Below are 60,948 nucleotides of genomic sequence, written 5' to 3' on the forward strand. Positions count from 1 at the left end.
TGCCACAAATGTTTATACTGCAAATAACTGCTGAAAAGATATTAACTATTTTAAAAATAAAATGTAGAATAGTCCAGGTATGAACTCAGTACACAGCATTAGTTGATGTGACCGGTGAGTTTTGCCTCTGAGTGCTAACTTAGTTACTAACTTTGTACAATGAAAATATATCGTGTGCAAAGACACAAAATTCCTCTCATGGTGGGGAATCCTCGTTTAAATTCATTTAGCGACAAAAACATTAATCAATATAGCAGATCTATGGAGTGAAAAAAAACAACGAGCCAATTCCATTTTGATTTCGTTTCATTATAGTTTATGATTTTGTGTGTGCTTTATCTCTGATCGCTTTAAGTATGTGACTTCATTAAATATATTATTGTGTAATTCAAATGCAATGTAAAGTCAATCTATCTGATGAGGTAAAAAAGCATAAAAAATCTTAAAACCTTATGAAGTTCTTTATAAATGTAAAGATTCTGTTCCTTTGCTGCATTACAAGCAGACATTTTGACATTGTTCATTATCTTAAAATCACAGAATTCCATTATAGGTCTGTATAATCAGATAATCTTGTGCGAGTTTGTGATATTAAGACATTGACCCCTTAACAATTTCAAAGCAGATATAACTTTCTTTCCAACTATATTATGTTTTTTTTTTTATTGTACTTTTAAGCAATAAGTACATGAGGGCCTTATAATTTTATAATCTTGATTAGTTGTTTGTTTGCTTGCTATTTGTTTGAAAGATTTGTTCTAAATCTATGCTGTGATTGCAGCCTGAAGACAGAGTGATCATAACTGTTACATGGACACCAGTAGAAGAAGGAGGTGTGAGAGAGCTCCTCAGCTTTATTGCAAATGGCATTGTCAAGCATCAAGCAATTTTGCATGGAAAAGCAGAGGGTGCAAAAACCAAAAAGGTAAATCTTTTTCCATTGGGGATTATAGTATGCCTTTTTTCCTGGACAGTTTGAAAAGAGCCATAATGCTGCACAGTTCAGTTAGGAGTACACTGCTATGAGTTATCACTCAATTAATTTTTCATTACCATCAAATGAGCCAATCATCATGTGACTCAAGAATGATTGGCAGTTGTGCAGGTGTTTTTACCTCTTCGATAGTAACAGACACGCTGTAGGCCCTGCCCTCTTTCCCCGTCTCACATTAGTAATCGCTCATCTCATCTCTCAACTTTCCAGGAGTGTGCTCTCTTTCAGTCATGGTAAATGGAGAACGTTTAGCTTTCACTAATGTGAAATAAAATCTATCAGTGTATGTTTACCTTAGCTAACGTTAGACTACATTTATTAAGGATGCCTCCAGAAAAGTTTGATGGAAACTTGTCAAAAAGACACTCCCCCCCCCAGCTGAAATAGGAAAAAAAAAAAATAACGAAAGATTATATCAAAGTATAAAATCTTATAAAGAAAGCTTTGCCAAAATAAATACCCTACCATAGTGTTCAACTAAATTGAGATGCTGTGCTACAACCTGCATAATTACTAACTTTCTCTTATTTTTATTTTTATTTTTTAAATAGAAAAGTCTATGGGATACCATCAAATCAAAGGGAGTCCCTTCCCTAGGTGGAAAAGTGGGCTCAGTACCGATCAAGGCAGCCAACAAGACATTTCGTGTGTCTCGACAGCCACAGTATAAAAGGAATGGCGCCTCAAACCCACTAACATCATTAAACCAGGAAAGGACTTCCCAAAGGCGCATTAGCAGTAAGGAGAAAAACTCCCAGTCTGTGTATCCTGTGATCCCCCAAGCTCTACCTAAGGCTATCTATGATGACTTAGAAAGCACGTCTTCTCAAAACAAGTCTCCAGTTGTTCTGTTAGTGCCAGCTGACAGATTTCTTGATGCTATGGATAAGGAAAATATCTCTTCTGTACCACTGAAGAAAGTTGATTACAAAGAAAGCAGAGTGTTGAATAAGACACTGTCACCTATTGGTACCCCAGAGAGGTTTTCCAACCCCTTAATGCCCCGCTTTCAAAGTCCTCTTCCGGTCATTTCTAAACCGATTAAGGATGGAAATTCCGAGTCAAAGACACAAATTTTGTCTGTTAAGGATGCATTGGCTGTCATTAATTCTGATCTGTCTTGTCCAGTGAGCCCCCCAAATGCCTGCTCTAGCTTGAATTTAGCTGATTCTCTGGAGTCCGATGACTTAAGCGTGGATGGTAAACTTGAAACAGCCATAAATGTTGTGGGAGACATCTCCCCTCAGACTGACATTACTCAACCGAGGCTAACTTTCTTTGTCAAAGCCAACACAGTACTAGGTGACGAGCCAGGGTCTGAAGACCTCGTGCACAGCCCTGCTGCTTGCTCTGCCTCGGACAACAAATTTTACAATGGGGTAGGTGATGATGAATTGAAACAGGAAAGTCTTAAACCCAAGAAGATACTTTTTAACTCTGCTACAGTTATCAAAAGCAAAGCTGGGGCTTCTCCTGAGCACAGTCCAAACATGCACAAAACAAGAACCTTCAGACGTAGACTTCTGCAGAAAGCACCTTTGGTTTCTCCCGGTCCAGAGTCAAACACAGACTTACTGGAGGGGGTGTCCCTTTTGCCTGTCATAAACTCCGATGCATGCGTTAACTTGAAATGCAGCGTAACACCACCCCAGGAATCAGAACAAAAGCTAATGGCTCAACGACTAGCTTTTCCAGATCAGCCTCCAAGCACCACTTGCGCTGCTGTGCAGCCAATCCTAACCCTTAATGATGAAAATCGGATCTTGCCATTCCGTGTCTCCGAGGACATGTTTCCTGTGCATAGTCGTACAACAAATCAGAACAGAAAGAGAAAAAGTGACGAATATTTAAGGGACAACGTGGAGTGTTTGGAAGTCAAACAAAGCTCTGATGAGACACAAGAACACAAAAAATCCTGTTATGAAAAACAATTCAGTTCAAAGAGTAAACAAACACAAAGAAAAATAACTGGTGAGTAAAATAAAATCTAGTAGTTTACACTTGTTCTTCAGTAAATAGTTTAAAAACATCAGGCTTGTGGAATGAGTCTGTACTTAAGATGTAAATGTTGAAGAAAATAAATTCACTTTCATGGAGTTCCAGTGTGCAGGCTTTTATCTGATACTTTACAGTAATCTCAAGGAAAGAAATAATATTGTTTATGGTATGGATCAGTGTTTCATTTTGGTATGAATGTTTTTAAACAAATTTAACAAATTATGTTGTAGTAGCATCCAGCTCAAGGAAGTCCACCAAAGTGCCAACGCAAAAGCCCAATCCAAAATCAACACAAAAGGGTAAATAAAGACTCTATTCATATTGTTGTGGTCTTTACTTATGTAAAGCTCATTGTAGTGATTAAATGTTTTATGAAATTGTTGTACATAAAAATAAATATTAATTGTACAGGAGGGCAGTCTTTGAAGTCATTCAGCTCCTCGAAGGTGAAAACAGCGAGGGTTATGGCCGTGGCACAAACTCGGCTGAACTTCATAAAGCCAACGCAGACAGGTAATTTTATTTTTTTTGTCATTTTGTCTATCATTGTTGAGGTTGATACGAGAATGGTTAGAGAGGGTTTTTTTTTTTTTTTTTTTTTTTTTTTTTTTTTTTTTTTTTTAAACGGCAAGCTTGTTCTTCACTACATGCTTATAGAAATATTAGTGTCACCATCTGGCACAGAATAACGTAAAAATCGAACTAAACCTTGTTTGAGTTAATCTATTTAATTTAATTTTAATTAATGAATTTATTTATTTTTTTGTCATGTTGACAGATATACCCAGGCATCCACTGCCATTTGCTGCAAAGAACATGTTTTACGATGAGCGGTGGATTGAGAAGCAGGAACGAGGATTCACATGGTGGATGAATTATGTGCTCACTCCTGATGACTTCAAAGTGGCCACTGAAGTCACCAAAGGTAGGATCTCTGTTCGGACGTGTTTCCAGTGCGCTTTATTTTACATTTTGGCTGACCCAGAATACTTTTTCAAGAACAGCTTCTGCAGAAACATCGCAAATCCAATCTTTTATGAAACATTTGATTGCCCCAAAACAAGTCCATGTAATAGCCATGCTTCTTTTTGCACAATACCAGCCACAAACGTATACCAGCTAGGGGTAATACTGGTATTGGGTATCTGTTTGAAACTGGGCTCCGATACCCACATCAGATATCACATGGTACTCTGTGATGTAATCCTAGTGTACACTGCTGTGCTAATGAACAGATGGCACAAAATGACAGCGATCTTTTTCACGATTAATGATGTCAAAGCAAAGTGAAAATATCAAGAGAAGGAGCTACAGCATTTCCTTATAATACAAGTAACCTGATAAAACATCTTACGGCATTAAAACAATATCTTTAACAATGAAGGTGCACAGAGCAGTATCAGTGAGTGAAGTGAGCGTGCAGAGATACTTTTGTGTGTGAGAGAGAACACTTCATCTCTGCGAGCGCTAAGACAAAGGGTTTACTCATTGCTCATGACGCAAATTGCAATTCATGGCACACTGCACTCATTTTAATCACCATGAACATAAAACTCGGCAAGAACGGCTAGCAGCTCATGATAATAACCAGCATAACCAGAGCTAAATAAAATGGTCCGTCACGCCCCTGATTGCTTATTCAGTAGGTTACTCATTTCGGTATCTGTATTGATAAGTCCCAAAAAACATGTACTCGTACTCTATCTGGAAAAAAGTTATTGATGGATCCCTAGTACCAACCGAGGACCTGCGTGTTTAAAGTTAACAAGTATTTGCCAGTCTGTTCAAGCTTCGATTTTAATTTCAAGAACTTCTGCTTATATTTAGTTTGATAAGAATGTTTTTAGGTTAAGAATTGATTTAACAGATTTGAGACAGAACAGAAATAATAAGATTGAATGTTACATTCATACATTCATACAAACATACATATATACATAAAATATATGGAAGATTTTCAATGTATTTAATTTTCTTTGTAGTGAATGCCTTATCACTAACTATGGGAAGTGAGAAGATCAACATACCCAAAGCTCCAACCAAAGAGGAGATGTCATTCAGAACCTATACAGCCCGGCGGCACTTGAACCGTGTCCGACGTGCAGCGTGCCAGCTGTTCACGTCTGACAAAATGGTGAAAGCTATAAAGCGCCTGGAGGTGGAGGTGGAGGCAAAGAGGCTACTTATTCGTAAGGACAGACACCTCTGGAAAGATATAGGTGTGTAAATTGGAAGATCAACCTTTGCCGTTTCATCTGGAAACAAATTTTATTACTATTATTATTTTATATTAAGATATTGGTCAGAATGTGTAGACAGCAGAACAACTTTTTGAATCTCCTTACAGGTTGATCATGTAGTTTTTGGTTGCTTAATAAAGGCGGCCCTGTTTGCTAGCACAGTTGCTGGTAATAGCAGCTTACTTTGCAGTGACTCAGTCATTCCAAATGCAGTAAGCTTTAAAAATATTTAATTTACTAATAAAAATGTATTTTCTTTTTTCTGTTAGGTGAAAGACAGAAAGTTCTAAACTGGCTCCTGTCTTACAATCCGCTCTGGCTACGAATAGGCCTGGAGGTATTTCATTTCAGAGATACTGATGCTTTGGAAATGATTCTCCAAGAGACTGTTTGTGTACTCACATCATTCAATACACACTCTTATTCCAGACAATCTTTGGAGAACTGATTTCCTTGGAGAGCAACAGCGACATCATGGGCCTGGCCATGTTCATACTCGGGCGGCTGCTCTGGAATCCAGACATTGCGGCAGAGTTCAGACACTCCAAAGTTCCCCACCTGTACAGAGATGGTAACACTCAGTACAACACTGCTTTTAATATTTCTGTCAACTGCATTTAATAATGTCTCATACATTTGTTTTTGTTCTTATTTAACAGGGCATGAGGAGACGCTGTCCCGCTTTACTTTGAAGAAACTGCTCTTACTCGTCTGCTTTCTGGACAAGGCCAAAGAATCTAGGCTAATTGAGCACGACCCCTGTTTGTTTTGCATGGATGCTGAATTTAAGGTTCTTTCATTTTTAATTCTTTCAGTTTTTAGTTTTAATGACATAGCAGTGTATATGTGCTATGTATATAGTAAAGCCAAGATTTAACATTCTTTGCACCAACTGACTAGATATAACTAATTCATTATATAAATTGCTGATTAGATTACTAATTGGTGTATAGCAATGGAACAAAAAAATGCAAAGGTAAATTTGTCAACAGCAAAAAAAATATATATATATATATATATAATCTGCACAAAGGTATCCTGATGGCCCAACAAAACAGTAAAAAGGTGTATGTGGTATTCTATTACTGAACATCAAATGGTTTTTCTGTAGCACTGCAACTGTTTTATTGCCACCTGTTAACTGTGGTGATAAGTACAGGAACCCTGAATCGCAAGGTGTGAAATTTCTTTTCAACTGCTATCAGTTGAAATCATTATTTTGACTTAATCATTATTTTGACTTAATTTCAATATTTCATATTATTGACATCATTTTGACTTACTAAATTGGTATTTCGACTTACTAAGTTGATGTGAAAATTGATTTTCAGTTGCTATGTCATTATTTTGACTTAGTAAGTCATGATTTCTGTTTGCTAAGTTATTTTGACATAGTATACCACGTCATCATAACGACTTAGTAGGTCAAAAGAGCGACTTACTAAGTCAAAATAACGAGATCCCAAGTCAAAATAACAACTTGATAGGTGAGTCATTATTTGGAATTACTATTAAATTGTTAAAGTATATACAGTATAGTATTATAATGTAGTATTTTTCTTAGGATATCATTATAAGATCACGACTTAAGTCAAGATAATGACATTGCAGTTGAAACATTTCCATACCTTTCTGTTCAGGCTTCTGTTGATGAGCGCACTACCTCGAGTCCAGTTGATTGTAAAAGCAGTTTGTCTAGGGCTTTATGTTAAATCTAAAAATATTTCTGTGATAGAAATGATATATTATGGAGCAATGTGCGTTTAAAACATTTCTAAACAGCTCGTGTTCACTTTATCTACAAACGTTGGACTAAAAATGATTTACTTTTGTGTTTTGCTTCTAGACAAGTAAAGATCTACTGCTAGCATTTTCACGAGACTTCCTCAGCGGGGAGGGAATCCTCCCACGCCACCTTGGCCTTTTAGGTCTTGCTGTGTCCCACGTCCAAACCCCCCTGGATGAGTTCAACTTTGCTGTGCAGAATCTTGCCACTGATCTAAGATGTGGCATTCGCCTGGTGTACGTTTAGGCAGAGCTGCTTTTCCTTTATTTTTTCCTTTTGTTTTTATTTAGACATGTTTCCATAGCATTTGCAGTTTGCAGTAGGATGTACTATGAACTCTGCAGTTGTAAATTCAAAGCTATAATTATTTTCTGAAAAGAAATTCAGTTCCCAATAATGTATTTTAATGTTTATTTTAGTAATTAATCGTGACTTTTGTTTGAATTTGTCTCAGGCGCATCATGGAGGTCTTCACCCAAGACTGGTCCCTGTCGAGGAAGCTGCGGATGCCTGCCATTAGTCGCCTTCAGAAGGTGCACAATGTTGACGTCGCACTGCAGGTGCTCAGAGAGAAAGGGGTTGACTTGAGAGATGACCATGGTACTTTGATTTATTACTTGTGCATTCCCTAAACATGTGAAGGCTGAAATTTGTATCGGTCGTTCTGGCATTAAGAAAATCTTTTCTAGCAATGATTATCACCTCTTAGTTGCGTGTTTTAATCTTTCTAGGAAACGTCATTGACCCCAGAGACATAGTAGATGGGCACAGAGAGAAGACACTTAACCTCCTATGGAGAATAATCTTTTCCTTTCAGGTATTGTTGTTTGTAGTGTACTTCTACATTGTCAGATTGTAAATTCATATAAAATAACCTCAGTAAGATCACCTTTTTTAAAATGATTATATTAACACATCTATATAGAGGTGATTATTTAGAGACTGGATCTATATAGTGAAACAGTCTTTTATGCCACAGTATTAACCTGTTAGTTTTTGCTTGCAGTAAACTCTGAAACCAATGCTGCTACTAATAGTGATTGAACAGCTCTTCTTATTTTTATTTATTTATTTTTCTTTAGGTTGAGATTCTGCTTGATGTGGAGCAACTCAAAGAAGAAATCAGCTTTCTCAAGAGAACCTGGAGAACAAAACAGAAATTGCGTTCTTTAAGGGATGATAAATATGTTTTAAAGAGTGTAAAAGAAAAAACCACACTTGAACAGCCCAGTGAGAAACTGACTTTGTTGTTGGATTGGGTCAATGCTGTTTGCTGCTTCTACAGATTGAAGGTGGGTGGTCGTGCTTTTATATACAAGGATTCGTTTATCGTCAAAATGCCTGATTTTTGTTTTCCTGCTATGTAAGCTGCCAGAAGTGACTAATGAACACTGTGTCTCTTGATATTGTTAATGGAAAATAATCACCTCACATTTCTCTTTCCAGGCTGAAAACTTTACAGTGTCATTCTCTGATGGTAGAATCCTCTGCTATCTTATTCATCACTACCATCCAAGCCACCTGCGAGCTGAGGACGTTCAGCAGGAAACAACACAAACTATCGAGTGTGACCTTCATTCCAAACTGGAACTGAATAACTCCTCAAGTGACTCTGACTATTCCTTTGACTCCTTGGAGCAGAAAGGTATCATTTTTATCAACTATTTGTCACTGGATTTTTACACACACACAAACACACACACACACACACACACACACCTGTTAAAATGGCAGGTTTTTGTGAAGTAAAAGAAGGACACTAAGATAACTCAGATCTTTTCCCACCTTTAATGTGCAATTCAAGAAAGTTTGAAGAAAAGCATATATATATGTGTGTGTGTGTGTGTGTGTGTGTGTGTGTAACTTAATAATAATAACTTGATAACTTGCATCGCTATATATATATATATATATATATATATATATATATATATATATATATATATATATATATATATATATATATATATATATATATATATATATATATATATATATATATGTATGTGTATATATATATATATATTATGTATGTATATATATATATATATATTGCGATGCAAGTTATTTTTATTTCTTGTTTATAAAATTATTGTATAAAAGCAGCGTCGCACTCACAATCATGCTGTTGTACCACTATTGCTTCATTATGCTATGATCAACTCTGATTAACAAATGGAATGTATTTAAGGATTGTTTTTAAGAATTATTTCTCTCTCAGGTTCAGTGTCACCAACAGTGGATTTCAAAATGCTTCTTGAGAATGAGCGAAGAAATTTTCAGCTCGTGAGCTTAGCCGTGTCTTACCTTGGAGGTGTTCCTGCCATGATCACTCCAGAGGACATGTCTAACACAATCCCAAATGAAAAGGTACAATAGAAGTATTACTGTAATACATGAGTGGTAGGGTTGTTATGGTGTGACAGTTCACGGTTAGTCACAGTATATATATTTCTTATATTACTGTCTACCTGTTTCTTACTCTAGTGGTTCTCACCCCTTTTGTATCCAAATTCAAATCCCCCAAGAAAATTGCAACCCCTTCTGTCTGGACTCTCGCTAAATCACACAGTAGCACCTCTGTCTCAGCACAGGGATGTGACTGCACTGAAAATGCTTTGGCTATGTTTCAAACTCTACTGTGTAAACATGTTTCATTGCTACCTCTTAGCGTGCACATATATATATGAAATATATATTAAACAAACACTCTCTCTTTCATACTCTTTGTTTTATGGAAAAGGCATTCTCAAAAATATCATTCTAAGAAAGAAGGACAATTAGATCACTTTTATTTTCTAGATTTTTCTTTTTACCATGAAACCATGTACATTTTTAAACTGTAGCAACTTTTACATTATATTTTGTAATACTAGAGCAGAATGGTTTGTGGTTATAGATAATCAACATGGCCTGTACGTGACATGCGGTTTGTTCTTGCTAAGGTGGTTACATGTTACCTGTCCTTCCTCTGCACCCGACTTTTGGATCTCCGGAATGAGACTAGAGCTGCCAGAGTTATCCAGAGTGCATGGAGGAGGTATAAACTGCAGAAAGACATACGGATTAATCGGGTAATGTACATGGCCAAACACCTTTACACTGTACTGTTTGACATCCAAATATTTCTCTAACACATTTTCTATAAACAGCTCAGGAACCAGGCTGCAAAAAAAATCCAGGCCCTCGTGCGTTGCTTCATTCAGAAGAAAAGGCTGAACAGACAGAACATGGCTGCCACCGTCATTCAGGCCATCTGGAGAGGTCACTTGGCCCGAGAAGAGTTAAGAAGAATAAAGGAAGCAAAACGCTTTGCTATGCAAGAAAGAGCTGCAGTCTTAATCCAGGTATGATATTAACTGGGGAAAAAAAAAAAACATGTTGTATAATAAAATGAAATTTATAATCAATTTATATAGTAAACATCTATTAGCATACCAGTTGTTTTCTGACTGAAGCAAATCAAAAGGATTTCAATTCACTGATTATTTTATTTTTTTCTCTCTTGCGACCTTCTGTCCTTACATTTCGAGCTGCTCTCAAACTAAATCAAAATTAACTAAAGATCCAATAACTGTTTAGTTTACATTAATAAAAGTGTAAAATAGCCAGAATTAGTTTTTATGGTGACAAAGCTGATGTGCATGCATACATAGTACTATGAATAGTTTTAGATACTTCTAAAGAAATTCTGTAAAACAAAGAAGCCTTCAAAAAACACACAGTGGCTAGATATGGAAATAATTACTATATTGAGTAGTAAACAGTAAAACAACAATAGGTAAAAAGAAATCAAATCGTAATTCGGCTTTCTGTACCTGCATAAGTTCTCTTGGGTAATTTTTCTAAGGAACTTGTGTGGTAGGTGGTTCTAGTTTTCTAGGATAATTACAGTTCGTCTGTCTCTGCAGGTAAAATCTCAGATAGCATTTACAATTTTATCTTAAATGTGGTCTATTACTTAATATGGTCCATTATAGCATATATCTTATAAATTAAAATATCTTCAGATATTTTTCATCTAATGTAATTTGACTCTGATTTGCCTTGTATAGAAGACGTACAGGGAATGGAGGACACAAATTTTCCTGAAGAAGAATCATGCTGCAGTCGTCATCCAGACAGCTTTCCGAATATGGCACGCAAGAAAAATGACTCTGAGGAATTCTGCTGCTGTTAAGATCCAGGCATGGTACAGAATGCAGCAATGTCGAAAACAATATCTGACTAAGAAATCCAAGGCTGTCTTTATTCAAGCGTGGTTCAGGGGTAACCATCAGAGGCGAAAGTTTCAAACCCTGAAGAAGCACCATCAATCTGCTGTTGTCATCCAGAGCGTTTTCAGGGCCTTCCTTGTCCGAAAACACATAAGTGAGATGAGGCAAGCTGCAATTTTTATCCAGATGTGGTATAAGGCCTGCTTGTTAAGGAAGAGAGAGCAGAAGCATTTTGCAGAGATTAAATCTGCGGCTGTAAGGCTTCAAGCAGCATTCAGAGGATGGAAGGCCAGAAGAGAAATATCAAAGAGACACCAAGCTGCTCTTTTGATCCAAACTGCTTACAGAAGATTTGTGGCTCAAAGGTCTTTCTTGTCTTTGAAAAAATCTGTGGTTATAGTCCAAAGGAAGTACAGGGCGAAAAGAGATGGAGAGCAGTTAAGAAGTAAGTACCTGTCTCTGAAGTGTGCAGCAATAAAAATTCAGGCATCATGGAGAGGCACAGCAGAGAGAAAGAGAATCAACCAGCTCCATCAGTATGCCACAGTGATCCAGTCACATTTTCGTAGACATGTGGTGCAGACAAAGTTTATGGCATTAAAGCAGGCTGCTTTAGTCATTCAAAAACAATACAAGTATTTTAAGATGACGAAGGAAAAGCGATCTGAATTTCTTGCAGTGAAAAAAGCCGTAATAGTTCTTCAGAGTGCATATCGTGGCATGAGAGTAAGGCAAGACATGGCCAAAAAAAGCAAAGCCGCTACTCTAATTCAGTCCGCTGTGAGAGCTTTCATTGGTCGGAAGAACTTTCTTGCTCAAAGAGGTGCTGCCATTGTCCTTCAGCAGCATTACCGTGCATATGTACTTGGACAACTGGAGAGGCAACATTACATTCAACTAAAAAAATCGACTATAACTCTCCAGGCCATATGTCGAGGTTGCAAAGTGAGAAGAGAACTGAAAAAAAGGCATCACGCTGCTACAGTTATCCAAGCTCATTTCAGAATGTATAAGGCACAAGTCTGCTACATTGCTGTCAAATGCGCTGCTACCATCATACAGCAGCGTTACAGAGCGTATGTCTTGGGCAGGAAGACTTGTGCTTCTTATTTGCGAATAAAAACTGCAACTGTGACTATACAGTCAACATTCAGAGGAATGAAAGTTCGCAGAAATCTTAAGAACATGCACCAAGCGGCAACAGTAATTCAGGCATGCGTTCGTGGACACCTGCAGTTGGTGGAGTATAGGAGACAAAAATGGGCAGCATCCATCATCCAGAGGCAGTTTCGTGCCAACAAGCAAAGGGACATTGTTGAAAAGCAGTATATTGCGATGAAAGAAGCAGCGCTGTGTATTCAGTCAGCATATCGTGGCATGAAGTTGAGAAAATGGATCTCAGAGATGCAAGTGGCTGCAAAGGTTATTCAGAGGAAATATAGAACGCACAAGCAACACAAAGAATATCAGGCCCTCAAACAGGCAGCAGTCTTCGTGCAGAGGAGATACCGAGCCAATCTTCTTGCAGACAGGCAGCGTGAGAGGTACCGTGCAATGCAAAAAGCAGCCATCACTTTGCAGGCTGCATACAGAGGAATGAGGGTGAGAAGAGAGATCCAAAAGAGACACAGAGCAGCCACCGTGATACAGGCAAGCTACAAAATGTACAGAGTAAGGATGTCCTTCCAAGCCATGAGAATTGCTGCTATCCTCATCCAGAGACAATACTTGCTTTACAAAGAAAGGAAGCGTTTCTTGTCCATCAGAGCAGCAGTCAAGCTTTGCCAACAAAAATATCGGGCCATTTTGGCTTCAAGACAACAGCGGAAAGCTTACCTCGAGAAGTATAATGCTGTGCTTGCAATTCAGGCAGGTTACAGAGGAATGAAGGTCCGGCAGCAGATGCAAGTAAAACATAAAGCTGCAATAACCATTCAGTCCCATGTCAGGAAGCATATAAACCAAAAGTACTACCAGAGGCTACTCTGGGCATCAAGAATTGTTCAGCGATGCTACCGAGCCAATAAAATGAGAAAACAAGCCATTGAGTCCTTCAAGAAGAAGAGGGCTGCTGTTGTTTTACAGGCAGCATTCCGTGGTATGAAGGCCAGACAAGCTCTGACACAAAAGCACCAGGCTTGTATCGTCATACAGAGTGCTTACAGGGCTCATTGTGCTCGGACACGATATTTGTGTATGAAATATGCTGTCATTGCTATTCAGCAAAGATTCCGATCTGTACTTGCAGCTCGAAGTCAGAGGGAGCAGTTCCTGAGATTGCGTTGTGCTGCAGTTACCATTCAAGCCAACTACAGAGGTCATAGTGTCCGGAAGGAAATGATTCTTCGACATCAAGCATCTACGATTATTCAGGCTGCTTTCAGAAGACATAGGGAGCAAACCAAGTATCAGGCCATGAGGTTGTCTACTATTATCATTCAGAGACATTACAGGTCCTTCGTTGAAACTAAAGCAGTCCGGGAGAAATATTTAGCACTGAAAAAGTGTGCCATACGTCTTCAGGCAGCTTATAGAGGACACACTGTTCGACAGAATATGATAAAAATGCACAACGCTGCCACTGTCATTCAGGCGGCAGTAAAAATGCACAAGCAAAGATTGATGTTCAGAAGGCAGCAGTGGGCCGCAAAAGTTCTGCAGGAGAGATTCAAAGCGTGGAAGCTTGGGTATCAACAAAGGCAGAGATACCAGCATTTAAAGGATGCCACCTTGTGCTTGCAGAAGTCATTTAGAGGCAAACAGGGAAGAGAACTGGTGAAACGGATCAAAGCTGTGAGGACAATCCAGTCCTACGTAAGGATGTCTATCCAAAGGAGACGCTTTATGAAGATAAAAACTGCAGCCGTTACTATTCAGTGTGCTTACAGGGAACATTATCGCAGAGTGCAACAATCCAGGATGCAAAAGGCTGCACTCTTAATACAGCAGTGGTACAGGTCATGTAGACTGGTCCAGGAAGAGCAAAAGAAGTTCAGAAGAATTCAGAAAGCCACACTGACATTGCAGAATGCATTACGTCAAATGCTCACAAGGCGACTTGAAAAAAGCAGACTAGCAGCCATCAAGATTCAGTCTGTACTGCGCATGCATCTACACCGCAGTCGCTATGTGAAGTTGCGCTCATGTGCTGTAAAGCTACAAGCTAATTATAGAATGCGTACAGCCAGGAGAAGTTATCTAAGATATCAGGCTGCTGCTGTTACAATACAGACATACTACAGGGCATACAGAGCGAAACTGGAACAGAGACACCACTATCTTAGGACACTGGACTGTATCAGTGCCCTTCAAGCACGAGTGCGTGGATTTATTGCATACAGAAGATTCCAAAAAATGAGAGCAAGTGCAGTCAAGATTCAGGTTGGCCTTTTCTTCTGCTTTTGCTGCTTTTGCGCTTTTTTTTTTTTTTTTTATTTATTCATTTTGCTTTCTGTAGATGTTAATGTAGTGGTGGTTCACTTTAAATTTGAACACATTAATGAAGATCAGCACATTTGGTTAGTTACCCTTTATTTCCTCTGACAGGCATGTTATCGTGGGTTGGTTGAGAGGCGCAAGTTTCAGCAACGGAAGAAGTCTGCTTGTGTTATTCAGAAGCATTACAGAGCCTATCAACTCTGCCAGAGGGAGCGAGCATGGTTCCTCAAACTTAGGAAGTCTGCACTTCTGATACAAGTAAGACATTTTCAGATATTAACTATAAAAACGAAACAGTTGTGTATTTGTGTGACAAAAATATATGTTTATCACAGACAGCATTCCGTGCCTACCGATCAAGAAAACTTAACATGCAGAGACAAGCTGCACTAAAAATTCAAGCTTGGTTTAGAGGATGCCAGGCTAGACGTGCCTACGTCTCAAAACAAACTGCCGTTGCAACCATCCATAGATGTCTTCAAACAAGGTTTCAGCGGTTAAGGTAATGCAAGGTTTCTGCTTAACAAGACATGTTTTGAGCTGGAATGATCTCTGTGTGCTTTGTGTAACATTCTGGGTTTTTTTTCTGCCTCAGGTTTCAGGCAATCCAGCACAGTGTCCGTGTAATTCAGCAAAGATGGAGGGAAACTCTGATTGCTAGGAAACAGCGAGCTGAATTTCTAAGAATCAGAAAATCGGTTGTTATTGTGCAAGCCCTGTGGAGAGCTGCTAGGGTGAGAAGATCAATTCAAAAGGTAATTGTCTTTCCATTAAATGTTTCTAAATCTTTATTTATTATTATTATTTTTACTAATAGCCTATTAGAAGTCTTTGATACAGGCGAGAAATGATCAGACTAAGTTTATAGAGCAAAATAAATTGTAATGGGGGAGATTCAGTGTCCTACTAAGAGACAAATGATCTTTGCATTGAGTTTGTGTCAGGGATGTGTAAATAATGATAAAACTGCTTAGACAATACATGTACTCATCTGTTTCTTAAATATTGTTGCTTGTTAATGTTTTTGATTAGAAGAGTGCTCGTAATTTGTTTTGGTCAACAAAAGAGAGCTATCACTTCTGTACACTTATTTCAGGATGTACAGCCAAGTAGTTAAACATTTGAGTTGATCAAACAGATCAGTATAAAGTTCATCTGTACACATTCTGCATTCAGGTCAATTCTAGCCTTATCTTTCCCGGCAGGTTATTTTAGGCCAGTACTTTTTCAATGCGATGCAAAGCAAATAAACTATCTGCATGATCCAAAATCTGAAACACAAGTGGGTAATAAAGAAATTAATTTAGTCTTGAGTCTGACAATGACAATTTCAGTCCTAAGTGCATAAGCTATATTACCTTCAGTGAATCAAGAAGAAATAGAAAGGACAATCAGTAAGTTAGCCATTAAGTCGGTAATTAAAGTAAATGGCAGTTACTGCAGTAATGTCCAAAAAGGAAGTTCATTAGACATTTAAAACATTCACCTTCAGTTCTTCAGTCACAGTTACTCAGTGTTTTTCCAGTGGTGGCTCTTCCATAGACGCAGTGATGTAGAGCCCCACCATATATACTGACTCTACACTCACTGTCCAATTTATTAGGAACACCTATACGCCTGCTTATTTATGCAGCGTGAATGTTTTTTCTTTCATTGTAATTACTGTTTCAATTCTTTAGGCAAATGAAGCTGCAAGACGGCATCGTTTTGCTGCTGCTGCTTATCATCATTTATGTGCAGTGAGGATACAGAGGGTGCTGCGAGCTCATTGGGCACTGAAAGCAGCCAAGAGGCAGATCTCTTCAGTCATTTATATCCAGGTATTCAACTTTACTAGTGTAGTTGATCTGATATTGGTTTATCTTTATTTTTGCCTGTAATCATTGTTGCAGTGCAAGTGTAGAATTGTACATCTTGCTTTACAGTTTTAAAAGTTTGTAATGCCTGGCCACGCTGGCTTAGAAGCAGAGAAGAGATGCAGCAATATTTTTTAAATTTTGCTTTAGGGCTAGTCCACACTAACGTGGAATTGTAGAACTTGAAATGTAATGATTTATAATGGCACTATTCTGTGTCACCAAGATAAGGACAGGTTTTCTTTTGAGTATGGTTTCTCTCAAGGTGTCTCTCAAGGTCACACTTTCAATCATGGAAGACTCTTCATTTCGAATCTGCTCTCCAATGGTTTGTTTTGTAGTGTGGACAAATGAAAATATAACTTTTAGAAAATGTTGAAGTATGATTGTAATGGGATTTCCACCATCTTGGAATTAGGAATTATGGACTTTATTGTTGTGCTGTTTTCTGTACTGTGTAATTTTTTTTCATGTTTGACCGCTTTGTACATTATACATACCATGCTGAGATGAGCAAGACACTGTTTTATGTTCATGTTATCCATGAAAATGGCAGAAATGAGGCAAAGGTCTCGCCACATAGTCTCCCAGTATGTCGTTTTGCGTCATTTCGCATTTCGCATTTCACTGTGGGTGGGAGTCCCTTAGGAAACAGACTATGAAGTTAAACACCAGTTGAATAACCTCAGCTGGTGTGGGATTAGCAGTTTTTCTTTCTCACACAGTTTCTTGGTGCATAATCATAAGAAATAAGTATGCTTATCTATATGTCTATATCTCTCTCTCTAAATATATATATGTGTTAGTTAATGACAGACTTAATCTGTTGAGGAGTTTGCAGCGACATATAAGAAGGAGTATATATTTTATTGCTTACTATCAGCAACATTAAAACTAAATTATGTCCACATACTATTTGTTTCAGTGGAGCCCGTGTGTGCATCTACACCAATAGATACTTTAAAATTTGGTTCTGTGTTAAAACAGAGGCTTTTAGAAATTTTCAATGCCTAAAGTCCTATTTAACATAAATTGTTGGTGTCAGTTACTTACTATATAAAATATCAGCTGGCATTCACTTATCTTCTTTTTTTTTTTTTTTTTTTTTCCCCATTTTAGTTATTACTTGCTATAAGTAAAAGATGTTCTTCAACTTATGATGCTGTTTTCAGAATCACATTATCTAATTTTTGAAAATTATTAACCCTACAATACTCTTGACTAGGACTATTGATCAAAAATATCTGACAATATCCCATTTTAAGTAATACTACGAAATTTCAACCAGCAATTTCACTTAAAAATTCCCATGTGTGTGATTCAACTTTTGTACAGATCTTATATATATATATATATATATATATATATATATATATATATATATATATATATATATATATATATATATATATATATATATATATATATATATATTTATAAAGATTTTTTTTTCCATGCTAATTCCTATATTTGTTCTTTTAGCGCTGGTTTTTGGCCAGGCTTCAGAGAAAGCGATATCTTGAGCAAAGACAGAAAATCGTCATGGTCCAGAAAGCAGTGAGGGCTTGGCTTGATCGTCGCAATCAAGCGGCCACTCTCATCCAACATGCTGCCAAAAGATTCCTTCTGAGATGCAGGAAAGAAAGACTGCAACATGGAATCATAAAGTTCCAGGTAAAATTGTCATGTAAACATGCACTCAGCTGCTCAGTTGTTTATTGGATATTTCCTTCAACATTTGGCCAGTTTATCAGGTGACTCAACTGTATTGGTCACTTCGTAGGAGTGTAGGTGACTGTAGTACATCTTGTTCTATGCCCCACTTTGCTTCATCCATCAACAGAACGGGACCTCTTTAGTAGCCTTTAGTCACGGAAATTGGCTTGGTTTGGCAATAGGAGTAGCCTGGAAAAGTGCTAGGATATATACAGTCATGGGAAAAATAAAGTACACCTTCCTTCAATTCTATGTTCTTATTTGTTAGGGCCTAAATAACATTTGGTCCTCATTTACTTCTATAAACAAACAAATAACCTCAGATGACAACAAAAAAGCATGGCAGGTTTCAATATGTAGTCTTCAATATGTAGTTCCATAATCATTAAGAGAGAAATTAGCAGCCAGGTATTACTAATGAGATGCACAAGACTAGTTAAACATCAAGTAGTGTGACCTCTATAAAAACAGAACTTTTGGCAGTTTGGTGTTCTGGAGCACTCAGGTGTGTGTCTACATCATGCCTACATTTCTTACTGCTTGTCCATCTGGGAAGGGTTATAAGGCCATCTCCAAATGATTTGAAATTCACAATTCTACAGTGAGAAGGATTGTTTACAAATGGAAAGCCTTCAAGACAGTTGCCAATCTTCCTAGGAGTGGGTGTCCCAGCAAAGTCAGTCCAAGTTCACACCATTTAATGCTCAGAGATGTAAAGAAAAACCCAAGAGCCACATGATGTGACCTACAGGCCTCTGTAATCACATTAAATGTTAATGACAGCACAATCAGAAAAAGACTGGCTATCCTTGAAGGGTGGCTAGGTAAAAGCTCCTTCTCTCCAAAAGAATATGGCAGCATCTGAACAAACCACAAAAGTTCTGAAACAATATCCTTTGGTCTGAAGAGACTAAGGTGGAGATGTTTGGTCATCATGCACAATGGCACATTTGGCGAAAACAAAACACAGCATATTGCCACAAGCACCTCATACCACTTGTAAAGCATAGGGGTGGAGGGGCTTGTTTTGCACCCACAGGACCTGGGAAACTTGCAGGCTTTGAGACAACGATGAACTCCACATTATACCAGAATATTCTTGAGACAAATGTGAGGCCATCTGTTCAGCAGCTTAAGCTGGGCTAAAACTTCATTTCTCTGGAATTTGTAGCAATTCTACCATTTATGTAGCATTTTTGTTTTGTTTTTTTCCCCCCAAATTGAGTTGTGCAGCACTATCCAGTAGGCATGGAAAAAGAGCTATAATCTCACCCACATGAGGGACCAACATATGTGAGGAAACAGTGTTCAGTGAATAAAGTCTAATATACAGGTTCCTTTATATTGATAGATGAAGTTATCTATGCTGTTGTATAAATCTGTGACCTAATAATATCCTAATGGCATCTCAAGGCACTCTGGAGAGGTCATCGCTCAAGGAAGCTTCATGACACAAGCAAAGTCATTTCCATCAGGCATCGCTTGCAGAAAGTCAACAGAGAGGCCAAGGAAGAAGACAAGCTGTGTCACAAGACTACAACTGCCTTGAATTACCTTCTTGGATATCAAAATTATGCCTATATTCTAACTGCCTTAAAGCATTTGGGTAAGATTGTCACTGTACAAGACATTTTCACATTTGTTCAAAGTAAGGGTCTCAACTAAGATTTTGATTTTATTTGAAGAAACTGCAACCAGACTTTCGCCGGAGAGCTGCGAACATCTTGTGAACAGTGGAGCAACACACACCATCTTCACCTTGATAAGGAGCTGCAACCGGAGCGTGCCTTCAATGGAGATCATCACGTTAGCAATTCAAGTTCTTCTCAATCTATCAAAAGTATGTGATCACATCTCTATGGGAAAAGAAATTATCTGCCTGATTACTTCAGAAAGAACTGTTTGGCATTTTCAATTGTGTGATAGAATTACAATGTACAATTTCCAATGTATAATTGTTATATACATATACGTATAAAGTCACTATACTGCATTCTTGTTTAAATTAAAATGAATTAATGTGCAGGTAAATTGCTAATGGCTGGTTTTTTTTTTTTTTTTTTTTTTTGTGCCATAGATTTTTCTTTCTTTCTTTTCCCCTTCTTTGTGTTCATAATAATACAGTTTTTGCATTGCACTGTAATTGCACTGTAAATGGTCAGCTAAGGTCATTATCATTTTATTAATTATCTGATTCCCTGCTTTTTGCCATAGTACAACAAAACCATAGATGCTGTTTATGATGTGGAGGACTCTGTGGAAACACTCTTGGATCTGCTTCAAATGTACAGAGAGAAAGCTGGGGATAAGGTTGCAGACAAAGGGGGAAGCATCTTCACCAAAGCGTGCTTCCTTTTGGTGATTTTGGTACAGGATGAAGTACGGGCATTGGTAGGTGTTGCCATAACGTCAGTCATATTTTTAATTTAATTTACACCTTTAATGCTGGTATATCAATACATTTGTTTAATTTCATCTAGGGGGTGAAAAAGCTCCCCAAGGCCTCAGACCGCATTTGCAGGATCTATAAGTTAATGCTTCAAAAATGCAAAATGGATGCCCAGAGAACCAAAGTCAAACAAAGGATGAACGTCTCACTGAATGGAAGCTTCCTTCCCCAAGCCACTCCTCAAAAGTCTAAGCCAGTACTGAGGTATGTCATTGTTTAGGCTTGAGTATAGTGTTTTTTTTTTTTTTTTTTTTTTTTTTTTTTTATTTCTTAAAGCTGTTGGATGTGAATCTGCTTTTGGAATTAATCCTTTGGTAGATAAAGGCATGATGTAAGGTTATGTGGAATTGCACAGTTTTTGTAGAACTGCATGGTCTGGAGTGTGGTGTTCTGCTTATACCAAAACAGTTTGCCAGCGATTACAATGTTTACTTTATTAATGAAATACGTTGTGCATTTTAATAGTTTATAGTTAGATTTAATGTTGTGGAATGTCCAAGAGACAAGTTGGTTCCCAATTTCACTTATAACCATGATACAGTTGTTCGCTCACCAGCTCCTTCTTTCACTCACACTCACTCACTCGCACACATACAAAACCGCAGCCTCTCATTTTTCAGAGAAACTGGATAGCATAAACTCTTCTGTCCTGAAGACTTTCCCGTGCTGGGTAAATTTGCAAAGCACGGACACCTGCAACTACTTCCAGAAGTGTAAAATAAACTAAAATGTTTACTTTTGTTAAATAACAAAATTTTAAAACAATTTTTAAAATCCTTTTATTAATCTTAGATTATGTGAAGCATCCACCATACAATCCGTGTGTATGAACTGTTACTATAGCATGTGTGTTACAGCCAGAACTACCCTCCAAGCCGTGCTTTCGCTTTCACATTTCAATTTCTCCTGTTTGTTTGTTTGTTTATGTTGTAGCTAATATGAAGTACTCTTGTACTGTGTCTAACATTGTGTCTAACATTACTCTTGTTCTTCATTTGTCTTATTGTCCTTGTGTTTTTGAACCATTTAATTAAATAGCTGCATTCATTTTTTTAATCTTTACTAGATTTGTACCAGACTGGGTTCTTGAAAGAAAGAAGATGAAGAATATTGTTGATCCTCTTAGTGCCATTCAAGCATTGGTTAAATCTCTTGCCATTGTACCCTGAGAACACAGCAAGATTTATTGTACATAGTGAATATATTTGCTTTTTTTCCCCCCTTCTAAACCTGAACTTGTACATATTACCTAATGTTTTATATTGCTTACCAGCTGTAAACTTTTTATATTCCATATGATTATGCTTTTTTTTTATTATTATTATTATTGTTACTATTTTTTTTTTGTTAAACATTTCGCATGCTGTTCTTTGCAATTTTGTGGTCAAAACAATGCTGGGTCTTTTATATGTAAAAATAGGTTATCGAGTGCTGTTTTCAATTAAAGTGTTTTTGCTCTGCAATTAGTGTAAGTCAAGACAAAACCTAACGACAAAGTAATTCAAGGAATTAAAAATAATTTAGAGAGTCAGAACACTGCATGATTGCCATAAATCATCATTGGGAGCAGGAATAAGACACTATAATTAACTAAATTTTTAACATCCATGAGCTGTCTTAAGGGTTAATTCTTACATATTTAATATTTAACATTCCATGTGCCTTCTCTGTGGTTGTGACAGCACTGCAGCACAGGAGAAGCATCTTAAAATTTCTGAGTTGTGGTAACTGGTCATCAAGGCAGTGGGCTGCATCTATAAATGTGTTTTGTTTTTTGTTTTTGCACACAATGGCATGCGTAAAAAGTAAAGACTAGAATGTGCCTGCAGACATAATTAGGTAAATCATTGACTCCAAAACATTGTTGCTGTTTCATATCTTATTGAGTAAGCCAACATTAAAGTGCAGCTTTAGGTTTCTGAATGAATGAATGAATGAATGATTAACAAATAATTAATTTTCCAATGGCCTCTTTATGGCAATGTAAACAAAAATATTTTCACTTCAACAACATGCTGTTTTGTCTGTGAAATGTGAATGTGCCTAACTGAACTCCTGTCCTGATTTAACTTGATTCATTCATTCAGAAAAATAGAACAAATCACTAGCTGGAGTCGTACACGATGATAAATCGTAAAAGATAAATTATGTTGGCTTTATATACTGCTTGTGAAGAAGTTACAAACATTGTACATAAACATTTCTGATTACTTTAAAACAAACTACAATTCAGTGCTCTTTTTTAAAGCCTACTTCATATATGAAATATGGAGATTATGAATATATATGAAATATATATATTATATTTAGCTGTATTTAATTATATCCAGAATATATCTGGAATACATGTCATTTTGTGACATTATGTATATGTATATGTACATACATACAATGCAGCTAATGTGTTCAAAATCCACTATGATACAGCATTTTAAAAACAAACCCAGTGTTAAAGAGACTTATCAGAAAGTATAGCGATTCAACAGCATAAACAAGACAATAAACAAAAGTTCTTTTCAGAATAAAGACAGAATGGCACAAATTAAATCAGCTGCACACTGAGTTTTGGTGCAGGCTTATGTTTTCAGTCTGCATTCTTGTGATACTAGATATACTACTTGTCAAAAGTTTTTGAACACCTTGTGTTTTGACTTTAGAGTTAGAAAATGCACTAACCAACAGTTATTAGGAACATCTGTACACCTGCTCATTCATGCAATTATCCAGTCAAACTAACAGTTAATGTTCACCTTAAACACTGCAGTGGGGATTGAGTGACTGACTGTGGCATGTCTGTATGTGCCAGAACGGCTGGATTGATTATTTCAGAATTTTCTCACAACAGTGTCTAGAGTTTACACAGTAGTAGTGTACAGTAGTAGTTTTCAGGTCTTTATCCAGCATAGTTAGTAATCATTCATGTGCAGGCTGGAAAAAATAAGTGAACCTCTGTGCTAACATCTCCAAAAACTAGCTGGTGCCAGGTGCTTAAATGAACAAGATGAGGTTGGAAGAGTGGGTTGTACATGCACTTTGCCCTTTAAATAAAGACACAAAGTCTGGTTACTGACAAATCTATTCTTCTAAAGAGCAACTGATTAGTGCCTCTATCCCATCAACTTTCATAGGACCTTAGAAGACATATTATAGAGATGCATAATGCTGTAAAAGGGTACAAAAACATTTTTAAAGACCATGATCAGTCCATAATAAGGCAAACTGTCTACACAATGGAGGATAGATCTTGGTGTGCAAGGATCACAATGGGCAGTATTGAAAGGTGAAAAAGGACCTAAGGGTAACAGCAAAAGACGCAGAAAACTCTACAAACTGAGAAAGTCTTTGTTCATATGTCCACTATCAGAAAAACACTGAACAAGAATTGTGTTAATGGAAGGACGCCATGAAGGAAACCACTGCTGTCCAAAAACAAACAAACAAACAAACAAACAAAATATTGCAGCATGTCTCAAGTTTGCCGAAAAAAAAAAAAAAACACCACCTGGATGTTCCACAGCACCTCTGGGAAAATGTTCTGTGATCAGATGAGACAAAAGTTGAACATGTACAATGCTACTGTGCTACTGTGACACTCCCTCATGTTCAAAGGAGAAATGAGGAAACGGGAGGCAGGTTTGAGACAACTCCAAAGGGCTCTTTGTTTTATTTTTGTCTTCTCCCTTCCAGGGAGTGCTTTTCAGCTCTTTTTGAATATTTTTGACACACCAAAATAAACGCACACCCAGTTCAGTTCAGCTCAGCCCTTGCAGTGTGGCTTTTGACACATTCTCTCACCCCCTTTATATCCTCGCTGCTGCTCACTGAAACATAGAACACTCGTTAATATCGCCGACAGATGCAGGCCCATCCTTACCACCCACAGACATTTTCTTGTAACTTGATTGATTGCCAATTCTACCTGGGCCACATCAGCATTTTTGTGAGACCCTAAAGGACTGTCATCGAATGCTATTAATTTTTTAAAACTTATTTAAAATATTCTATCCCTCAACACCAATAACTGGAATTAAAATAGGATGTTTCTAGAAAAAAGAAGAGCTAACAAACAATTTAAATATATGCACTATTACATGATATTTATTATATTGATAAAAGTTTTTTTTTAATTAATGCATTCCTTTGATTAATCACATTTATTTTCCCATTTCTGTTTGAAATCTACTAGCCAGATAGCTACACTACACGCGTAGAGATGTGTGAAACAATGAAGTATCCTGCTGGAGATTTACTGCAGTAATTTTCAGTGCAACTGTTCTAAAAGTATTTTATAGCAATGTTGTAAATACGGCATGATTGTTTGATGGTAGATTGTGCCTTAAAAATTATCACAGAAACAATCATGGTTTTATTTTTTGTATGTGCTCATCACACAAAAAGTACAGTGCAGCAAAGTTTGTGAACCCTTTACAATTTTCTGTATAAATTTCACCTGAAATGTGATCATCTAAGTCCTAAAACTAAATAAAGAAAACCCAATTAAACAAATGACTCAAAATCATTACAGTTTTTACATTAATTTATTGAGCAAAATTATCCAACATTAAACATCTTTGTTCAGAAAAAATGTGAACCTTTGCTTTCAGTAACTGGTATGACCCCCTTGAGCAACAATAACTTCAACCAAACATTTCCAGTAACAGGTGCTCAATCTTGCACAAAGGGTTGGAGGAATTTTGGCCCATTCTGCCTTACAAAACTACTTCAATTTAGTGACATTGGTGGGCTTTGTTGCATGAACTGCTCATTTTTAGGTCTTTCCACAAGATTTCTTATGAGTTAGGGTCTGGACTTTGACTTGGCCTTTCCAAAATGTTAAATTTCTTCTGCTTTAACATTCCTTAGTAGCCTTACTTGTATGATTAGCGTTGTTGTCTTGCTGGTACAATCCAGAATTCGTAGGTCCATCAATAATGGCAAGCTGGACCCAAAGCAGCAAACAGCCCCAAAAGATACTGCCACCCCCATGCTTCATGACTGGGATGAGGTTCTTATGGAGAAAATTTTGGCCCACTCCTCTTTACTGCATTGTTTCAGTTCATTGATGTTTGAGGGTATTCATTTATACATAGCTCTCTTTAGATCCCACCACAGCATCTCAATGGGGTTGAGGTCTGAACTTTGACTTGGCCATTTCATCACCTTCTTTAGCCATTTGGATGTCGATTTGCTGGTGTGCTTGGGCTCATTGTCCTGTTGCATGACCCAGTTTCGGCCCAGCTTAAGCTACTGGAATTTTCCCAGGTCCTGTGGCTGCAAAACAAGCCCAAGTCATCAACCCTCCTCCACCATGCTTGACAGTTGGTATGAGGTGTTTGTGGCGATATGCTGTGCTTGGTTTTCACCAAACGTGGTGCTGCGTATGATGACCAAACCTCTCCACCTTGGTCTCATCAGTCCAAACAATATTGTTCCAGAACTTTTGTGGTTTGTTCAGATGCAATTTTGCTCATTTTTGCTCAGATGCTTTTTTGCTCAAAAAAGTCATGCTGCCATATTCTTTTTGGAGAGAAAGCCATACTTGTTCAGTCTTTTTCTGGTGAATGTCAAATTGTTTGGACATGGCCTTATAACTCTTCCTTGAATGATGAGAAGCAACAATTGCTTCTCTGAGTTCATGGTTGAGGTCTTGGCAGGATTTAGACACACAGCTGAGTACTCCAGAACACAAAACTGCCAAAAGCTCTGCTTTCACAAAGGTAGTCACATTTCTTGATGATTAACTAATCTTGTGCATGTCATTAGTAACACCTACCTGCTAATTATTCTCTTAATGCTTTTGGAAGTAGGAAGGGAGTACTTATTTTTCCCACCTGATTTCTGAATGTTGGTTTACTTTTTGGGAAAAATGACTACATATTGAAATCTGTTGTTTTTTGTTGTCACCTGAGGTTACTTGTTTATAGAAGTTGATGAGGACCACACAATTGTTATTTAGGCCCTGATCAATAAAAACCTTCACCTTGCAAATGATGATAAAGTAATAAGAAAGGAAAGATGAATGCATATTGGTTGAGCGGAATCTAGTGTTGCTGCATATAGGGCCCAAGTGCACACAAACACTATTGTTTTTTCACCAAGTTGTTTCTGCATAGGGTGTCTTTTTTTGTTCACTAAGGTGCTGGACGTGTGTGTGTGTGTGTGTGTGTGTGTGAGAGAGAGAGAGAGAGAGAGAGAGAGAGCGAGAGAGAGATTGAACACAAACTGTTATTCAACAGTAAAATGTACAAATCTAATCCACTGATTCAAACAAACAAACAACTTCAACACCATAACATATCAAAAATTAATTCTCCCTCAACCACAGTACAAATAATCTTGTTAAAACACCACTGCAATTTAAAAGATTCTATATCCAGCAACAACTCTAGATTTCAAGAAAGCCTTCAAAAGAAATACTACATCCTGACTGGGTCTATTCTCCATTCTATTTCTGCTTGTACTGTAAATTGAAAATTTTGCTTGTCTAACAATAAAATTAATCAATTGCCATTTTTTCTCAGTTTTTGACTGCGTCTTGACCCTAAAATAAAAATATCACGAGTGAATTTTCCCCCAAACTTTAAAAACAAAAATTGTCAAAAGTCAAAAGTTGTTAAAGTCAAAAATTGGTCTGAGTCTAGCACATTATACAAAGCAGTCTCTCTTAATTCACAAAATAAGTGAATTTATGACAGCAACAAAAGCACTGACAGCTATAGCCCCATGTAGTATTCTCCACTGCAAATTGCCAGATTGTTTACTCAAAGGTGGTTTGTATATCACCCTGCAGGCTGGTTTACCTTCTTTTCTCAACCCAAGTTTTTCCCGCCACCCATTTAGAGCTACTTTATTAAATATTTTGATCTGATGCTGTAGATTATCATGAGGTAATAATAGACTTTCTATTTTAAAGCATACCTTATTTAACATTGGTTCAATTGCCAAGGAGTATAACATTCTGGAGAGTGCACATCCTTGTCTAATGCCTCTGCTAACTTTAAAAGGGGCACTAAAACCACCATTGATTTTTGGCATACTTTCAATGTCCTGACATAACACTTTAATCCTTCCAATAAAACCAGAGCCAAAACTGAAAGCATTAAGAGTGTTCCTGAGGTACTGGTGTTCATCTCTATCAAATGCTTTTTCCTGATCAATAGATCTGAGACTCAAATTGATACCCAAAAGCCCAGAGACCTCTAAAACGTCCCGAACAAGGAATACATTATCCAAAATAGACCTACCAGGCACACGGTAAGTCTGGTCAGGACGAATGACCTGGTCCATCACCTCCCTCAGTCTATTGGCCAGAGTTTTGGAAAGGATTTTGAGATCAGAGCACAATAAACTTACGGGTCACCAATTCTTAATTTCTTGTAGATCACACTTTTTGGCAGTAAGGTGATCACAGCTCTCCTGCAGCTCAGTGGTAGTGAACCCTCAACTAGGCTTTCGTTGAAGACATCCAAGAGATCCTTACCCAGTGTCTCCCAAAAAGTTTTATGAAACTCAATTGGGAGCCCACCTCTCCCAGGAGCTTTTCCACTCTCCATGTCTTGCAAAGTGTTATAAAACTCTCCTTCTCACAAAGGCTTCTCCAACTCTGTCACTGACTTCTTTAGGACCCTTGGTAAGCCTCCATAAAAGCTATCTCATCATCCTCCCTATATTCACTTCCATACAGTTTGCTGTAAAACTGTACAGCCCGCTGTCTTATTTCAGACAGCTCTGTCAGCTCTTGTCCATTTTCAGAGTGCAGAGAATGAATATAGTGACTCTGACCATTCTTTCTTTCTAAACCAAAGAAGAACTTAGATGGGGCATCCATTTGCATAAGATTTTGAAAACACGACCTGACCAGAGCTCCCTGTGTCTTCATGCCAAGCAGGTCTGCGAGAAGAGTTTTTTTGGACTTAAGAGCCTCAATACCGCTCTGCTCTCTGGTAACCTCTATTAATGTTTGTAACTCTACAATTTCAGCTTCAAGCTTTTTCATTTTTTTTGAGTGATATTTCTAGCAACATTGAAAGTATACTGCTGGCACAATAATTTAATTTCAACTTTCCCATAGTCCCACCACTGGAGCAAGTTTGCAAATCACTTTTTTCTTAATTTAAATTTCTTAATTTGTTCCAGAAAAACAAAACACATCTTTAAACTTCAAGTCACTTAAAAAAGAGGTATCAAAATGCCAGTAGGCATTCTTAGACCTTATATTTGCTATATAAACATGACAAATAACAAAAGCATGATCAGAAAAACCAGCAGGACTAATTACACACCTTTTCACAATGTTGAAAGAATAAAGTCTATCCAATCTGGCCAAGGAAATAAAATTCTCTCGAGCATGTGCCCATGTGTACTGTCTAACATTCATTCAAATGTCTCCAAGCATTGCACAATTTGTGAGTCTCAATCAACAACATGAAGTTCTGCATGATTTTAGTTCTCTGTACAAATAAAGTCACCTCCTAGAAACAAATACTCATCTGAGTTACAATTCTGTAATGTTCTATTAAGATTATTAAAAAACAAACTCTCTCAGCACCACTAGTAAGGGCATATACATTAATAAAAACAATATTAAACTTTTCAAACTGTGCCCAAATAACTATAAGTCTGCCAGGAATCTCTTGCTTCACCTCAAAAGAGACAGGAATAAAATTCTTAGCAAATGGAAGGGGCATTTTAATTGCTTGATAAATACACGCAGTACCGCACAAAACATCACGCGCTCGTCGTCTTCTAATTAGCAGCTGAAATAGGCAAATGTTAAGTCTGCTTTTTAAAACGAAAAAAAGAAGCAATGGGAAGAGAGCGGCTGCTAGTATCTGCGTGTTGGAACGGCGGGAAATGTGTATTCGTGCACTGTGCGCATGTCAGAAGATCAAATCCGATTCTGTCATGTAAACGCGCATATCAACCTGATTACTTTATTCTGCGTTCTTGTAAACACTGCGATCAGATTAATCAATTCCGATTGAAACAAAAAGTGTCCATGTAAACGTGACTATTGTTTTTTGTTTTTTTTTAAAGATATGGAAAAGTTTTTATTGCAGGTGACTTCATCAAGCTCCAAATCCAACACACATGGTCTGTATTTGTTGACGTGTATCATTTGTTTGAAAATTCATATTGTGTGTATCACAGTGTTCTCTACACAACTTCTCTACAGTTTCTGATCCCCCCAGCCCTGCATCACTAAATTCTCTGCAGTTTCTGATCCCCCCAGCCCTGCATCACTAAATTCTCTGCAGTTTCTGATCCCCCCAGCCCTGCATCACTAACTTGTCTGCAGTTTCTGATCACCCCCGCCCCCCAGCCCTGCATCACTAACTTGTCTGCAGTTTCTGATCACCCCAACCCCCCCCCCCCCCCATCCCCTCCCCCCCCATCCCTGCATCACTAACTTCTCTACTCTCACTTTCCACATCACCTCCAGCCTCAGCCGGAGCTCTCACACTTTCAGCTGGCTTGTACCCGTCTTCTCTGACAACAGTACCATTATTCTTTCCTTCTCCACTGCCTATCAGTATTTTTTCCCCTGTCTGTTCAGGACATGAACTTCTAATGTGCCCTTCTTCTCCACATCTAAAACATTTCACAGTCTCTGAATTTGCAAACGCAACATAATCAAAGCCATCAATTCTAAACTTAAATTTAGAATTTAAGTCTTCCATTTCACTCTTAAGAATCGTGTAGCCTTTTTGAAACAATTTTTCCATGCCTAGACAGTCTTTAATGAACGGAGGTGTTGTGTCATTGATGTGATACATTGTCCTTGATAATGTACATAAATGCAACAAGAGACGAGGTGTCTGAACTCACTTCCACCATTCTTTTTACTGAACAGGGGGCTCTCCCTAAAAACAGACAATCACTGTGCATGCATTAGTCAACAGTCAACATAATAGAACAAAGATTCCTGCTTTGCTGATATACAGCAGGGACATTAGACAGAGTGATTTTATTTTAGCCAGTTGAACTAGCGGCATCACTGGAGTAAAAGTGTCTTGTATTATAACAACTCCACTTTGCACCACACTGTTCACTTTTCAGTGCTGTCTAGAAAGATCACAACAGCACTGTTCATGCGGGATGAGGACGTTATCCGATAGCTTTCCCAACAGTCAAACTGTACTCTTCTGTGGAACAATTCACCACAGGCGTGAATTTTTAATACTGTGCCTGCATGAAAGCCATTCAAAACTCATCTGCGCTGGAGACGCCATATCCGACCAGTAAGCACTGGAGGATGGCGTTCCTCAGTTTAACCCAAAATCTTACCAACCTCAAACTATACTATAAGCCTTGATCTTATAAGGGTCTGAGAGAGAGAGCAGGAGAGATAGAGAAGCCGCCCCTTGGGGGCTTTTATCCCAGGGGTTCTCAGGTGGGGTCATCTTATATCATAGTGCTGCCTACTAGTGGTTAGTGGCAGGTTAGGTACCTACACTGATAAGCCACATGAATTTATTGTCTAGGGAGAAATCAGCCCCAGCCTAGCTTCTGTGTATTTTTCATAGCATCACTGATGGTGCTGTTTTGCATGGTCTTCATAAATTTATTATCAAGGGTACACAATGTGTATTTGATAAGTTATAAAGTTTATTGAATTAGATCATTTGACAGATGACTGAAGATTTGTTAAGTAATTAAATTCGTATTGTCACATAAAGTCACATGATTACATCTGCATATCAATTCCAATTCCCTCTCAACAACCTCAACCATTCCTGTCATTCCATAACAATGTTTTAATACTACATTACTTGATACTTACTTTATACAAGTGACACTGAGATGTTATGGATATTGTCAGTGTGACACCTGAAATTTATCTACTTCAAAAGAAATTAATACAAACTATATTTATTTAAAATTCATCTAAATTGGATTTACAAACATACTCCTTCAGCATTAGTTTAGTAGTAACCTGATCTACTTCAATAGCAAGATGGCAAGTGCATTACTCCATCATTGCACTGCTGACGGAAGGCCAAATTACTGCTTATTGGTCGTCTTCCAGGCTGGCATGCAAAGGTAATGTGATCTCTATGCATTGAGTACATTGTTCTTTTTTGCCCATAATATTGCTTTATCTTGTGGGAATCCATTGCTTCTATGGTCAAAATGCAGGGTTCTGAAATAGAATTCAATATGAAAAAAATCAACAATACATCTGAACTATCATTACAATATGGATATGGTGCCTTGCATAAGTATTCACAGAACTTTTCCTTATTTTGTTACAATCTGGAACTCAATTGGGATTATACACTCACCAGTCACTTTATTAGGAACACAATACTAATATTGGGTAGAAGCCCCTTTTTGCTCTCAGAAGAGCCTCAATTCTTTGTGGCATTAATTGCACAAGATGTTGGAAACATTACTTTGACATTTTGGTCCATGATTGCATCACATAATTGCTGCAGGTTTGTCAGCTGAAAATTTCTCGTTCTACCACAACCCAAAGGTGCTCAGGTGGATTCAGATCTGGTGAGTGGGGAGGTGCACTGGGAAGTACACTGAACTCGTTGTCATTATCATGGAACCAGTTTGAAAGAACTTTTTTTGTGACATGGCACATTATTATGCTGGAAGTAGCCATAATAAGATAATAAGGGGCTCAAGCTGTGCCAAGAAAGCATTCCCCACATCATTACACCACCACCAGCAGCCTGAACTGTTAACAACAGGTAGTTTGGGTCCATGAATTCATGCTGTTGATGCCAAATTCTGACACTACCATCTGCATATCAAAGCAGAAATCATGATTGAGGAGACCCAGTGTGGTCTTCTGCTGTTGTAGCCCATTCACTACAAGGTTTGAAATAATGTTATGTATTCTGGGACACTTTTCTGCTCACCATGGTTCTAAAGAGTGGTTATTTGAGTTACCGTAGCCTCAGTGGTAATTCACCGGTCAAAATTATTTCTTTTTCAACATCAGCTCATTTGCTAGACAAAGTGGAAAAAAAACAAGGACACCTCCATGTCTTTTGCTAGCAATAATCTAGCCAGATCACGGTGATCAATGATGTTTAGTTTGGTCCTCAAACAGTGAACTGCATAGTCAATGTGTTAGATTTAACAAGCGGATATGTCTGTATTTTGACTGATAAAGCAAATGTATATACAGCATAACTCATTTAAAGGTAAGAAGTGCTACTCTTGTTTATTTCTAATACCATGCGATGCCATGTTGATTTCATGTTACGCCATAAACTGAGAAGGAACTTGTAGTTGAGAAAAGGGGGTGTTTTCAATGGCTTTTACATATTGGAGGTTGGGAATTACAAGTTGCAACTGTGTGTCGAAAAAACTGGCTGGTACAATCTACGTGTCATTTGTAATCCAGACGAATATGATGACTTTAAGGTTGAATACTTTTGCAAGGCACGGTATATTCATTTCAAAGTCAAACATAAAGTCTTTTGACTTTGTACTATAAACAAAAAAAAAGAATTGCCTATTCATAAGCATAAATACAGATATGTTTTAAAAAAATTTGATAGGGAAAGATTATTCAGAAACTAAAATAGACAGACATTAAAATAGACAACAGACATTAATGTTAATTCTGTTTTATACAAAACTCTGTGGAACCAGTATGAAATATCCTATATGAATAAAGTTTGTAATTATTCCCTGCCACTCTTGGTTTTACACAATTGTTCAAATACCATATGCAGTGTAGCTGTACTTACTTAAACATCTCATGAATCCATTCCATGTACCTTGTACACAGGTCATGAAGGACTGCCCCTGTAGAGTGTAGTACGGTTGGCACCTGTATTCAACTCTTTCTCCAGAGCTATAGTAGGACTTCTGTAAAGTAGTTACATCTGCAAATTCAATGTGTGGCGGAGGGCCACAACCCTTGATCACTGTTAACACACACACAAATATATATTAAGAACACTACATTTGAAGAATTTTTCATTTTTTTAATTAATGTTTTAGATATTTTGCATTTGATCAAGGGCAAAGTATAGTCGCTTTTCACCTGAACATATAGGGTATGGACTACTCCATGTTCCATCTTCTCTGCATGTAATTGATGGTTGTCCTATCATATTCATATCATAATTGATGCATTGGAAAGTTAAATAATGTTTAGGTTTAAATGGTGGAAGAACTCCTGGAAATCCATAAACAATTTTTACATTATTGAGTTCTTCTTCTTTGCAAGTAACCTCTGTGAAACAAACAAGAGAAACAAGTTAAAAGAAAATATTATCAGAAAATCATAGGGGCATTTAATTAAAAAAGCACTTAATGGACACCATTTTTTGACTTGCAGAAATACTGGATTTCAGCCTCTGTTTGCTAGGCACGCTACCAGATTCTGAAAGTGTGTCCAGCAAACTTTTCTGATATTTCTGAAATGTAACAAACCTGAAAAAAACCAAAACATAAAACAAAACTGAAGTAAATGTGATTTAAAAAAAAATATTAGATGACTATTGTTGTCAACTGTAAATAACTTTATTTATTTTAAATAAATAAATAAAAGATTCTTGATTTGGGGAAAGCTATCACTGGTTTGAATCATAGTGAGCTTGCTTACTCAGTCACATTAAATAGAAGATAGAAATCATGCCAAAGAGTTGTGCATGTGGCAAATGTTAAGGCACCCTTTATTTAAATTATTTACAGATTTTTCAAAACCTGTTATTTGTTTTCTATTTATTGCAGCATGCTGCAGTGGCCAAGTTTGTATGTCAGATTGGAAATGTACATTATCTTAGGTACGTTTTCATGACAAATCCCTGTTTTATAAATTACAAATTCGTGCATAGGAATGTTTTATAAATGAGGCCCCTGTTTCAGGAGTTGAATAAAGTTACAGTATATGGCCAAATGCATACGGACACCTGCCCTGAGTGTACAGATGTAGCGGTTAGCTTTGTTAGCATGCTAATCAAGGAAACAACACACACCGTCACAATAAGGCCATTAGACCATGGGTGGATAATACTATCCGCTCTGCGGTGAATTCGCGCACAGCCGCGTACAATGCAGGGCTTATATCAGGGAATATGAGTGATTACAAAGCAGCATGCTACGCTTTCCGATACACAGTGAGAGCCGCTAAACTCAGGTACAGGGAGTGGGTGGAGTCTACCTGAATACTTTCTATGTGTGCTTAGAGATTTGGAGGGCTCTGAAGAGTGTGAACATCAGGAAAGCAGCTGGCCCTTATGGCATTTCTGGCCGAGTACTGAGACCCTGTGCTGATCAGCTAGCTGGTCTGTTCACTTCCATTTTCAACAAGTCCCTAGCTAAGTGTGTGGTCACCACCTCCTTTAAAAAATCTGTAGTTGTTCCTGTGCCAAAGAACAATAAGCTCTCTTGCCTAAATGACTATTGTCCTGTAGTCTTAACATCGCTTGTCATGAGGTTTTTTGAGATTCTTATCAAAAATTACATCTGCTCCTCCATCCCTGACACCATCGACCCACTCCAGTTTGCCTACTGCCCCAACAGGTCTACTGAGGATGTGATCTCTCACGTCCTACACACCACCCTCACCCACACTGACAGCAACAAAGGGAACTACGTAAGGCTGCTGTTTATAAACTATAGCTCAGCCTTCAATACTATAGTCCCACGCAGGCTGGCCTCCAAGCACAGGGACCTCAGACTTAATGGCCCCCTCTGTGACTGGGTCCTGGACTTCCTCAAAGGTAACCCTAACCCTAACCCTAAACCCTAGGTAGACCCCAGGTAGTGAGAGTGGGCCAGTTTACCTCCAACACCATCACCCTGAGCACCGGAGCCCCTCAAGGCTGTGTCCTGAGCCCCCCTGCTCTACTCTCTCTACACACATGACTGTGTGTCCTCTCACTATCGTCAAGTTTGCTGATGACAACGATGAGGCTGCCTACCTTGATGAGGTGGAGCAATGACCTCGACTCATGACATTCAAGCTCAGGCGAACAAAGCTATACAACGGTTGTACCATCTGAGGGTGCTGAGAAAATTCAGGGTCTCCCCAGCGATCCTGAAAACTTTCTACACTGGGGCCATAGAAAGTTTGCTAACTCGGTGCATCTCAATGTGGTACGGTAACTGCTCAACCCAGGACCGCAAAGCCCTGCAGAGAGTGGTGAGCTTATGCTGTGCGCATCTCCGGGTCTGCTCTCCCCTCTCTGCACGACACCAGACGATGCAGTACAAGAGCTGCTAAAATCATCAAGGACTCCACCGACCCCGGTTTAGCCTGCTGCAATCAGGCAGGCACTTCCGTAGTCTGAAGGCTAAAACTGAGAGGCTCAGGAGGAACTTCTTCCCTCAGGCCATCAGACTCCTCAACACCGACATGTCCACCATACGGATCCCTTAGGACTCCACAAGAACTCTACAGTCGCTTGTACTCCTCTGACACACTGCCCTTTGTATTGTTACTACACGTATCATACTGCATATTTTGTACATCCATTTTTGCATATTCCCTGCGTATTTTGTACATCCTTTTGCACATTCCTGTACATATATTTCATATTTCTTATCTTATTATTTTATTTTCTTATTATTTCTTATTCATTTCTGATTTTTCAATTTTAACTTTAATTTAGTATTTAAAGCACAATCTAAAGAGGAGTAGCCCAGGTTTCCATTTCACTACGAGTAATATATACTGTATATAATTGTGTATGTGACAAATAAAAATCTTGAATTTTGAATCTTGACCATCACAGCCAAATGTGCCTATTCAAAAACCATGGACATTAACACAGTTGCACATTTGGCTTTCCAGTTCATCCCAAAGGTGTTCAGTGGGATTGAGATCAGTGCTCAGGCCACTCGAATTCTTCCGTGTCAGCCTTGACAAATCATGTCTTTATGGACCTCGCTTTGTGCACAGGACCATTGTCATGATGTTATGAAGTTTGGGCCTTTTAGTTCCAGTGAAGGGAAATCTTAATCCCAAAGCATACAAAGATATTCTATACAGTTGTGTTCTTCCAGCTTTGTGGCAACAGTTTGGGGAAGAACCACATATGGGTGTGATGGTCAGGTGTCTACATACTTTTGGACATATAGTGTGTTGTAGTGTGGAGTGCTAAAGAGTGTGTCTATTCTGCAGATTGCTATGTTTGTGAAAGAAAGATGACTTTGTTTTGCAGCAGCCCTATTTTTCAGTGTTTTATAGCTAGAGATTGGGTTAACAAAAAAACACTTTTTTTCACAAAAAATGTCAGTATAGCATGTCTGGCTGGCAGATTTAGACTCACAACAAGCTGCTAGTCACAAATTTCTATGTCCAGTGATTACAAAATGCTGTATAGGTCTTTTTCTATGTGTATGGATGACATGGTGTCAGATGTGGTTCAGCTGAAATTTTTGATTCTTCAACAGACTCCTCCTTATAACCTGACAGCCGGGTTTCTTTACAGCTTCTGTATATGGAAATGAATCTGATATGGAAATGAATCTGGATACCAGCTCAAATGCATCGCTTGCAGGCTCTTAACATACTGTAACACCTTAAACAGCTTCTGATTAAATAATTTTACCTCGCCGTGGAGTATATCATTATAATCAGCACACATTCTCTATTAAAAGAAAAACAATTTGACTAACATTTGGGTGTGATGTCGTAGCACACACCCCACATATCCTGCTTAAACGTCCAGCACCCCCAATATAAAACACCTTCCCGCATCCCCACAAGCAGCCCATAGTTTGGAATACAATCACCAAGGATTTCGCTGTACCACATTATTAGGACTTTACTGAGACTACTAAAGGAGGTATTGAACCATCAATCACAATGCAAAAGATTACATCTTAGCAAGTGAAAATATCTTGAATATAGTAAAATCTGTCTAGTATTTCCTATTATACAATTGCATTAAACCCCTTACAAGATTACAAATTCTTTCTTTTTTTTCTTTTTTAAAAAAAAACTAATTTCAACCTGAAACAGTCTTGTTCTATTGGCAGATAATTTTGCTAATTCTAAGTATTTGTTTCTAGAAAGAAGCAAAATTATCTGCCAGTAGAATAATAAAATGTAAAGCTTGAAATGAGTAAAATGCTTTAGAAATAGGTTTAATAATCTTATATTTGTTTTACTATAATCTTATAATTGGAAATATTAGGTAAATTTTACTATATTCATTGCAGTGCATCTATACCACACCTGGGCTCTTTGGGCTGAGGTAATGACGGGGTACAAGCAGATTTGCCTGAGCCACATACCTACCATTGATATGAATATTGTGTCACTGGTAGTTTCACCAGATGAAGCATTACATACAGAGATACACTGCCCAAACACCTAATGCTGATGTACTGATGACATTCTGATGAGATATTACAACATTACATCACCTATAGTGTGCACAGGAAGTTTGCTAATGATTTTGCTGCTTGCATTTGAATGATCGCTCCAATCTGCAGTTATTAACCAGCTCTGTAGCAGAGCTGAGTGAAACCTTGCTCCTAGAAGTGGGGCACCTATGGGGCAGATCTCTGCCACTCTCTGCCTAAAGAGCCCATGAGAGACATAGCCTGTCAATCCGACATCTTACAGCTAAAAACACTGCTAATTTTGCAGTGACTACATCAGATCAAAGGGTGCAAACTTTAAATGTGGCAATATTTTAAAACATTCTACAACATTCTACTGCGCTGGACTTACAACCAACTGGGTCTACTAGAGAGTTATCTTCTGTTCTCTCCTAGTGAGTTATTTTTCAGGTCTTCACAGTATAGGCTGGAAAAAATAAGTGAACCTCTGTGCTAACACCTTCTCTAAATACTAATTGGAGTCAGGTATTTCAATTAAAGAGATGAGATTGGAGGTGTGGGTTGTACAGGTGCTGTACCCTTTAAATAAAGACACACAAAGTCTGGTTACTGACAAATATCTTCTTCTCAAGTACGTCAAGTGTGAACCATGCCTCAACCCCATTAACTTTCACAGGACCTTAGATGACACATTATAGAGATACACAAAGCTGGAAAAGGCTACAAAAACATTTCTAAAGACCTGGATTTTCAGCAATCTACAATAAGACAAATTGTCCACAAATGGAGGAAGCTCAGGACTGTTGCTACTCTCCTTAGCACTGGGCATCTTGCAAAGATCACAGTGATCCTACCTCTCTGGCGGCCAAAGGTATCAGGTTACTACTTTATTTGGATGACTTGCTTCTATGTACTCTCCAAAAGCAGCAGGCAACCTAGGGCATGTCAACCCTTGTGACACACATTGCAACACTCTGCCGCATGGTGAACTGTGAAAAGATCTCCCTAAAATTGAAACAGGTCATGCAATTCATTGGCACTAGGAATTGGGAATGCTAGCAGGACATATCATCAAGGTGGAACTCTACCTGGCCCTCAAATCCTTTTTACCAGTTCTGAGAGACCACCAAATGCTTGACCGTGAGAATGTTGTGATTGTGAGATACAGTTAATCCCTAGGGTGGCGAGTTCTGATGGTGTTCTCTACCTTTAATGGCAGCTATTAATATACGAAAGTTTTTAGTATATGGTTCACACACTAACGTGGGTGATATGGTGCAGTTTCCTGCTTTAATTTCTGTATGTTGGTTGAGCTTATAATGCTATATAATACTGATCCTATCCTTAATACTAATCCTTAATACTATAATACTATCCTTCCCTAGATTTTAATCTTACAGACATAACAACACTGCCCTATGAAGTCAGCATGACTGTAACTATACAGTCATGCTGACTTCATAGGGCAGTGTTGTTATGTCTGTAAGATTAAAATCTAGGGAAGGATAGTGTACTTTCATTGGACAATGAGAGTACACTTTAAATGAATGGGGAAGTGAATACAGCTTTGAATATGCTTGTACATGGCCTAAGAATAGACTACTCGATACAGCCTGCCAAAACTCAAGGCACCATAATAGGAAAATGAAACAAGCATCAGTAAAAATCTGGAAGTGCTCTATGTTCTCAATACATCCATCAGTGCTTTGGTAACCAGAATAACCTTACCCTTCTGATTTTGTATTCTGTTATCAAAACCTGCACTTGCATCCCAATGTCTGTCAATGTGTGTACCTTCACATATGGGAAATGGGCTGCTCCAATGTCCTTCATTTGAGCAGGTGACCTCCTCGTTTCCTCTTAGAACCATGCCTGGCTGAGAGCAGTAGAACTGTAACTTATGTCCATATTTGATAGGTGCATTTTTTTGTGGAAGCCCAACCACGGAAACTCTGCCATGTATCTCTTTAAGATCACAAATGACTTCTGTCCGGGGTACAAAACAAAGATACTGAGGGAACAAATGGCCAAAACAAATGCAACCAATAATATTGCCACAAAAACAATTAAAAAAACAGATTTTCAAATGTAATGTGAAATTGCTCCAAAATATAATTTATTTCACAAAAAAATCCAAACGAGCAAGAGGGTTCCTACAACTCAAAACATGCTTTACTTGAGCAGCTGTCTAACACACCTGTACTGGAGCAAGTTTTAAAGTAAATACTTACATAGTAGCACATACAGGGTACAATACTTACCGTGACTTGAAATAGTACACAAAATAGTAAATAAATAAAACCATTTTTCATGTCAGACGTCATTAGACATCTCCTTTAGAAACCACTTCTTGACCATTATGATCCCTTTAACTGTTCAATTTCCAACACACATCACATACTAGCATGTTTTTAAGATGCAGGAGGAAACCAGAAAACATGGCGAAAACTAATGTAGACGTGGAGGACATGCACAGAAACTCCACACAGAAAGTAACTGTGTCACTGCTCAGGATCAAACCTGTTGCTCTGATGCAGCAATGCTACATGTGACACTACATGCCACCCATGTATATCTTTCTATTGTCATTATTTTTGAAGACATCTATGCTTTACTGCCCTTCCGTTCCATGTGCTTAAAACATTTGCACAGTACTGTATGTTACCTTCACTATGGAAAAGAACAGTAACCATTACATTTTAATTTATTTTGACATGTTTATTTAAAAAGCAAAGGCTAGTTTTCCATTTTAGTTATGACCATGAAAAGAAAATTTACATAACAATATACTGTACATATCCTGTAAATATTTAATATGCTGTAATTTGTAACCATGACGTATCCTATGTCATTCAAACTAATCAGCTAGTAATAAAAAATGACTAAGCGGTCTGATCAAATTTTGCATCTGTATAAATGCCAGGATTTGTAAGTCCTTCACATTGTGCACACTGTGTAATGACAATAACATCTGTAATACTCAGTGCTATTAAAATCTCATTGTGGTTTAAGCCAATCTTGAAGTAAAATTTGACTAGTTATGTCAACTGGGCCATTTGTCAGAACATATCATTTGGATACTATGTAGGCTATATTGTAAAGATTGTAAGATCAAATATTTTGTTTTTAGAAAATATTTATTTCGTAATAACAAGATGCTTTTCTTGTAATAAGCATTTTTTTGAATAACAAAATGTTTTTTTCTGCAGAAAAAAATGTTTATGTGTCAGTAAAGAAAGTAAGTCTCCCGAAGAACTGTGGCAGATTCTCCAAGATGTGTGTAATGAGTGATTATATGAGTTACTAAATCCTTCCTGGCAGCTCAAACCAATCTGGCTATTTTTCCTCTGATCTCTTTTATCAACAAGGCGTTTCCACCTACGGAACCGTCGCTCACTCAATTTATTTGTTTTTCGCACAATACTGTGAAAACTCTAGGGACTGATGTGTGTGAAAATCCCAGGAGATCAATAGTTTCTGAAATACTCAAACCAGCCCATCTGGCACCGACAACCATGCCATGGTTAAAGTCACAGAGATACACATAACTGGAGCTGTTTACCTGTATCTGCAAGATTTTATGTATTATGCTGAATGGTGTGTGTGTGTGTGTGTATGTATACATACATATACATACACACACACACACACACACACACACACATATATATATATATATATATATATATATATATATATATATATATATATATGTATGTATGTATGCATAATCTTACCTTCGCATCTAGGGAATTGATTACTCCATTCTCCATTTTCACCACATATGACTTCTTTCGGCCCTACTAACATAAGTCCGGTAGAATCACAAGTGAATTTTAACTGATGTCCAGTTCTCAGTTTGCTATCATAATCAGGAAGTCCATCCACAATGATGTTATCCTTCACTACTGGTGGAGAACATGCTATTTCTGAAAAAAAGAAAGAGACCTTTGAATATTTTGGAACTTAATTCTTGGATTTGGTTATATTTTAATTATTTATTTGGATAATCTACATGTATGTAAATATGTGTGTGTGTGTGTGTGTGTTACCTTCACCACATGTTCTGGGCTATAAATAAACTTTTGGCTTTTGCCATTAATCTTTTAATAGTAGTTACCAGAAAATTATTACTCTTGATTACTACTCTACTCCTTATGGTAGGTGGTACATTGGACTTAATGTTTCTTAAATGCAATAAAGTCTTCTAAAATAAGTAGCCTTTTCTTTTAGAAAAATGTTAGGTTATCTTTGGAACTTTTATATGTACTCCATATAACCACCAGTGTTTCAACACTTGGATACCTTCTTAAGTGTATCTGCACTCAGGTTGAGGCCTTTAATACAAAGTCATGTGGTAACCATATGATTATTGTCAGGTCAACTCCATCCTTGAACTCCAACTCTAGGTTAGGTATTTGACTAGCCCAGGTGAGCACTGGGAGGCAGAAGTGTTGAGTAATCTGACTACCTCAGGGAAGAAACTGTTGTGGAGTCTGCCGGTGGTGGCATGGATGCTCCTGTACCTTCTGCCAGATGGCAGGAGGGTAAAGAGTCCATGAGAGGGGTGAGATGGGTCATCTGCAATACTGGTGGCGTTGTTGAATGAGGTGTCCATGGTGGGTAGAGAGACTCCGATGATCTTTTCAGCTGTTCTCACAATCTGCTGTAGGGTCTTGTGGTCCCTAAGGAGGTGAGGATGAGAGGGGACAGTTTGGCTCTCTTCAGCCTCCGCAGGAAGTGGAGGCACTCCTGGGCCTTCTTGGAAAGGCAGGTGGTGTTGAGCATCCAAGAGAGGTCCTCCATTATGTGCACACCAAGAAACTTGGAGCTTTTGACCCTCTCCACAGTTGTTCCGGTGAGTGGTCCACTTGGGTTCTCCTGAAGTCGACAATCATCTCTTCAGTCTTATCAACATTAAGAGATAGATTGCGGTCTCTACACCATTCTGCAAGGTTGTTCACCTCCTCTCTGCACACTGACTCAACATTTTTGCTGATGAGGCCCACGACTGTATTGTCATCAGCAAACTTGATGATTTGATTAAAACTGAACTTTGCAGCACAGTCATTAGTGTCAGTAGTGTGAACAGCAGTGGATGGAGCACACAGCCCTGGAGGGCAACGGTGTTCAGTGTGGTAGTGCTGGAGGTGGAGTTGCCTCTCCTGACAGACTGGGGTCTCCCAGTCAGAAAGTCCAGGATCCAGTTGCACAGGGAGGTGGTCAGACCCAGCAGGCTCAGCTTTGTTATCAGTTGTTGTGGGATGATTGTGTTGAATGCTGAACTGAAGTCTATGAACAGCATCCTTACATAGTTGTCCTTTCTGTCCAAATGGGTCAGAGAAAGGTGGATGGTAGCAGATATGGCATCCTCTGTTGAGTGGTTGGGACGGTAGGTGTACTGAAATGGGTCCAGTGTGGTGGGAAGACTGCTCTTTATGTGTTTCACAACTAGCTGCTTGAAGCACTTCATAGTGATAGGTGTTAGTGCAACTGACTGGTGGTCATTCAGGCAGGACACAGATGAGTTATTCAACACAGGGATGATGATGATGATTGCCTTGAAGCACACAGGGACAACTGCTTGGTTCAGGGAAATGCTGAAGATGTCTGTGAGGACATCTGCAAGCTGATAGGCACATTCCCTGAGGATCCGGGCTGGGTGTGTTGTCAGGACCTGCAGCTTTCCATGGGCTAACTCTGGACAGAGTTTTCCTGACATCTACAGCAGACAGACAAAGTACTTTGTAGGTGGTAGTTGGGGTGGTCTTCCACGCTGTTGTTCTGTGCTTTGAACCGTGCATAGAAATCATTCAGTGCATCTGGGAGCGAGGTGTCACCATCACAGACAAGTGGTGTAGCTTTGTAGCCTGTGATGGCCTGAATGGCTTGCCACATTCGCCTTTTGTCCCTGGTGTTTATGAAGTGACTGTGGATTCTTTCTGCGTAGTTGCGCTTTGCCTCTCTGATAGCCTGTGATAGGTTGGCCCTGGCTGTGTGGAGGGCTGCCTTGTTGTCAGACCTGAAGGCAATGTCTTGAGTTTTCAGCAGCGAGTGCACTTCTATAGTCATTGCGCATGTGGTGCTGGTCTTGAAGGAAGTCACGTCATCTACCAATTATGGAAGTAGAGGTGATTAATACAAACAGTAATATTAGTCTCTTTGGGGAAATTACATCAGAATTATTTTACCACTACTAACCAATCATTTCGTCCACCGAAATGTTTAGCGAGGTGTCTATCAACTCTGGGAAGTTACTACTGTCATGGCGATAGACAGATTACAATTTCAGAGCACGGTGACTAGAACAGGCACCCTAGGAACTTAGATGGTGAGCAAGGAAACACAGCACAACATCATCTTGAATATTGAGGAGACTTTATTACACTAAACTACTACACATACATTAACCTACTATATACACATAACACACACACACACACACAAACATGCACCCACATACACATATGAAAATGGCATAAGAGAAACCAGTGACAAGACAGAAGCTTGACAGAAACCAGAAGACAGAAACCAGATAAAGACAGAAGTTTGGTTTCTTAGACTGAACTATGAAAAGCACTAGATCCTGACCTGAGTGAACCAGCGATGTATCGGTATTAAATGGTGAATTAGTTAGAGAGTTCTTAGCTTAAATGCACCAGCTTAATAAAGTTGGGAGGTACTGATACTTGCTTTGCTTGGTTGATGAATGGAGGTAGTTGTCGGTGGTCAGAGGGTTCTAGTTGGATTGTATTTGGAGAATCTTGGAGAAGTCATTGGTCATCGATGGAGAGAGTGGATGGAGACTGGACGGCTGAGCAAAGAGATGAGCCGGGGGGTGCCAATGAAGAGAGCCTTGGGGGTCCTTCCAGTACTCATTCTCTTCCAGTTCCAGCTCCTAGATTTGCTTGGCCATGAGGTTTTTATGCAGTTTTGGCTAAACCAGCCCTTTAGGGGTTTCAACCAACCAAAGATCAGCTTAGAGGCGATTGGTGCCTAGTTTGCCTGGTCCTCCAGCTAATTAGAATGTGACCCCTTTGGGTCACATACCTCTCAATGTCCATTATAGTTCAGCCTTATTTGTCCTTGATGCTTATGATAAACGTGTGGTATGAGGTATTTAGATTTACAACTCACCAACTGTTTTAGAACATGAAAACAAACACACAGATACCAAACACGACATATATAAGTGTAATCATTAACGTCTGGATACAATGGTATGGTTACAGAATAATAACAAGTCTAATATTGTACAATTTAATTAAGAGTAGGGTTGATTTATATTATCAGTTTGAATACATGACTTCAGAAGTATTACCAAGTTTGACACTATATAAGAAGCTGCTGTAATTGGGTTGTCTATGCTGAGGCTAGGTTATGGAGTGTTAGCCTTAGATTCTTTTGCTTCTGATTAACATATACTGTAGTAAGGGTACATTGGTATATTCAATAAAAGAAAAACAAAACATGATACACATTTGCAGAGACTAGATTACGAAAAAGAATGACAGACTTAATGTTGTGAAGCATAGGCATGGAGCTTTAGCTGATTCAATGGGAACAAAAACCATTCCAATCCCAGAAGGATATCGCAGGGTGTGGATTGGGATGGCTTAGCAAGGCAGACAGTCCAAACAAAGGCTTCCTTAATTGTTGGTCAACTTGAGTTCATCTGATAAAGGGGTGAATTACAACCTTTTATTGGGGCTTCACACTTCCCTTGTGTTCGAAGTCTGGTTGTTTAGTCCCAGACATGCCGGGGCCATCTCTGATCTGTTCTTCGTAAAGGGATGTCTTTGTTTGTCCCGTGTGTGGTTTGAGTGAGAGTTAATTTTCTTGATGATCCATGAATTCCTGCATGTGTATTCCTCCAAGTCTGTGGTGTGGTTGTATGAAGCAGCCTCTCTGAACATATTACAGTCTGTGTGTTCAAAGCAGTGCTGAGATCGCTCCCTCAGACCAGGTTCTCACCTGTTTCAGAACTGGTTTGGCACGTTTCTGAAGTGGTCTGTATGCTGGGATTAGCATAACAAAGTAAACAAGGTCTAAAGTTTTTGTACCACAGGTTGCAAAATCAACATGCTGGTGGAATTTTAGCAGCACTGATTTCAGATCTGTGTGATTAAAGTCTCCAGCAACAATGAAAAATCTGTCAGGGTGCACTGTCTGTAGGTTACTGATAGCTCCATAGAGTTCACTTAGCACTATAGAATGCTGTGGTTGAGCCATGCTTCGGTAAAAATGAAAACACAGCAGTCTCTGACTTCACACTGGGTAGTTAGCTGTAGTCCGAATAAATCCAGTTTATTGTCCAGAGAGTGAACATTGGAGAGGAGAATGGATGGTAGAGCCAGACAGCTAGGGTTAGCCTTTAGCCTAGTATGGATCCCGGCTTGCTTACCGCACTTCCACTGCCTCGCACACCATTTCTGGTGCCCTCTCTCCCGGCCAGTGGCATCAGGCCAGATGCTGGTTCGCACAGCATGGTTCGCGCAGCAGTCCGAGGTCGCGAGGTCTTGCTGTCCATCATTTATTCCTCCTGAGGTTTGTTCTCCATTGTCCACCAGTGCTTCTGATATACATTTCTTTGAAAAGTTTCCCAATTGATGTAGGCTACATGTAACATGCACCATATTTGTTGACCCAAAGTGGCCGCTGCGTGCTACTGCGCTGCCATCTTGGAATTATATATGCAGCAGGAGACCCGGGTTTGCGCCATGCTCAGGCTCAATGACAGATAATGGGAGGGCAGCAGTATCTGGCCAATCTTGATGCCAAGATCAACCTCCTTTCTCAAGCTCTCGCCTCCACTGCAGTGGTTTGTGCTTCCACCTCCACAGCCAGCACTAGAAAAATTCTCTGCAATGCTCCTCACATTCCACCAGCCATGAGGGGATGTTAGAATCAGATAAGATTGCACGCTTCATGAATCTGCTCACCGGCAAAGCTTTGAAGTGGGCTATGGCTGTTTGGGAGAAAGGGGGCAAACCTACATCGTCATATGAGCAGTTCACTAACTTGTTTTGTTGGGTGTTTGATGACTCACCTGAGACCAAGGAAGTTGGGGAACTCCTCTTAACCCCCGGCAAATGTTCCCATAGAGTGGCCAAGTTCACCCTTGAATTCTGCACTATAGCAGCCAAAATTGGATGGACCAATGGATGGACCAATGCTGCTCTCAAAGCTGCATTTTGATGAGGTCTTAACCCAGAAGTACTCATGGAGAAGACATGCTGTGATGAACCATTAACTTATCGACTCCCTTATCGACCTCTCCGTATACCTTGACCACCTGCTTCACAGCCATCACCCCTGCCGAGATGCAGGGAGCACCCAGGGAGCTACCGCCCCTACAGAACCCATGCAACTGGGACTCACTGATGCCATGAAGGCTGATTTTTTTACTACGGCCTGTCTGACCACCTCATTGGGTTCTGTCCTCTGCACCCCAAGCCCACAGCTAAGCTGTCATTGTCCCCAAGCCAAACGGTGAGTATGTACGAGTCTCTCTCTCATCAATCAGGCAGGTAACTTCATGGACCTGGAAACCGTAACCCACCTCAACATTCCTACCCAACATCTGTCACGTCCACTGAGGGTCCACGCCATTGATGGAGCCCCCATCGGAGGAGGCACCATTGAATTCTGTACCCAGTGCCTCCTGTTACAAGTCAGTTCACTACATCAAGAGGAAATGTCATTCCTAGTAGCTGTGACCACAAAACATCCCATCATCTTGGGTTTCCCATGGATGCTTTTCCACAGCCCTCAAATCTCCTGGCAGCACAAGGAGATCACCCAATTGTCTAACCACTGTCAGGGGCACTGCCTCCAGTTACCTCAGCTCTGCATAGCCTCAACATCAGTGGAGAACAGCATGCACCCATAGATATTTCCTCTGAATATCAAGACCTCTGTGATGTCTTTAGTAAAGCCAAAACCAACTCAATCAGATCAGTGTGAAATACCACTATCTCTTGCTCCTGGTCCAAACAGCACTCGAACACCTTTGTTCAGCTCAAATTTTCATAAAAACTGCATAGCGCATATAATCTGATATGCATCTGGAAGGGTGATGAGTAGAAGACAGCGTTTAGCACCACCTGTGGCCACTATGAGTACTGCATTCTGTTTTGCCCAGAATCAGCTGTTCATTAAGGGGGAAAAGTATGAATTCCACCAAAACACCATCTCTTTCCTGGGGAACATCATTAGCCCAGATGGAGTTACCCAGCCAAGGTATCCGCCGTCACTGAGTGGCCCATGCCCAAGACCATCAAGGACTTGCAATGATTCCTGGGTTTTGCCAACTTTTACCAGAGCTTCATTAGGGGTTTAACTCTATAGTTCACACACTGGCTATCCTCATTCCCCCATTCTAAAAACACCCCGATCTTTTGAAACCAATCGCCATTGAGGTGGATCCTTCAGAGACAGGAGTAGGGAATATATTCTCCCAGCGATTCAGGGAAAAACCCAAGCTCTATCCCCTGGCTTACTACTCTAAGAAACTTACTCCTGATGAACAAAACTATGATATAAGTAACAGGTAATTGCTGGCAGTCAAATTGGCCTTTGAAGAGTGGCGCAACTGGCTGGAGGGGTCCAGTCATTCTTTTACCATTTTTACTGATCACAAGAATCTAGAGTACCTCAAATCTGCAAGATGTCTGAACCCTTGCCAAGCCCACTGGTTCTGGTTCTTTGCAAGATTTAATTTCACCCTCTCCTACTGGCCCAGCTCCAAAAAACACCAAGGCCAATGCCCTATTGCACATGCACGGAGCCAGCCCTTGTAACAGCTCTGAGGAGCTCATTCTTCCCCCGTCTTGCTTTGTGGGAGCTATATCCTAGGAACTGGACCAAGCAATCGCTCACACCCCTCCACAGCAGGTTCCTCGTTCGTGCCCACAGAACATGTTATTTGTACCAGCCAATTTGCAAATTCAACTTATAAAGTGGGCACACAACTCCATTGCCACAGGTCACCCACATAGGTACGAAATAGGTACTGGTGGCCCACACGCTCACTGGTGTCTCCTCCTGTTCCGCCTGCACCCAAGCAAAAGTTCCACGAGCTTTACCAGCTGGTAAGTTTCTGCCCTTGCCCATATCACAGAGACCTTGGTCACACTTTGCAGTTGACTTTATAACTGACATCCCGTAATCCCAGGGCCACACCACGATCCTGGTTGTAATCAATCATTTCTCTAAGTCACTCCAGCTCATTCCACAGCCAGGCTTGTCCACAGCCTTCGCCACAGCTGAACTCCTTTCAATCATAACCATGTTAAGGTACTTTGGGATCCCGGAGGATATTGTAAGTGACAGAGGCACACAGTTCACCTCACAAGTTTGGGCACGTTTCATGGAGAAATTAGGAGCATCTGTCAGCTTAACCTCCAGATACTACCCACAGACTAACGGACAGGTGGAGAGGGCCAACCAGGAGATCAGCCATTTTTTAAGAACTTTCTATGCTAACAATCAGGAAGATTGGACTCAGTTTCTACCATGGGCCGAGTATGCCCTAAACTCCTTGCGACACTCCGCTACACTTTGTGAAGTAAACTCTCAGCAGTGCCTACTCTGACTTTACCAAGCCTTTTGTTTGCACATCACAATTCTGGTTTTTGACTCAGTTTCCTGGTTTTTGTATTCTGGTTTTTGCTACAATATCCTGTTTGCTGATTGCCTGACCCTCTGCTTGTTTTTTTTACTTTGAACTTGTCTTACATTTTGGAACTGTTTGCTGATTATCATTAAACTGTCTCAACTGCACTTGCATCCATCTCAGCCTTTCCTCTGAGACTATTATATAATGCCTTCATTAATGGTTTTCATTTCATTTGGAACCTTCTAGCTGAGTTTGTCTTAGATTCAGAGTGATGGGGAACCTTGGCAGTTATCCATTATTCACAGAACATGATTACACATCTAACCTAATGTTCTATTTTACCCCTCCTAACTGCCAGGGGCTGTGTTTCAACACCTGGATAACCTACACCAATAGGTTGATTGCTGCACTCATTCCCCTGAGAGACAATGTTGATCTTATGATTTGGAGAGGTGTATGGAGATGCTCAGGTAGCTCAAGCACAGACCTACTGGAGTGGCATACCTCTCAGTAGAGTCCATGAGGATGAAACACTCTTTGTGAAATGGCCTGACACAATAAGACTTGGCTTCTAGCTTGTTCATAGGCCATGGTGAAGATCCCTCTCCTGGTGGCCCAAAACTCTCTTTACACATGCCAGATGAATAGTTGGTTCTTTACCAACTAGACATAGTGTATTATGAAATAGCTTCATAAGGTGCGTACTGGACACACTATAGAACATTCTGCAGATTGACCCTTATAGCACACTACAAAGTCAATCATCATGTTGTCAGGTTTGAGACATTTAACCTTAGATAGGAACAGTGGATAAGGCCACAGGGTCAACCTGGAACTATCCAGTCATCACTACATGCAGGGCAAGATTATCACGATGACATGCAGCTCTTTTCACAAACATTACAATAAGTATAAAGTGAGAGCAGTAGTGAGTTACTGCTCTTGTTCCAGAGGACATCTTGTTCCAGAGGACTGTTCAACTCCACTTGGGAAACCCATATTGTCAATGGAGTCGGAAGCTGGCCAGGCCCTAAGACCCAAAGGCTGGGCTGACAGCAGTACTGAGGTTCATACCCTCAGCTTAGTCATTAAAATCTGCCTTTTTCATGAAAATGGCATTAAAGAAAGATTTTTGGACATAAGACATTCTGAGATGAGATGATCGATGTTGCAACATCGAAATACAAAACTAATACCTGTCTTCCAGTGCCAGAGAGCTAAGATATTGTCCACACAAGCTTGAATCCTGCATTATCATGCTTACTTTCCTTTTTGTAACTGAGCAGTGGATAGTGGGATCGTGGTTCTGCTATTCATCACTAACAGTGCTACTCCAAGGGTAGACCTCTCATATGATCACCACTTGGCTGTTAAAGGTCTCAAAATGTGTGCCAGGTATTCAGATGGTAAAACACCACCTCTGACAATTAGGAGGGGTAATAAAAAAGTGCTGTCTAACCTATAGCTCAGTTTTTCTAACATGCACCTTATTACAAAGCAAAAACTATAATTTAATGAAGAACGTTTTAAATGTTTTTTTTTCCTCACAGAGCAAATGAAAATGCTTTACAAAAATTGCATTAGCCATTATTATTTGCAAGGCCAGTGTAAAATCCTAAGCATGTTAAGAATGTACTGAACTACAAATATAGTGTTACCTTCACACTCAGGCAAGTGGTTGTTCCAACCCTCAGCCAAACATGTCCTGGTGTCTACCAGACTCACCATCTGGTAACTAAAAGTAAAGTTACATAAGAAGGTTGTAGTACTGAATTGTGCTCAAATGGACTGAAATTGCACCTACCCTGTTCTGCATGTGTATTTAATAGTGGCTCCATAAACAAATTCAGTGCCATTTATAAGTGTAAATCGCCCATTTGGTATATCTTCAGGAAGCTGACATCGTTTACCTGGTGATATTGAAGACAAAACTGGAATTATAAAAATTTATTATTTTAAAATTTTAACAGAATATGCCTGTGACCAAGCTGCTGGGATAGCTTAACTACTATCAAACAACAATGACTGTCAAATGGAATCTAGTATTAGCAATTATTGTAAATAATAAAAATGTCTGTTATATTTTTAAATTATTGTTACAAAATAATAATAACTTACTGTTACAATAGCATCTTTAAAAAAAGCCACCTTATTTCTAAACCAGGAATTTGTATCGTATCTTACATTTTTCATATCCTAACACCTGACTTAAACTCTAGACCTCAACCAACTTACTATATGCACAAAAATATTCTCCATATACAACAAAACTGTTGACTTACGTGAACATTTAGCATTTCGAGTATTTTCCCATTTGTGTCCATCACAAACAAAGATTACTTTTCCTACATATCCCTGTTGGCAGTTATATGTCAATGAATCCCCTTTAGTATATGTGCTTTTCAAAGAAGTAGTAGAAACTTCTGCATTTTCTACGCTGGGGAGCTCTGGGCAGGCTGATGGTTCAGGCGAAGGGCCACTGTTCACATCGTCTGTCACAGTAACCATATTACTTTTAAATATTTCATTAGTGTTTCAGTAGTAACATACAGTATATGAAAGTATGTCTTGTACACAGGTGACATGATTTAAAATGTTATATACAACAAACAAAACAAAAATAATAATAATAAATAAAAAAAGAAATAAAAGTCTTACCATCAAATGCTGAAGTATAAATACTGGCCAAGAAAAAAATATACAGGGCAACAAGATTTGACTTCATTGTTCCAGGTTAGTAGGTTTACTCACCAAGCTTTATGATAAGACTAAGAAAATATTGGGCAGGGTTAATATTTCCCAATTTAAACCTGCCCATTTCTGCAAGTCTTTCTAGGGCTTACGGAAAATTAAGAGTTGCTATGTTGTGAAACAAATAGTTTTGAAAGCCTGTTTGTGTGGTTAATGATTAAATATTGTGTACACATGACCTCATTTCAAGGCCTGTTTTGATAAAAAGTACAAAGTGTTATTTAAACTATGTAGAAGTTTAAAACATAAAGAACACAGAATACAGATATATGTCTCATAATTGGAGAACTGACAGAAAGAATTGATGATATTGCTGTGCACCCCACACCATACAGACTACTTTGATATTTGCAAGTAGAGTTACCACTCTTGTTTCTCATACTTTTTTTTCATTTCTATACTTGAGTAACAAAAAGGAGGAACATCACAGTTACATTATACAATATACAGTAAACAATATATTTGATAAATAATGAGCTGAGATGAATTTTGTTAGAAAACAAATTAAATTGAGTGCTTTCCCGCTCTCAGTTTTGCTCTGTATGTGTGCTGTCTAGGTAAACAGATGCATCAAGACTTCAAGGTCCCATGGAAATGTTGCAATCTCTGTCCAATAATGTGTGCTTTTTCCATTTTAATCCATACTTAATCAGAGAACAACTAAACTCTTACTAAATGCTGTCTCACAGCTGACACTGCTGTGGTCCCCTTCCTGCTCCATTGTCACTATCTTTGAAAACTTTAACTCTGTAGAATAACTGAATGTATGAATAGTGTTTGCCCCAAAAAATCCAATACAGTTTCACACAAAGGCCAGAATGCTAAAGTACAAAAACAGTATTTTAAAGCTAAAATGAGACGCAGAAGAGTTAAAAGATGATAGACAGTTCAACAGCCATGTATAATGTATGTGTTAAACTCCTCAGGAATGAAAACAGGTTTGCCATTAACTCTTATTTTTCCAAGACTGATTAATAAATATTTTCTTCTAATATAGGCAGACTGATTAATATCTCTCTGGACTTCTTATCTACTAACACTGTAAATGTATTAAATGTATTGGACCAACTACCCCACTGACAAGGGATAAAGTCAGCCACTTGCAACTTTGCCTGACAGAACAAAGCCCTAGCAATTATGATTGCATCACTTTTCCTTGAGGATCTTTACCTGGTTTTCTATTGAATTGTGTGCATAATACTTATTATAGTTAACTGTTTGCTTGCTCCCACTGAATGATTGAAATAAATTAATTAAATTAGCATTTTGTAAATGTGGGATTATTAAAGTCACCAACTTAAGTATAAAACCTGTAATGTAGGCTACTTTATCATGCTTTTAATTCACTATTTTGAGTTGTTGAATTTAAAAAATGCCCATTTTTTTTATTTGATGCACTTTTTTTAAAAAAAAGTGTCCATGGTTTGCAGTATAAGCTGATCAAGCAAGGTGGAAATTAAATGCATCTTGTTTCCCAATACTTGCAATTCTGGCCAAGTCCTCTGCATCTGGGTCATTCCATCTCAAGTGGTCCAATACAGTTTGCTAGACCATTTAAAAAAAATGTTTTGAGTGATTATGTATTGGCATTGCAAAACCACTAGCAGAGTTTAGCTCCAACCCTAATCAAACACACCTGAACAAGCTTACAGGCAGTTGAGTTTGGAGGTTGGAGCTAAACTCTAAACATTTGAAGAACACTGTTTCACTGCATCATCATGCTTCACTTCAATATCAAATGTAGTAAGATTTTAGACCTCACTGACAAGCCTAAGCTATTGTATGTCAATCATAACATAATTACTGTAAATATCGTTAATTTTTATTATTTGTTATGCTTATATTACATCTGTTCATATCTCAAAATAAATGAATAAAGTAGGCTTTTCCCCAGATTTCTACTAGTCCAAGCTCTGTAACCAGTGGAATCTCAAACTCAAAGTTTTTTAAAGCAGAATGCTACTATAGAGGACTAATTTCTGTGAAAATTTCAGGTTTGTATCTGATCCACCACCAGAGGTATTCCACCCTGAAATTTAGAGGAATTAAAAAAAAAAAAAAAAATTCTCGCCCCCATAATAAAATAAGAGAAGTCTCAAACCTGAAACGTTCTGCATGCACACAGTACTTGGTACACTATACTTACTACCTAGGTGCCCCCTAAAAAATTAAGACTGAGGCTCGAACCGTTCCCATTATAAATTGACCCTAATAGTGGAACTGTGTGCAATCTTGAGCATTATATTAGAACTTAAGTTCTAGGTCTAAGCACCAAAAATGTGAAATTAGTTCATATATGTACATGTACCTTGTAATGTGTTCTAGAGCATTTGTTTATATTTTTGCCAATACATAGAGATAATCACTCGAAAAAAATTTAAAAAATTAAAAACAGTCAAGCAACCAACTTTACAATTATTGGACCACTTCAGATGGACTGACCCATCCCTGCAACCTCCACTCCTTCAGAGCACATGTTTTCTACAGCAGGGAACACTGTATCCAAACAATGTGCTAAACGAAGTTTAAATTCTGAGAATGTGGATATCCTCATTTTCCTTCATGGAAACCACAAACTACATACACATTTGAAAATTTTTCTTTGAAAAAAAAAAAAAAAATGCAGTTTTGGTACAATGAGTGAATATAGCCACTAATTACATATTCTGTTTTTCTACTATACATCAGTGCTACTGAGGGTCAAGACTGGGTACATGCCCATTTGAATACCTTAAAATCTAGATAAACAACCATAAATGCTGTTAAGCATTTATTTATTTATTTATTTATTACTTTGGCACAGTGATACAGAAAGCCAAGGTTGTGCAATTATGTAATAATTTAGATGTAATTTAGAAGTCAGAAGTTTTAGTTGCCATTAATTTAATTTCCCAAGGTCATGTTGTTTACAAATCTCAACATGTTTTTGAAAATTATTGAGGTTCACACACTGCTGAGTAGTTTGTCACCAAAGATGTGAAGATTGTGAAAAAAAATCCTAGGACTAGTAGCAAAAGTAATTCACATATTGTGCAAATTATCACAAATAAGTGGGCAGAGCTAAGTGCTCGAAAGGGCAGTTTTGTATGGTTCTACGAAAATGCCCCAAACTATTGTATATGATCTTAAAATCTTGTCCTAAATATGCTTAAGTTCTGTGCAAATCCATGCAAGCAATCATGACTTACAGCTGTTCGACTAAATTAGGCTCCACCTCATTAGTATCGACTGATATCATGTGGCCATATTTTTTATAAATGTTTGTGATAATTATTGAGATTCACACTCTGCTGAGTAGTTTGACTCCAAGGTTGTGAAGATAGGCCAAAAATCCTTGTTCTAGTTCACAAAAGTAAGTTTCGCATAAGAGGAAAAGAATTTTGAGTGAACTTAGAAGCTTGTGCTATAGCACCACCATTAGGCCTATTGGGTCCATCTCATTTGTCTGGGTAGGGACTTGGAGTACTACCTCTTGACCAAGTTTCACATTAGTACAACTTATGGTTTGGTCTGCACGATTTGTTTCAGCATAGAAGAAGAGAAAACAACAGGATTCCAGCATCTTTGGTGCTTTGACCCCTAATAATTTGGTTCAGTGTTTCTTATTGTGTTTGTTATTATTCATTGCCTTTCTCTCCCACACTGCGCTGTGCTGTTTGAATTTCTATAGCCGTTCCATCTGACTGGCCAGTGGTGGCCATGTAAGTCACAAGTTTCACGTCTCTAGGTTATAGTTAAGTTCATTCTGCCTCACTGGTCAGCCAAAGAAGTAAAAGAAAAATCTTTCAGTGCTTGGAGCCCTAATAACTTTGGGAAAAGCACATTTTTGGATAGAAGTACAGTCCCCTGCAAAAGTATTGGAATTGCAAGGCCAATTCTTTTGTTTTTGCTATACACTGAAGACATTTCAGTTTGAGATCAAAAGATGAATATTTTCTTTTCATCTGTGATGTTTTCATGCAGTGAAGATTCTTTGTTTGGATTTTCTCCTTTTTTTCTTCTTTATCAGTATTCACGAGTAACAATTCTATCAAACAGTTATGTTCTGCTGTTTAAAATTGACTGCTTTTGAAATTTATTGTTATTGTCAAATCTTACAAGCTCTAGTTTTAGTAAATTCCTAAACAACAGCTCAAACAAAAAGGACAGAACCAGCACAGCATATGTGTTGCCAGTTTTCCTCAAAATTTACAGAACACTACATTTCAAAATTCACATAAAAGACCTGAAACTAGCTCAAAAATTTCAGGCATTGGAAAAGAAATTTCAGTTTTTGCATAGTCACAAGGTCACAATGGTGCACACACATTTCTCATCTAAGGACATTATCCACTCCCTAACTCCCCCTTTCCTCTACCAAACTTTAAGATTTACACTCACCATCCACTTTAATAGGAACACCTGTACACCTGCTCATTTGTGCAGTTATCCAATCAGCCAATCATGTGGCATCACCACAAATCATGTAATCTTGCCAATGGAGGTCAAGAACTTCAGTTAATGTTCACATCAAACATCAGAATGGGGAAAAGTGTGATCTCTGTGACTTTAACCATGGCCTGGTTGTTGGTACCAGATGGGCTGGTTTGAGTATTTCAGAAACTGCTGATCTGGGAATTTCACACACAAGAATCTCTAGAGTTTACACAGAATGGTGCAAAAAAACAAAAACAATGAGTGAGCTTTGTTGATAAAAGAGGACAGAGGAAAATGGCCAGATTGGTTTGAGCTGCCAGGAAGGATATAGTAACTCATACAATCACTCTTTACAGACGTGGTGAGCAGAAAAGCATCTCAGCATGCAAAAAAAACATCGACCTTGAGGTGGATGGGCTACAACAGCAGAAGACCACATTAGCTGATAATTATGGCGGGGCTCTGTTCCACCTGCCCCTATGGTTCTGTGAGTTTTCTTTTTACACTTGGTTGGTTCCCCCTTTTTAAGGGACCAAAAATAAATGGACAATTGACTGCTCAGTTGTTCCATGGCCATGCATATGTTATTCCCTAATTATTTTACTTACAAGTAAGCAGATAAAAGGTCTAGAGTTGATTTGAGTGTGACATTTGCATTTGGAATCTGTTGCTGTTAACTCTCAATATGAAGTCTAAAGAGCTATCACTGCCAGTGAAGCAAGAAATCATTAGGCTAAATACATCAGAGAGATAGCAAAAACATCAGGTGTGGGCAAATCTACTATTTGGTACATTCTTAAAACAAAAGAATGCACTGGTGAGCTCAGGAACACCAAAAGGCCCAGAAGACCACACAAAAAAAAAACTTTTGGTGGATGATATTAGAATTCTTTTCCTAGTGAAGGAAAACCTCTTCACAACAGTTGGCAAGATCAAGAACTTGTATTTATGGATGTGACTGCTGACAAAAGCAGCAGAATGAAGTGTATAAGGCTATATTATCTGCTCAGATTCAGCCAAGTATTTCATAACCCATTGTACGGTGCTTCACAGTGCAGATGGACAATAACCCAAAGCATACATCAAAAGCAACCCAATGCTTTTTAGGGCAAAGAAGTGGAATGTTCTGTAATGGCCAAGTCAATCACGGAACCTGAATCCAGTTGAGCTGCATTTCACTTTCTTTCACTTTCTGAAGGAAAAACTGAAGAGAAAATGCCATGAACAAGCAAGAACTGAAGACAGATGCAGTAAAGGTCTGGCAAAGCATCACCTGGAAGAAACCCAGCACTTGGCGATGTCTATAAGTTCCAGATTTCAAGCAGTCATTGACTGCAAAGGATTTGCAACCAAGTATTAAAAATAACAATTTTATTTATTTAATTTGCTAGTGTGTCCAATGTTGGTCCCTTAAAAATGGGGGACCACATATAAAAAGTATATAAATTATTTTCCTGGCATATAAAAACTAGATAATATTTTAGACAACTTTCACGTCTTTTTATATGAAAGAAAACATGCTGTATGAATACCCAGTAAATAATGATTAATATGCCTGTATTTTCCTGCCAAAAGCACAATAATTTAATTCCTGGAAAAAGATTTCATCTGCTCTCACACATATTTCTTTTTCTCTCATGCAAAATTAGTCTGTTCATGCATGGATTTACCTTACTAATGGATAAAACTGGGTTTCTGCACTCAAAATCACACTTCTTATGCACAAATTGGCTCTTCTCATGATTAAAAGTGTAGAAGCAATCTCAAAATTCATCCTGCTCTCAAACTTTCTCTAGCTCTCATGCTTGGAATCCTTCTTCTCTCTCTCAGATTTTCAATGAAATAACATTGCCAAAACTGCTTAACCAAACAAAATTTGCTACGGGCTTTGGCCAATGAAATTGTTCCTACTCCTATGCACTGCCCTCATACACATACCCAAGTGAATTGCCATCAAGTGTGAATGTTCCAAGGACCCAGAACAGGAAGGTAGTCAATTAATGGATTCTTAAAATCAGCAACCATCTGTATCTGCATCTGTACTGTACAAAATGACATAATGTGACTTCCCCTGCCTGTGTGTGGCCTGAGTACGAACCTCATCATACATAAAAAGCATACAATTTGTTTGTTGTCTATCAGACTATTTAAAATTCATAGCTAACATGTCACATCGTCTTCAGCTCTAAACATTTCCCAGAATCCTCAACAACTGCTAATTTCCACTATAGACTCCATTTCCCACAACACACTACTACAAACACCACATTATCAGTCACATGACTCATCCCTACCATCACGTTCTCTAAAAGTCCATACTGCAGGGACCTGAACACAATCCCCGCTTCTCCTCATTGCGTCTAATTATTCTAGTTTCACTAGAACAATCTAGTTTTATTGGAAAAATCTAGATTTATTACAACAATCTAATTTTACTAGAACATTGCCAGTTTTTCTAATGACGATTCTAAGCCTGTTGTTTGCTTAATTGCCTTTCTAGAGTAAAATCTAAAAGAGTGCAATTCATTTCCTAATGGCAGTTCACTTCCCTAGACCACTGAAAATACATGGGGGTAGAAACTGATTCTTACTGGTTAAGTGGTTTTGGCAGCATTATTCCAATGAAAATCTGAGGGAGAGAAGAAGGATTCCGAGCATGAGAGTTTTGAGAGCGAACAGGATGAAATTGAATACGTGCACACAGTTTTGTGCATATATAAGGTAAATCTACACGCAAGCAGGCAAAATTTGTATGACAGAAAAAGAAATCTGCAAAAGAGCAGATGAAATATGTTTTGCGGATTAAATTACCATGGTCTTGACCTTTGGGAAGAAACTAATGCCATAGATTAATGGTTTAAGTATTCACTTCCTTATCTGTCATTCAGATTCTGTGCTTTAGTAATTGTGGAAGCAGGGGCGTGGTTGAACGCCGGTTTGTGGATGGAGGGCAGAGGCGTCTTATAGAAGGTGAGTGGTAAGGGAGGAATTTTAGTAACGAGGGCTCTGCGTTGCAGTGAGCTATGGCAAGGATAAAGAGGAGAGAGCCAAGCTGGACAGAGCCCTGTGTGTGCATGTATGTGTGTGTGAATTAAAACTGCTGAAAAGCACAAGTGAGAATTTAGTGAATAAAGCATCCTTATGAGTAGCTTCAGCCTGACTCCCTTCTCCTCATTCCCTACCTGAACTGGGAAGGGTTACACTGTCCATAAGGAATTTTTTTTACTCTCTTTGTCTCTGCTGAGAGAATACTTGCTTTTTTGTTGTAGTACCTACTGTTTTTTGTTATAGCAGCCTTGCTTTTTTCTTGATCTTGATCTTGACTTGACCTTAACTTTATATTCTTACTTGATTTCAACTAGTCTTGGTGTTGGAGTTATTTTGGATTCGACAGTGGCAGTCTTGACTACAGCCCTAGTGAGATGGTGGACAATGCAAAGAAAATCTCAGCCACAGAAAATGGCTCAACTGAGAGAAAGCAGGCCTTCTGTAAGTCTCTCTGGATAAGGGTGTCTGCCATATTCAATAAAGGTAAAATGTAAATGTTACTAACTCGATGAAAAAGAGAATTTCATATTAGTCTATTGCCAGCTTTGGAAGATAGGTATCACCTGTAGCTCAGAACAAAGTCACAAGTTGTTAAGTAGATAACTCCGTGGTCTGGCAAGTGTATGAGGTGAGAAGAAGCAATGGGACAGATAGCCATTGAAGAAGATATTTTATAGCAAAAGACTAAGTCATACAATCACCATATGACTTTCACAAGATTATCAAGGTATTAAAACACTGTCCCTAAGAGTTTCGTTCAGGTAAATGGGGGAAGGTGAAATAGAATTCAGGGTTAATCCTTTTTTTTCCTGTGGTCATGTACAGATAAAGTGAAATCTTTCCCTATTTTCAAAATTTTCTCTCTTTTTTTGCAGCATTTACTGTGTAGCATATGAGTGCTTTCTAAGTGGAAACACTACAGAATACAATATTAATGCTTTGTTGACTAATCTAAATCCATAACTATAGCAGCACAACAGCTGTAATGGGCAGCCATTGCCCTTTCAGTTACAATCATAAACCTTATGAAAATTTTAACTGCATCTGAGCACAGGCAAAAAAACTCAATCTTTTTGCATTAATCAATAAGCATTACTTATTTATAATCATTTACATGTGGTCTACTATAAAACATAGTTTTAAAAGGACAC

At 38.6% G+C, this 60,948-nt stretch overlaps 2 protein-coding genes across 3 annotated transcripts in view; one reads left to right on the forward strand and one right to left on the reverse strand.

Moving 5' to 3' along the window:
- The window catches only part of aspm (assembly factor for spindle microtubules), a 25,829-nt gene extending 2,061 nt beyond the window's left edge, over positions 1-23,768 (forward strand). The window contains exons 2-29 of one of the 2 annotated variants that reach the window (XM_026917310.3): positions 782-925; positions 1,546-2,965; positions 3,223-3,291; positions 3,404-3,505; positions 3,771-3,917; positions 4,975-5,211; positions 5,502-5,569; positions 5,662-5,803; positions 5,892-6,022; positions 7,079-7,254; positions 7,473-7,618; positions 7,750-7,835; positions 8,101-8,310; positions 8,465-8,663; positions 9,240-9,388; positions 9,964-10,092; positions 10,171-10,365; positions 11,074-14,616; positions 14,782-14,931; positions 15,009-15,175; positions 15,269-15,428; positions 16,353-16,493; positions 18,012-18,203; positions 19,659-19,851; positions 19,931-20,085; positions 20,460-20,636; positions 20,726-20,898; positions 21,761-23,768. In XM_026917310.3, coding sequence (XP_026773111.3) covers positions 782-925; positions 1,546-2,965; positions 3,223-3,291; positions 3,404-3,505; positions 3,771-3,917; positions 4,975-5,211; positions 5,502-5,569; positions 5,662-5,803; positions 5,892-6,022; positions 7,079-7,254; positions 7,473-7,618; positions 7,750-7,835; positions 8,101-8,310; positions 8,465-8,663; positions 9,240-9,388; positions 9,964-10,092; positions 10,171-10,365; positions 11,074-14,616; positions 14,782-14,931; positions 15,009-15,175; positions 15,269-15,428; positions 16,353-16,493; positions 18,012-18,203; positions 19,659-19,851; positions 19,931-20,085; positions 20,460-20,636; positions 20,726-20,898; positions 21,761-21,863 — 8,904 coding nt within the window. In that variant the 3' untranslated portion in view covers positions 21,864-23,768. The remainder of the gene's footprint in view (positions 1-781; positions 926-1,545; positions 2,966-3,222; positions 3,292-3,403; positions 3,506-3,770; positions 3,918-4,974; positions 5,212-5,501; positions 5,570-5,661; positions 5,804-5,891; positions 6,023-7,078; positions 7,255-7,472; positions 7,619-7,749; positions 7,836-8,100; positions 8,311-8,464; positions 8,664-9,239; positions 9,389-9,963; positions 10,093-10,170; positions 10,366-11,073; positions 14,617-14,781; positions 14,932-15,008; positions 15,176-15,268; positions 15,429-16,352; positions 16,494-18,011; positions 18,204-19,658; positions 19,852-19,930; positions 20,086-20,459; positions 20,637-20,725; positions 20,899-21,760) is intronic. The other variant, XM_026917314.3, reaches the window with a different exon arrangement.
- A 7,514-nt stretch (positions 23,769-31,282) lies between these two features.
- On the reverse strand, positions 31,283-52,427 carry LOC113535590 (complement factor H). Its single transcript, XM_026929023.3, has 9 exons — positions 52,241-52,427; positions 51,865-52,074; positions 51,387-51,492; positions 51,241-51,317; positions 41,700-41,891; positions 39,757-39,948; positions 33,707-33,898; positions 33,408-33,587; positions 31,283-31,837 (listed from the first exon to the last, which is right to left on the reverse strand). Exons 1-9 carry the CDS (start codon positions 52,305-52,307, stop codon positions 31,641-31,643), a joined length of 1,413 nt encoding a protein of 470 aa, XP_026784824.3. The 5' UTR covers positions 52,308-52,427; the 3' UTR covers positions 31,283-31,640.
- Between the last annotated feature and the right edge of the window lie 8,521 nt (positions 52,428-60,948).

Source organism: Pangasianodon hypophthalmus, chromosome 11 (assembly GCF_027358585.1).
Source record: "Pangasianodon hypophthalmus isolate fPanHyp1 chromosome 11, fPanHyp1.pri, whole genome shotgun sequence".
Lineage (NCBI taxonomy): Eukaryota > Metazoa > Chordata > Actinopteri > Siluriformes > Pangasiidae > Pangasianodon > Pangasianodon hypophthalmus.

Bases quoted from the DNA above. Each gene is read 5' to 3' on its own strand.
- LOC113535590 (XM_026929023.3), bottom strand. From the start codon at position 52,307: ATGAAGTCAAATCTTGTTGCCCTGTATATTTTTTTCTTGGCCAGTATT. The intron at 51,493-51,864 runs GTAAGTCAACAG...CAATATCACCAG, and splicing joins TCGAAATGCTAAATGTTCAC to GTAAACGATGTCAGCTTCCT. The intron at 31,838-33,407 runs GTAAGTACAGCT...ATTCTATTTCAG, and splicing joins TGGATTCATGAGATGTTTAA to AACCCTGCATTTTGACCATA.